This window comes from Arvicanthis niloticus, chromosome 1, assembly GCF_011762505.2.
Source record: "Arvicanthis niloticus isolate mArvNil1 chromosome 1, mArvNil1.pat.X, whole genome shotgun sequence".
Lineage (NCBI taxonomy): Eukaryota > Metazoa > Chordata > Mammalia > Rodentia > Muridae > Arvicanthis > Arvicanthis niloticus.
In genome coordinates this window covers 77256557-77315405 of record NC_047658.1, presented here as the reverse complement: position 1 = coordinate 77315405, position 58849 = coordinate 77256557, and the positions used below count along the sequence as shown (strand labels likewise).

Genomic DNA, 58849 nt, shown 5'->3' with positions numbered 1-58849 from the left:
CTAGTAGACAATCCCCCCTGGCTGCCCCAAGACTTTAGTCATTTTTTTTCTTGAAACTGGAGATTCCTAGGGAAATTCTAATTTCTGAGGGTCCACTCTTTCAGTAGTCTGTCACAAGTCTCCTCAGAATATTTTCATTCCTGCCGGACATGCAGTTTGTAGTGCTGTGGCCCATGCTGGCCTGGAACTTATTATGGAGGTCAGGATAGTCTCAAACTCATGGTGATCCTCTGGCCCCAGATTCCCAAATGCTGGGATTATAAGAAAGTGCTACCACATCTGCCTGTGTACTTTCATTTTAAAAACCAATATATGAGCTTTGAAATTAAACTTTGTTCATTAAACATTAAAAACATATCAGGTATGGTGGCACATGCTATTAATCCCACTACTTGGGAAGCAGAGGCAGATCTCTATGAATTTGAGGCCAGCCTGGTCTACATTGGGAATTTCCAGGACAGCCAGAGTTACATGATGAGATTGTCTCAAAAGCAAAGCACTTTGTATGTTTGTACATATGTACATACATACGTATATACATGGTGCATGTATTGTTTGTGTGTGCGGTAATGTATATGTGTGCCTGTACATGTGTGTGAATTTGTGTGGAGACAGAAGACTGATATATTTTTTCTTTTCTTTCTACCTTAGTCTTTTGAGACAGGGTCTTCTCTCAGTGAACCTGGAGCTACTGATTGGCTACATTGGCTGACCAGCAAGCCCCAGGGATCCTCCTGTCTCCATTCCCACAGCATGAGTTACAGGTGTGTACTGCCATGCTCAGTATTTTATGTGGGGGCTGGTGTGTATCTTTAATACTTGTTTTCACATTTAATAAATGGTAAAATTATGTGTATGCCAAAGAGTTTTAAATTATTTCCTTTATAATTTGTTATCAGTAAATGTTTGATTTATATGCCCACTTTATATCCTCATATACCTGGGGTTACATAAGATTTCTTAGACTAAAAGAGGCTGCAAATGGAAGGAATTTAAGATGTCCTCACTTAAACTATTCTGGAAATACAGTAAATTTCTAGAGGGTGAATCTGGAAAATGTGTTACTACCTAGGCTATATATAAAAAACTGATCACAAGGCCAGGTGCTGTTGAATGTGGTATCTAGAGCCAGATTCATGGTGACAACAAATAGAACAGTGATTCCTAGAAGGACGGCGGGCACAGGAAGTTGCTGTTTAATGGAGGCAGTGTGGCAGGCTTGCCTTTGTTAACTGGGTCTTTCTGTTGCCGTTGACTACCACAGTTCACTATGTAGTCCGGTTATTAGTTCCTTATCAGGTATATGTGATTTGCAAATATTTCCTTCCATCCTGTAAGTTGCTTTTCATCTTGCTGATGCACCAGTTTTTTGTTTTGTTTTTTATTCTTTAATCTTTTTTTTTTTTTTTTTCCAACCAGGGCCTCTGAATGTTCCTCATCCATACACCTGCCCCACCCCTCCACCCTGTCTCCAAGTGGATATAACTCGGCCCCAACCAGACCTCCCCAATCCCTGGGGCCTCAAGTCTCTTGAGGGTTAGGTGCATCTTCTCTCACTGAGGCCAGACCAGGCAGTCCTCTGATGTATATGTAGTGGGGGCCTCATATCAGCTGTTGGATGCTGCCTGGTTGATGGCCCAGTGTCAGAGATCTCAAGGGTCCAGGTTAGTTGAGACTGTTGGTCTTCCTATGGGGTCGCCCTCCTCCTCAGCTTCTTCCAGCTTTTCCCTAGTTCATCCACAGTGGTCCTTGGCTTCTGTCCATTGGTTGGGTATAAGTATCTGCATCTATCTCAGTCAGCTGCTTGTTGGGTCTCTCAGAGGACAGCCATGCTAGGCTCCTGTCTAGTAAGCACACCATAGTATCTGTCAGGTCTTAGAGCTGCCCTTGAGCTGGATCCCAATTTGGGCCTATCACTGGACCTCCTTTCCCTCAGGCTCTTCTCCATTTTTGTCCCTGCAGTTCTTTTAAACAGGAATAATTCTGGGTCAGAGTTTTTGACTGTGGGATGGCAATCCTGTCCCTCCACTTGATGCCCTGTTTTTCTACTGGAGGTGGACTCTACAAGTTCCTTCTCTCCACTGTTGGTCATTACATCTAAGGTCCCTTCCTTTGATCCTGAGAGTCTCTCACCTACTAGGTCTCTGGTACATTCTAGAGGGTCCCTCCACCTCTTACCTCCTGAGGTTGCCTGTTTCTGTTCTTTCTGCTGGCCCTCAGAGTTTCAGTCCTGTTCCCCTGCTCCCCAACTCCACCCCAACACCTGATCATGTTCCCCTTTTCCCCTCCCTGTCCTCTTTCCCACTCAGGTCTCTCCCTCCCTCTGCCACCCTCCCCCGAGATTGCTTTCTTCTTTCTCCCACGTGGGATCGAGGCACCAATTTTTGATTATGATGACATCTAACTTACTTTCTTTTGTTGCTTATGCCTTTGGTTTTATTTCCAAGAAATCATTACCATATCCAATATGATAAAGCTTTTTTCTTCTAAGAATTTTATAATTTTATTTCTTGGGTCTTTGATTTTATTTAAGGTTTTCAGTGTGAACTGACATGTCTCCATAATGCTTTTTTTTTTTTTTTTTGTCTTAATGACGTTTTAAAACTAAAATTAGAACATTGGCCAGGAGTAATGGAGCATCCCAGCACTTGGGAGGCAGAAACAGGTGGATCTTTGTGAGTTTGAGGACAGCCTGGTCTACATAGGGAGTTCCAAGACAGTTGTAGTTACATAGTGAACAACAAAAATTATAAAATTTAGCACATTAATTCATATTAACAATTATTATAACCGTAATGTTGTTTTCCTAATTATTCTAAGTACTGTGGAGAATCAAAATATAAGATTTGATGTCAGCATACATAGGTCTCTGAGTGCCCATCCTGATCTGCCTGCCACTTACTGATTGTATGACTTGGGACACTTACTCCATTTCTTCTTTCCTTGTCCTCCTGCTCCTGCTCCTCCTCTTCCTCTTCCTCATCCTCTTTCTCTTCCTCCCCTTCTTCCTCCTCCACCTCTGTCTTCAGTTATTCCTTTTAAGTCTGGATTTCATCTCTTCCCCTTTTTAAAATTATTCATTTATTTTTATTTTATGTGCAGTATGCAGTGTTTTACCTGTATGTGTGCATGCAAGGGTGTCAGATCCCTGGAACTGGAGTTACAGACAGTGTGAGCTGCCATGTAAGTTCTGGGAATTGAACCTGGGTCCTCCAGAAGAACAGCCAATGCTCTTAACTACTGAGCCATCTCTCCAGCCGTAATGTTTTTATACATTTTAAAAATTTTTTGAAATTAAAACAGAATTCCATCATTTCTCCCTTTCAACCACTCCTGCATACTTTGTTTCCTCTCAAATCCATGGCCCCATTTTCTTTAATTATTGCTATCATCTATCTGTCCACCCATCTATATATCTATCTATATTTCTATCTCTCATTCCTAAATATAGAAATATAACATAATTAGTCATAATTATTAGTGTTTAATTATTGTTCTCTCTCTATTTCTTTCTATCTATAATTCTTAAATATATAAATATAACCTGACTAGTCCATATGTTACTTATGTGTATATACTTTCAAGGCTGACTATTTTGTTATTGGATAACATTGGGGGTTTCATCGCCGGTGGGAGGGGTGGGAGACTATTTCTCCTGCTCTTAGCATTCCTTGGTTGCCTGTAGTTCTTTGTGTAGAGTTGAGGGCTGGTGAGACATTCCTGTTCCTTGTTAGCACGTCTGTTAGTGTGGTCTTTGTTCAGGTCTTGTTTAGGTGTGGCATTGGTGAAACTTCCTGGGTGTAGCTTCTCTGACAATTTTTAGGAGATGAAATCTCTTAGCAAGCTCACCCTCTTTTCTGCTGTGGTCCCTGTGCCTTAGGTATAGGAGTGTGCACCACTGGGGCTGGGTACCACACAGTCACGTGTTCACTGCATTTTCATGGGTTGTGGTTTTCTGTAATGGCCTCCACTCTTGTAGAGAGACATTTCTTGAATGAGGGGTTCTCTGTGCTTGAAGGTTTTTGTTTGTTTGTTTGTTTTTGCCTATGGTAACACTAGAAAATTGACCCTATAAATAGTAGGACTACTACTGTAATGGCTATTCCTGGTTGTCAACTTGACTATATCTGGAATGACCTACAATTCAGAATTGGAAGGCTCACCTGTGATCCAGATCTTGAGGCTGGAAGACACAAGTTTCTGACTTGGATCTTGGCATGGAGATCTTGAGACATAGTGGCCATGAAAAGCTTAGGCCCAGGCAAGGTAGTATACACTTTTAATCCCTGGAGACTAAGGCAAGGAGATCTCTGAGTTCAAGGTCAGCTAACGACAAAACAAGTCCCAGATCCAGGGATGGTGGTACACACTTTTAATCTGGGCCACACCTTCTGTTGGAAAGAAACCAACATAAGGACGTTGGAAGAAGGAAGATTTGCTCTTCTTCGCAACTTGCATTCCCTTGCCAGCACATCTGTTGGAATCTACTTCTACAGATGACAGCTGAAACAACTAGCCTTGTGGGACTGAGCAACTACTAGATTCTTGGACTTCCAATTCACAGCTGACTGTTGTTGGGGAGTTGAACTACAAAGTATGAGTCATAATAAATTTCCTCAATATAGAAAGGCATTCCATACGTTCTATGACTCTAGAGAACCCTAATACCCCTAATACATTTACAAAAATTAAATGAGAACATGTACACAAAACTAATATAGGAAAGCACTAAGAAATGATGAAAAATGCAGATATGTAGAATAAGTCAAACTAAAATGGAGGGGAAAAGCCTATAGATATAAGGACACTTAATCTGGAAATAGAAAGTTAATCAATCATATATGTGGCATCTTATATTATTTTAAAATAATTAGATATTATGGGAATGTTTGTATGCCTGGGTATATGTGTGTATTCTACATGTGTGCAGGGGCCTGCAGGGGTCAGAAGAGGGTATCAGATGTCCTGGACACAAGCAATTGTGAGCCATCTAGTGAGAGTGCTGGGAACTGAACATGGGTCTTCTGTAAGAGCAGCCAGTGCTCTTAATCCCCAAGTCATATCTCCAGCCTGCATCTTATATTTTTATGATATGGTCATTGATACTTTCTATATTTGCATTTGTGGGTAAAGAATGGAATACATTTTCTCTTTATTATTTGGAGTTACTTAGACTATGTACTGCAGTGTTTGTTGGGTTTTATGCCCATCTTCTCCACAGGTCTATATTGACTGCTGTGTGCCAGGCCTTGTGCCATTTGCAGTATAGAGATGAAAAGAAAGGCCTGTCACTTCAAGGAGCTTTTATCCTAATTGAAAATGAATTAGTAAACAGATTGTTTAATGTTAGAACCCCAGAGCAGTAAATCGGAAGGCTCTCTGTGTGCTTGGGGCTGTTGGGCGTCATGTTGATCTCTAAATATCTTGTAAGGACTAAAAGAGTGTCATCCAAGCAAGCTGTCTGGGAAAAGGCAGAGCTGACATCCCCTCTCTGGCAATTCTTGTGAGAAACACCATATTTGAATCTGAATCCGTGGGCCTCGTTTGTGAAATTGTGCTTGGTTCCTGGTTCTTTGGAAAGAGCTCATAGCGCTGTCATTTTGTCCCACGGGGTCTCCAACACTCTAGGAAGCTTATCCCCTTCTGCCAGGTTTGTTTTTAAGTAAAATGTGGTAACAGCTAGAGGGATTGTAGGGAGATGAATAGAGGGTGTGGATAAATAGGTTCCCAGAGTCCCTGCCTCCAGCCAGATGTCGTCACGATGTACAGGGACAAATCCATCTTAGTGAGTGTTTCTCCCATTGCTGAGCAGAGCAAGGAGTCTTGTTGAACGAAAAAAGGTCTTTGCCTGGACTTGGGGGTCTGTCCAGCTGTTATTCTACTCTTCAGTGACCTTCCTCAGGCCCTGTATCAGGTGGGCATGTTCTCATCCAGTGCATTGTGTTTCCTGATTCTGTGCTATAGGCCCTGGACGTCAATGAATACTCATTAGCCGAGTAACGTGGCCACAGACTTCCCATGACTCCAGCATGTAAAGGCACACTCTCTTCACTCTTGACCTGGCTCCTTTCTGCAGGTACAAAGCATCAAACACCCTGGCACATACTGTGCTTGGGCTCTTATGCCTATGTTACCTGTTCTAAGTCTAACGCTTTATAAGGTAGTTTAAAACACCTGCAGACTAAGGAGTGTATATTTTTCTCTGTTGACACAGTTTGGGGCAGGGAGGGACAATTCAGGCTGTTCTTGAACTATGTATCTATGTAGCTAAGGATGACCTTGGACCTCTGATACTCTACCTTCTTGAGTGTTGGGAATAGAGAGGTGTGCCACCTTCACGGCTGGACGATATTTAAAGGCTACTAATGGAGACCAGTGTAAAGGCAGGAATTGATGTGTGCATAATGACTAGGCCATGCGGTGTGGCGACTGGTGCTGTAGCCTACAGAAAGACTGGATACTGAGAAGGTATCTATTCATATAATGAGAACCCAGCTTGGGAGTCAGAAAGCTCTTTCTCTACACAAGACACTGAATGCTTTATAAAACCAGTGTTAGTGGTAGGTGATACTGCCCAGCTCAAGGCCATGCCAGTATTTCAAGCATGCTTGAGGTTGGCTAAGCTAAGCTATGATATCCACTAGGCTAAAAGAGCTGGATGCATTTTCCCATTTCCCCACCACCTCCTCCTCCTCCTCCTCCTCCTCCTCCTCCTCCTCCTCCTCCTCCTCCTCCTCCTCCTTCTCTTCCTCCTCCTCCTCTTCTTCCTCTTCCTCCTCTTCCTCCTCTTCCTCTTCTTCCTTCTCCTCTTCCTTCTCCTCCTCCTCCTCTTCCTTCTCCTCTTCCTTCTCCTCCTCCTCCTCTTCCTTCTCCTCTTCCTTCTCCTCCTCCTCCTCTTCCTCCTCCTCTTCCTCCTCTTCCTCCTCCTCCTCTTCCTTCTCCTCTTCCTCCTCCTCTTCCTCCTCCTTCTCTCTTTCTTTCCCTTCCTTCCTTCCTTTTTTTTCCTTTCTTTTCTTTTGGTTTTTCGAGACAGGGTTTCTCTGTGTAGCCTTGGCTGTCCTGGAACTCACTCTGTAAACCAGGCTGGCCTCGAACTCAGAAATCTGCCTGTCTCTGCCTCCCAAGTGCTGGGATTAAAGGCGTGCGCCACCACCCGGCTCCTTTCTTGTTTTTAAAGATAGGGTTTCTCTGTGTATCCCTAGTTATCCTGGAACTCACTCTGTAGACCAGGCTGGCCTAAACTCCCTCTGAGAACTCCCTCTGCTTCCCAAGTGCTGAGATTAAAGGTATGTGGCACCACCACCTGGGTTCATGGATGATATTTTCACCCTACAGTGAGTTGTTAGACATCATAAGTGGAAGAGACTCCATGCTTCCGCTAAGTCTCTCGTTGAAAGTGGTCCAGGGTCAAACTCCACCTGGAAAGTTGTCTACTGAGTTCTTAGGGTAAATTCAGCTGGCTCTGCAGAAATATTGCCACAACTGTCATTTACCAAGTCCTAGCTCTAACTTCGAGAATGCTGAAGGTTCTGTTGGTTTTAGTTTTTGCTTTAGGTCAGGGAGGGTAACTGACTGGACGTTTCCTTCCCCATGTGAGTAAAAGGAACATTATTCTTTCTGTTCAAAGAAACTAAGTAATTTGTGACTGAGAGACTGGTTTTCATATCCAGATTTTAGAAGCTATCTTTTAGAATCTTACTTTTCTGATTTTCAAAAGAGAAGACAGCATGAGATGTCAGAAGATCCTTGATCGGGAACTCATGTCTCTGGAGCTCGTTCAGACTCCAGCACTGATAGACTGGGCAGTCCCAGCTTCTCTCTGGCTTTCAAGGTTGAGCCTGATAAGCGCTTTGAACACCAAATAACCAGTGGGCTAGCCCCATAGTTCTCGAAGTGAGTTTAGGGTAACAGCATATTCCTTGTATGCTGCTAATGGTGAAAGGGGGGAGTAATCGCTGTCCCTTGGTGGGCAGGCCTTGGGGGCTTTGGGAGGACAGAGAGAAAGGGAAGTGATGCAAGATGCTACAACCTCAGAGTCAGAGAGGGAAATGACTCTAATCTTAATGAGCCGCTCAGCTGGAGGGGCTCTAATGGCTTTGGTGAGGATGGGAGACAGCAGAACTGGCTGCAGGAGCCTGGGAGGCAGCTGACTGCTGCTTGCTTTTTTTTTGAGTATTGCATGTTAAACAGCATGTCCAAACGGATGGGGTCTGAGGCAAACAGTACCCCAGGTCTCCCAGGTGGAGGATGGGCTGCTAACCTGAATGGAGCCATGGTGTGTAGCAGGTGCAGAAGCTAGAGCTCTGGAGCCCTGTCAGCAGGATGGCTTTTTAGTTCAAGAACAGTTTCCTCACCTTAATTGGTTCTCTGGGGCCCTAGGAGTAGTGTTGGCACCTCTGAACAGTCCCTGTTACTGGGAGAGCAATTCCCCTGGTGGTTGGAAAGAGGTAGGTTGTGTTTGGGGTGGGGGGTGGGGGGGATGTGCTTGCTGCACCTGGGAAACTATAGTTGGAGAGATTTGCAGAGCGAGGAAGTTCAAGGTAGCAGTGATTGATTGACAGGCAGTTTTGGAGTGACTGCCTGTCACTGGATCTGCCACTGAATGGGAGACTAGTTGTGCCTAAGTGCTGTGGAGGCCAGACAGCAGGAAAAGCCCTTAGAGTTCATCTCTACCTGGCTACTCCATAGATGGGGCATCAGGAGTACAGGAAGGGCCTGGAAAACTCCTGAGGGTTACATGCTTGGTCATTTGCAGAGCCAGAGAGTCAGATCCAGCTCCCTGACCTGATAACCCTGGGCTTGTTTGGGCTTGCAGGCTGCAGAAGCTGCAGATTTATAGCAAGATGCTGCTTTGAACTCTCTACGGACCGACTGCCTTTCAAAGCCCAGTTAGTGAGCTCAGTGCTTTTGCAGGGAGTGTGTCTGTATAGCCTCCTTTATATCAAGTCCTAGAATTGTGTGTGAAAAGAGACAGAGGTACTACTGGGTCAGTGAGCGTCTTCCAAATGAGTGAGCCCAGACTCAGCCTGCATTTGCATCTATTGTGGATATTTTCTTAGTACAGAAACAGCATCATAACCAAGTGCTTCATCAGAGAATGAGGTTGTGAAGGCCAAGGGCCAGACACATTGTACATTCACCTCTGCCCTCAGCTGGCCACCTGGCTGTCAGGCTCAGACTATGGATCTTGCTTCAGATCAGCTGCTGGCCCTGCCTCCTAGCTCCTGGGCAGTCCTAGCTTACCTTATTCTTTACTGCAATGATATTTATCCTGTCATTAGGTGTTATACTTCCAAATCCTTTACTTTGAACTTGATCACACCTTCTAACTCTAGGCCTGTACTATTGGCTACCTAAAGACTTTGAAATAAAAGCTGGGCCTAGCGGTCTAGGCCTGTAATCTCAGCTACTCAAATGACTCAGGCAAAAGTATTGAAGATTCAAAGACTTGAATGGACCACAGGGGCCATTCATTCAAGGCTGGTGAAACTCTGTTGGAAAATGAAAAGTGAAAAGCAGGTTAGGTATCTAGTCCAGTAAAGGGGCAGGCTTACCAAGCTCAAGGCCCCAGGCTCAATCCCCAGGACCACAAAAGGAAATAGAAAGAGAAAGAAAGCAGGGACTCAGCATTGGTTGTAGTTCAGAAGAGAAGGCTCTGGGTCTTCAAGGCTCTTCTGTTTTCCCTCAAATTAAGCTTATAGCTTTCCTATATTCCTCTATGTATCTTAGAGGCCCCACATTTTAACACTTACAACTGTGTGTCTGAAGGTCTCCCTTCCATGTTAGTAACATCTTACTCATGTTTGAAGGCCTGCCTCCCATGTGAACCAGAGCTCTTCGGGGTGGGTTTAGAAGCAGACCCCATAATCAGAATTGTAACCCAGTGTGGAAGATGGAGCAGATGTTGTGAACTAGGGTAAGCTTCTTTTCATCTAAAAGGGACAGATGATAGTTTTGGTTTTGCCAGTTATAAAACTTCTTTCACAGTCACTCAACTTTGACACTGTAGCAGAAAAGCAGCCATGGTCAGTATGGAAACCAATGGTCTTGTCTGTGTTCTAAGAAATCCTTCCTTCCTTCCTTCCTTCTTCCCTCTCTCCTCCTGTCCCTCCCTTCCTTTTTTCCCTTCCTACTTTCCCCAAACCTTCTTTTTGAAGTAGGGTCTCTGTAACTCAGGATGTCCTTGAACCCCCTAAGTAGCTGAGGATGACTTTGAACTTCTGATCTTCCCGTCTCCACCTAAAGTGCTGGGATTGCACCACTGCCTTACCAAGTGCTTACCTAGTGCTAGGGACTGAACCCAGGGCCACTTGCACATTAGGCAAGTACTGATTTATATTTCTATCTTCAAGAAGCTGTTTTATATTGACTGTATTTAAACCTTGTCTCAAAAACAAAAACAAAAACCAACCAACCCCCACAAACAAACCCAAACAAACAAACAAACAAAAAACAAAACCAGGCAGGCTGCAATTATGACCATTGTTTTAGGCATTGGCTGGTGGGTTCCAATCCATTGGTGGCATCAAGTAGAAATTGCTATGCAGGAGCCACTCAGGATAGAAAAATATGGATAAAAATTTGAGGTTGGAAATAATGTTAGAATGAGGCCCACAGAGAAGCTCAAGGGTAAGCAGGACCTGAGAGAGTTAACTTTGTCTAGGATAAAGAAACCTTGAAAGGCAGAAATGGGACTCTGGATGAAAAGTTTTCTGAGGAGTCTGGACAGGTTCATGTTATCCCTGCAGAGTGGGAGCCATTGTGTTCATTGCAGCGTGAGCAGGTCTCTATTTTAAAAAGCCATTCAGAGCAGTGTGGTGTGGGCATACTCCCTTAATCTCAGTACTCAAGAGGCAGAGGCAGAAGCAGAGGCAGGTGGGTCTCTGCGAGTTTGAGGGCAATCTGGTTTATATAGCAAGTTCTAGGACAGAGGCTTACACAAGGAGACCCTGTCTGAAGACAAACAAAAACAAACAAACAAATTTATTCTGGCATGGTAAGTTCGCTCTCATAGTCTTTAATCCTGGCACTTGGGAAGTAGAAGCGGGAAGATCTGGAGTTCAAGGTCAATCTCAGGTATAATTGTGAGTTTGAGGCTAGCCTGGGTTATGTGAGACCCTGTCTCACACAAAGGTGCCGGGCAGTGGTGGCACACGCCTTTAATCCCAGCACTTGGGAGGCAGAGGCAGGCAGATTTCTGAGTTCGAGGCCAGCCTGGTCTACACAGTGAGTTCCAGGACAGCCAGAACTACACAGAGAAACCCTGTCTCGAAAAACCAAAAACAAACAAACAAAAAAACAACACACACACACACACACACACACACACACACACACACACACCTTATCTAAACAATTCCTGAAACCCTATAGCAAGGGCTACTTACAGTATACAGAAAGACTACTGGGGCAACTAATGGTTGTCCAAGCCACTGCTTCCAGAATGTGAGGCCTCCTGGGAGTCTAAGAATGATTTGGGAACTTTGCTGAAATGCTAGGTTCTGTGTCTGAACCCGGGAGATTTGAGTTTGGTAAATTTCTAGAAAGCACTTCAGATTTGGAACTCAGATAAGTTCAGGTGAGGCAGGATGCTGTTTGATCTTCAGAGGTGTGGATAGCAGAGAAAAGACAGGGTTTACAAAGGATTTGGAAGTGATGCTCTCGCTCTTCCCATTTGTGTCTGTCAGAACAGCCCATTCTCTTGACTCCTCACATACCACGGCTACCTTCGATATCCTATTTCGCTCACACACCAATGTTCGTTCTCTTTAGAGCAATCTTTTGACCCTTGTGACAAGTCCTCTCACATTCAGGATCTCCTTTAACCTTCAGCTGGATAAACTTCCTTTCTGACTTCCCTGCCCCTGGTCAGACTGTCACTCAGAGCCTTTCTGGGCTGCCTGTCCTTAAGATCAAGGTCTGGATCTTTTGTTTAGCATTCAAGGCCCTTCAGCAGCATCTGCCCCTGCCATTCCCTGCCACTCCCCACCTCTGATTGCTCTGTGATGCTGTAATCATACTGTTATTCACAGTATTGTCCTATCCTGAAGTCTTTCCTCCAACTCACCCCTGTTTTTCTTCCCTCTTCCTCTGGCTTGTGTGTGACTGTGTCTCCCTCCCATCCCCCACGGGGGAACAGAGAGAGCTGCCAGGGGACACCTGCCAGGACCTTTGTGCATCATAAAATATGTGTCTTCTCCATCTGAAGTCCTAATCCTCTGCTTGTGACGGACAATCGGTCACTATGGCAACTGACTGTGACGTCACAGAATAAGGACTTCAGGTGAAGTAGCAGGAGCAGGTGAGTGTTTAGGAGGCAGATTTTAGTGCCTGTTGGTAGTTCCCCACCCCCGGCACTCTCCTGCAGTGCAGGGGGCTTGGAGGGATCTCTCCGGCCCCTGCTGTTTTTGAAAATGATGCGGTGAGAGTGTGTGCCTGGCATCTGCGTGCTGCAGCAGTGTGGGGCTGACAGAGTGTGTCAACTTGAGCTCTGGCTGTGCAGGCACCGCTGCTGCGGGAGCCTGTTATTCCTTTCTGGATTGCTATTTTGATACCCAGATTGCATCATTCTTCCTACGTATAAACAGGGGGTCCCCAGGGCCCTGCAGCTACTCACTTCTCCACCAACACTGTTGTTGTGATGAGCTCTATTTAAATGAGCTGCCGGATCGGGGCAGGTTCCAGCCACATATGAGCACTGTCATTTTGGGGAACATGGAGGGCTGAAGGATTTTTGTGGATCCAGTCCTAAAAGGCTGAGGATGACGGCCTCCCGAGCTGAGCAGAGGGCGGCAGAGCTAGTTCCTGAAAGTTGAAAAATCTCGTTTTCTTCCCTCTGAGCTTCTATTCAGAGGCACCCAGAGGATTAGGAAGGAGATGCAGCTAGGAAGAGAGGCGCTTCTTTGAGGTCTCCCTCTTGCTGCTCAGTTTGGGAGAATTGCTGCAGAGACTTGGAGATAAACAGGAACAGGAGGAGTCAACCTCGCTCTTTCTTGCAGGAGCATCTCAGGTGAGCTAGAGAAACACAGCCCTGGCTGAGGATGCATCACTACAAGGAGAGGCTCCAGGCTGCTCCCCAAACCCCACCCAAAACCCAGCTCCCTGAGGCTTAGGCCCTGTGGCCCAGCTGGCTTGCTGCATGCGGGGTGGGTGCTCCTGGGCTCCTGGGGAGCACCATCCTCCAGGACTGGTGGTGGTCTCACCTGTCGCTCCTCCTCTGACTTCTCTCCCAGGTGTTGCTCTAATTACAGAGCAACAGGGTGACAGGTAAGCCTGGTGTCTGCCAGGGGCGAAATCGGCAGTGAACCTAGGTGTGTCTCCGATCAAAGTCTGTCTAACAGGTACTGACCTCTAAAGAGTGGGTGCACCGTGTTCCTTGAAGGCAGTGCTGCTCTGAGCCATGGGGCTGTGGAAATCTTCAAGGGCTTCCGTGGGGGCCTTCCTTGGTGCTCAGCATCCTGAGACTGCTGAGGGAGGGAGGGCACCAATGATGAGTGAGGCTGGCCAGCCTGCCTGAGCATGGAGTGCTTTATTTCCTCACTCGATGTCTGGCAGAGGCATAGCGAGGCAGCATGTCTTACCCGTGGCTTCAGAGCCTATTCAGAGCTGCTCAGTGGTTTGAGGTTTCACAAGGGCTATGTAGTTTCGAAGCTGTGTGTCCCTGTTTCTCTTGAGGCTTATGTCATCCTCCGTGTGATTGGCAATTGGGAACAGAGAAGGTCTATCCAGCTTTGGACCCTGGCAGAGGCACTTCAGGCTGCCTTAGTGGATCCCACTGCTAGGCCTGAGAGATCTGGGGCTCCAGTTTCATGGCAGTTTCATGGGGCCCTGAACAAGAGATGAAGGGTAAAAAGCTTCATAAGCCATGCAGGTTGCTAAGCACTGGGCTCAAGCTGGTCTCAAGGAGGCCAGGCCCATCTGGTGGCCTGAGCTGACCCATGGCTGATTTCTGGGCTGTCTCTCCTGTTCTCATCTGATGCCAAGGTTGCCTTGGTCCTGTTGTCAGCGCTGAAGGATAGTTAGCCACACTCGGCCTTCTTCCCTTTTCTGGGCCCAGCATGTACTCTAGCCCCAGTAGCATGCCAGGCTATATCTTGGTCTTTTAGTTGAGTTGTGAGTCAGAGGAGGTAAAATGTAGCCTCCAATTCAGTGCCAACTATAGGGTTCCTGGGTACCAGGACTTCCTGCTCTGTGTTGGGAATCTATCTATCCATTTGTCTGACAGAGGGGACAGAGTTCTCAGAGGGAGAGGACTGTCCAGAGTCTGGTCCTCCATGAGATATGCACTGTAATCACCTGGAGATTAGTTTTGAATGTTGCTGCCTGGACCTCCTGAATCTCTGATGTTCTTTCTACCCACGAGCTACATCTGTAGCCCATATCAGGATGGTTAAAAGTCCCCCTTATAAGTTTGGATTTGTAGCAAAGAATGCACCCGTGTCTACATTTGTTTTCTTTAGGCACAAAAGCTTCATTCCATTTTTTTTTTCTTTTTTTCTCAAATAGTGTATTTCTTAAACCCTTAAGCACAGCTGGAGAATTTCAGATTCCAGAGCTGGGTATAGGCTATTGGTATAGTTGGATCATAACTGTGGTCTGATCATTATTATGAACTATTTTGTATGTGGTGAAATTGTCTAGTTAATTAAAATAAAATATATCATATGTTTATTATTGAATTAGGAAAGAATATAGCATAATGAAAGGGACATGGTTTTATTTGTGTGTGTGTATGCTTGTATGTGAAGGTCAGAAAACACTTGCATGGCATTGTGTGAGGCAGGGTGTTACTGTTGTCTGGGGCTGTGATGTACAGTGCGGACTAGCTGCTCTGAGGGCTTCTGGGGATGCTCTTGTCTCCACCTTCCACCTGCCCGCTGCTGATCTGAGTTTACAGACAACATACCCAGAGTTCTGTGAGTTTTGGGAATGTGAATCAGGTCCTCGTGCTGCATGGTGAATGCTTTACTGGTAACTCAGCCGTCTCCCTGGCCACGAAGACACAGTTTTAAAGGCAAATGGATTTGGGTTTCTGTTGCCGCAGGCTTGTATAATTTAACTTCTTGGAGCCTCCATCTCCCCGATAGAATGGAGACAAGACCTATTCCTGAGTTGATTTGATGACTGAATGAGATGTCACATGTGGTGGCTGGGCAAAGAGTTGTGCTAGGCAGATGCCAATTTGGATCACATCTCCTAAGGACAAGAAACAGATTTATTTAGTTTTTGAGACAGTCTACCTGAAACTTGCTTTGTAACTTAATGTGGTCTTGAACTTAAGATTCCCTTGCCTCAGTCTCCCAAGTGCTACAATTACAGACTTGTATCATGGCCCTGACTCTCTTACCACACTGAGTGAATGACTCTGGCTTTCAGAGCTGTCCTTCCAGGCCACTAGCTCCACAGGGAGACCTCTGGTACCGTTTTGTTTCTGGAGACAGAAGCCCTATCTCCTTGTGTCATGGTTCTGTGTGTCTCAAGAATAATGTGAAATAAATAGCCAAGCCTGTGAACTGAATAATTTAAATAGAAATACACAATAAAAATAGGTGGGCTTGGTGATGCACACCTGTAATCCCAGCCCTTTGGGGGGGGGGCAGTGGCAGGAGAATCAGTGGCAAGTTCAAGGCCAGGCTGCTCTACACAGAGCAATAAGGCAGACCGAGGCTACATAGTAAGAATCTCCATATCCCTCGTGCAGTTCAGTTGGTAGACTGTTTCCATAGCGTGCTTGATGTCCTGGATTTAATCTCTTTAGCACTGCATAAATCAGGCATGGTATCATACACCTGTAATTTCAGGGTCATTCTTGGCATTTTGAGTTCAAGACCAGCCTGGACTATGTGAGACCATTTCCCCAAATAATAAATAAATAAATGGGTATGTAAATAAATAAGAGAAGAAAAAGAAGTCCTTCTTTCTAATATGAGCACTATAAGTAAATGACATTTTACATATGACACAATTTAAATATGTAAATGGTGAGTCTTATGAGCAGTGCAGCTATCCTCCGGCCCTGCTAGTTAGCAGCCCCACCTCAGAGGGCTGATCCCCTATCTCAAGCCTCCCCTCAGCCACAGCCTTCCATTCAACTCTGGTTTTTGTTTTGTTTGTTCAACACAGTTTCTTACTGTGTAGCCGAGGCTGGAATCCAGCTGGCAATCGTCCTGCCTTGATCTCTACAGGTGTGTGCCACGGTACCTGGCCCACCTGACTTTCTGACAGGGATGATAGATCGTCTGGTTGCCATTTGGTTAACTGAGCTCTCTTGTCCTGCCTAGGGGAGTTTTCCTGATGCTCTACTGCTAAGGACACATGAGAAGGATGGTGTAGTCTTCTTCTGTACCTAGTCTCCCCCCTTTAACAACTTAGTAACAGAGAAAGGGGGTGATCACCTATGCTGACCATCATGATAGCAGCAGAGCCTTGTGTATGCACCGTGTGACTGTCATCTCAGGATGGCTTTCTCCTACCATTCAGGAACTTCCAGGTGGCTGCTTCTTCTAAAAGTGGCTGTGAGTGCAAGGAGTACACATGGAACATACCAGCAAAAGAGACCCAATTATCCAATCTTGTAAAAACCACAAACCATCCTTTAAGGCTAAATGTGGATTATTTCTGTGCAGACATCTGAACAGGTAGTTAAAATGCACTGTGATGCTCATTTTATTGGAGTTAGTAATTAACTCATCCTAGGGAAATCAGTCCTGTTTCTCCAAAGTGGAGCATTTGAGCAGGCTTGAAAGGATGCATAGGAGTTTATCTGAAAAGGACAGAAGTAAGAACGAGTATTTCGAGAAGGAACAACATTTTCCCAAACAGAGCCACGCAAAAGTTTGGCTATTCCTGAGACAGCAGCGATACTCGGCATGCCAAAGACATGCAGCGTCTGGCAGATGAAGCTGGAGATGAGGCTGGAGGGAGGTAAGCCAGGTTGAAAACAAATTCCAAACAAAGATTTTGTCTTTAAGGCCAAGAAAAGCAGCTGATATGCCTCGAGGCCTTATTCGAACCATCCGGTCCCTCCTTTTCCACTCTGCTGTGTTACTGTTTCTAATGTGTGAGTACTTGGTACTAGGAGTCTGGAGTCTTGTGAAAGTAACTTTCAACACTCAGAACAGATTTCTGTTCTGAAGGTGGATACATCTAGTAGATGGGGGAGACAGTCACCTGATGGAGCTGTCACCTGTGGAGAGTGCTGACCAACAAGAAAATACCCAGGGGATTTGGATGTAATTCTGCCATTTAAATATTATTGTTTTCTGTGATTTTGTGGATTTTCCAGATGGTGATAATGAGCTTTTTTATGTAAAATAGGCCACTCCAAAAACTTGGTAGTTAAACCAATTTCTTTGGTGTGTTGTTCTCCGGTTGGTGAGACTGGAATTCTCTGGGTAGTCTGGGCTGAATTTGGCTGGTCTTGGCTGTACTCCTGTGCCTTTATTAGACTGGAGTACTTGATCTGGCTGATGTAGGGTGGCCTTACAACGAGTGCTTGAGATAGTCCTGTCCTCTTCCTTGAGGCCCGATGCCTTTCAGCAATCTGAATGTCAGGCTCAACTTTTCATAGAGCAGCTAGTGAGTTCTAGGAGCAAGAGCAGACTTGTACAGGGCCCTGAAGTCTAGTCACAGATTCAGTGGGTGGGAATGGGGAGTCCTCTCTCTCCTTGGTGTGTGTGTGCATATGTGCAGTGTTCATGTATGTGTGGGTGGTATGCACATGTGAAGATCACAGGTTAACATGAAGTATCTACCTCAGTTCCCCTCTATCTTATGAATTGAGACAGGATTCCTCACTGAACCTGAAGCTAACCCAATTTGGTTAGGCTAGCTGGTAAGAGAGCTCCAGGAACTTGCTTGTCTCTGCCCCTGCTTCTCCCCATCCCCAAGAATCCATTTTGATGGTAGGACCACAGGAGAGGCCAGGCATAGTGGTAAATGCCTTTGATCCCAGTACTCATGAGGCAGGTGGACTTCTGTGAGCTTGAGGCCTACCTTGGCTGTATAGTGAGTTCCAGGCCAGCCAGGGCTACATAATGAAAGTGTGTCTTTAAAAAACAAAAGGGTTCACAAGGAATTCTTTCCGGGAGAGGAAGAGTTTGTGACAGTTTCTCAGTGTGTCCTGTTCTTTATCTGTTTTTCCTCACACCATGGAGAGGACATGAGAGAGATTCTGAATTCAAAGCCAACATTTAAGGAGAACTATGTTTTCTCAAATATTAATTTAATTCTCATAGCAACCCTAGTGTGTGTGTGTGTGTGTGTGTGTGTGTGTGTGTGTGTACATGTGCACACATATAGAGGTCAGAGGAATATCTGAATCCTGAATCTTTTCTCTCCTTCCACATGTGGGTTTAGAAGTTAGCATGATGGTTGTCAGGCTTGGCAGAAAGCACCTTTCCCCACTGAACTATCTCACCAGCCTGTCTTTTTGCCACAGGGTCTTGCTCTGTAGCCCTCACTGCCCTTGAACGTGTGTTGTCTTGCCTCAGATTCCCTATGTGCTGGAGAGTATAGATGTGCACCACCCTTCCTATCTATCAAAGGAACTCTCATTTTTCTTTGTCTTTTACATATAATGAAATAGGAGTAGGTGAGTCAGTTGATGAAGCCTCTTGCCCAAGGTCACTGCGTGGCAAACCTGGTATCTGGACTTGCATTTTTTGGGGGTGCATTGTAGAGCACTTGCCTCGGTAGCCTTCATTATTGTGTTGATGGGATGGGGCAGAGGAGACTGTAAGAGTATTACTACAAGTCTTGTTACCACCAGTTCCTTTTTGCATCAGCCTCATCTATGAACACAGATACCTTGCCCTCTTCAATAGACCCATTCCCAGAGCTTTGGCTGTTTTTAGAATGGGTCTGAAGAGTCACAGTAGTCTCCAGGGTGGCAATCTCCTGTTGCGTATGTAATTTAGATACCCACTAAGCTAAGGAATGTGTTGGAAACTGCTGTATTCCTCCGGGAAAGTGAGTGAGTCAGGCTGTTCACAGGTGGTTCATGTACCTAACCTGGTCTAGGACTGTCGGTGGAGACAGCCCAGCAACTGGCTTCTAAGCCCCAGGAGCAGACTTATTGGTTAAACCAAGAGATAAGTGCTCCCTAAGTGAGCAGGCATAGTAGGTGGACATGGGTCTTCCTCTTGCTAGGGAACTCCTGGAAGCTCTAACTTTGAGATCTCTGACGTAATCTGGGTAACATGGTAATCTTAATGACTGCTGCTGTCCTCTGGCCTACACTAACTCTCCTAAGCCCAGGAACTGGGACCTTGGGCTGTAGAATGAGGAACTGGAGCAGCAGGAGGCACCTGATTGTCAAAAGCAAAGAGGCCTGAGCTTGCAGTAGCCTGGCTCCTACAGAGGAGAGGAAGATAGATTAGGCAAAAACAGGGATGGAAGGAGACTAGTCCAGTGGTCTGGAGGGCAGGCCTCTGATGGGATGGTCATGTTCATGGTAACTGCAGGCTGTGTTACTGAGCAGGGACCACTTTGGCACAGGAGATGTTGCCCATATCTGGGTGCTGGGTATTAGAAAACCTCCCTCTAGGCCTTATTATAATCTGCTCTGTTGCCTTGACTCCATTGTCTGTCTTTCCCCACTAGAGCTCATCTCCTGTCCTGGATGTCAGCGTGTCTATCTTACCAGAGATGTAACTGAACATATTTTTCTTCAGCGTGTTTCTTCTGTGAAACCCACAATGGCCAGGGTAAGTCAGGACAAGGGAATTTGCAGGTGATGGTTTGCAGAAATTGATGAGACTCCTGTCTATAGGTCTAGCCTCTATCACTGACTCGTGACTCCACCACCAGCTTTTCTTATTCATCTGTCCATCCACCTACCCATCCATCCACTCAAGAGGAAAAAAAATGTTCAAATTGTGAGAAGCAGAGTAATTTTCTCCTAGGTGAAATTACATGCTTTGACTGGAAGGTGAAGGTATCTTAAGGCACATAAATATATTTCAGTGTTTTCTTTTTTTCATGGCTCTTAGTGAAAGCATCAGTACTGGACCTTTCTTTTTCTTTATCTTCCCCTTAAGTTGAAAATTCACACACCAGCTTAGATGTAATGGGCTCTAAACCTTGTCTGTAATAGCTCAATGTGTCCCCCGTGTTTCTGAGTGTCACGTTACTTACAGACTGGCATGCCTTCTCTCTCTCCTGGCATATCCTTATCACTACGTTTCATTCATTTGCTAATTTACTTGTTCCTGCATCTAATTCCTATGGCTGTCTTATGCTCTGGGGCTTATGGTGCTAAGAAGATAGACTCGGCATACTGCTTCTAAGACGTTCATAGGAAGATTTGTCACACTTTCTGGTTTAGGGGCCTGTATGAGTTGGGCATGGACTAGGTAGATTATTGGTCTATATCTCCTCATTTTGTAATAGTTCCCACCAGACCTAGCATTACGTCTGCTGATGAGACGACCAAACATTTGGGCGAGGTGAGGAGGAGGTGTTAGGTCAGACAGACTCCAGGTATGAGGCACAACTCTGAAGCCAGCCCTGTGTGCTCTGTCTGCTCAGTGTGTCCATCTCCCTGGGTACTCAGACATCTTAGGCCTTCTCCCTTTTGAAGAAGTTGAATGCTTTGCTTTCGTTTGACTTTTTCCTCTGTTGTAACTTCCCCTTATCTACCTCTTTGCCACTCAGCACCCAACATAGCTGTTTCCTATCGGTGAGAAAGTCTCCAGCCACTCTTAGGCCTAGTTCTTGGAAACTTCCTTTTGCAGATGTCCTTAGCACTTGTCATGTGTTTTTGTCCCAGCATTACCCATGTAGTGGGTGTCACCCTGCCCATTCTGTGCATGCTTTGATGGGAGAGCCTTGGCTTACTGGGTTTCTTTAGCTTTAGTAGAGGGTAGCCACTGTCCATTCAGTCACAGTGTGCTTTTCTGCCCAGACTGAGCCAGGCAGCCCTCCTGTAGACTTCACTCCTCAGTCCTGGTGAAACAGTCCATCAGGGCCCTGCGCCCTAGAGTATTTGCTGCTTGCAGCTGCAAGCCTCAGCATTGAGACGGTCACTGGTTTTGGACTCTCTGCTTCCAGAACTGCTCGGAGTGCAAGGAGAAGCGGGCGGCACACATCCTCTGCACGTACTGCAACCGCTGGCTGTGCAGCTCCTGCACAGAGGAGCACCGGCATGTCCCAGCCCCGGGGGGCCCACTCTTTGCACGGGCACAGAAGGGATCCTCAGGTACCAGCTCCCTACCCTGCTTCTGTGCAGAACCCTCAAGTGCCTAGAGAGTAGGTTTCTGACTTCCTTTCCCAGCCAAGGGAGACAGTGGGGATAATTTCTGAGTCTTTTGTAGAGGAAGAATGCCTCCCTCAGAGTCAGAGGGGTGACTCACTCCAGCCTTTCACTGTAGGGCCGGGGGTGGGGGTAAGTGTGGGTGAGCTGCTGCTGGGTGCATGGTCTTCAATCACGGAGGCTAGTCGAGCTCCCACCCTCTACTTCTATTTAGAGCACTATGTCTCTCACACAGAGACTCAACAGTCCAGTCCACCCTTGCCCTTTTGTCCATCCTGCACTGTCTGTTTTAAGCAGCAATCTTTTAGGAAGTCTTCTTTGTCTTGAGGGAGAGGTTTCATGCTTGTCAGGCCCACAGGAAGCAGAATTGGTCATAAGAACTAGCCCGAAGCCCAGCAAAGCTGAGTAATTGGTTTTAGCTCCATCAGCACAGAATCCTGGTTAGTGAAGAGGCTTAGGTTGGTTTGGGAGGGTTTCCCATTGTGCAGAGAGCAGGTGCAAGTGCTCTCTTCACCTCTGGCAGGTGGTGGGACACCAGGGCCTGAGAGTGGGAGGTTTCTGGGCAGCTGAGCAAATCTATCCAGGCCAAGCTGGAGACCCCTCCTGTTCGAATCTCCTCCCCCAAGCTCTGTGCCTGTGCCATGTCCCTCCAGGGCTGAGCTGCTCATCAAAACTTAACAGGAAGGTCTTCGTGAACAGAAGCCCACATCTTCTGTCTTCTCTCACAGGGGTGAATAGTGGCTCTGGGGACTTCGCCTTGTATTGCCCTCTGCACACACACGAGGTGCTCAAGCTCTTCTGCGAGACTTGCGACGTGCTCACCTGCCACAGCTGCCTAATGGTGGAACACAAAGAGCACAGGTGGGATGCTGGGCTGTCTGAGTGGGCTTGGGAGGCTCCGCATTGCTTTTTGTGAGAGCTCTGGCCTGTGAGATAGCAAAACCCTCTCCCTGAAGCAGGGAAGGTATGGTGGCATTTGTCCGTAATCCCAACACTTGGAAGGCTGAGGCAGGATGGGGGTGAGTTCACGGGACAGTCCAGGCTACATAGGGAGTCAGAGGATAACTTGATTATATAGTGAAACTCTGTCTCAAGAAACAAAACAAAGCAAAACAAAACAAAACACAATCTGCTCAAACCAACCTGGAGCACCTGGGCTGAAGTGTCTCTCTTCTCTTGGGAGACTTATCTAAAGTCCAACAAGTCTAACAGATGAAGAGAGTTTGGTGCCTTGACTCAGTGTGTGATCCTGGCCTCTGAGGCTGAGAGTGCAGCATGGGATTCCCGTGTGCTGGATGCCTAGGGGAGGAGCCCGTCCCTCCTCAGCTCTTGCTTTGTCTCTTCTCTTAGATGCAGACACGTTGAAGAAGTTCTACAAAACCAGAGGATGCTTCTGGAAAGTGTGACTACTCAGGTGGCACATAAGAAATCCGGCCTACAGACATCTGCGAAGCAAATTGAGGACAGGTAGCCTAGGCTAGATCTTGCTAGTCCTGAAAATGATTTGCTCTTTCATCTCTGGGAGATAAGCACATGTATCCCTTTACTTAGCGGTCCCCATGCCAGTGAGGTGTCTGAGAGAGATCAGTGAGTGACTGGGGCCAGCCTAGCTCAGGATGATCAGAGTGAGTACGGGCCAAAGTTCTGTGTTTTATGAATCAGCTTGAAATGGGTACCTGAGAACCCATTTGTAGACCCTGGAGAAGGAAATGCTACGTGTTGTGGGATAGTAACAAGTTAGTTATGATCTGTCCGTTCTTGTTTCCCATGTAATACATAAGTGCGTACTCTCACTGTATGCTATCACTGGTAATAGGAAGAGTAGGAATGGGGAACCACTGGGTTGGGAAACATATATTATTTGGTTGGGTTAGTCTTTCAGTCAAGGCTTCTCTTCATTTTACCAAAGAGGAGACAGAGGCTCAGAGAGTTAGGTGACTTACCTGAGCTAACATAGCTAATCAGTTTTGAAGCTAGGACTGCCTATAATCTTTATATTTTAAATATTTTTAATGAGATAATAAATGAAGCCCTTAAAGATGTACAATCTATTGGTTTTAGCACTTCACAGAACTGTGAAATTGAACATTTTCATCACCCCTAAAAGAAACACCAAATATGTTATTGACCACTGCCCTCAGCTCCCCACTATCCTCAGTTCTCAGAGGCCACTGGTCTCTGTACCCCACTCTTGGGCTCTCTTTCTCTCCCACTTCTTGGATCATCTTACTTTTGGACAATCTGTCATATGAAATCACACACATGTCCCACAACACTGTGCTACCTGGTGAGCTACTGGGTGGGCCTGACTGTGGACTTTAGTTTTACCCAGAGGAAGCCCAGTTAGATCAAGGGGGCTGGGAGGGACACCAAATAGGGATGAGGAAAGGTCTCCTTTTCTTTGGTGCCTGCTTGGCCATGATCTCAAGGTATCCCAATGTTTGGTGTCTCTCAGCAAGCAGGAATGGGATCCATGTGTTCTGTCCCATCGTGTTTACAGGATTTTTGAAGTGAAGCATCAGCACAGGAAGGTGGAAAACCAGATCAAAATGGCCAAGATGGTCCTCATGAATGAGCTGAACAAGCAAGCCAATGGCCTCATAGAGGAGCTCGAGGTATGTGTATGCACCTGGGTAGGTCAGAAGCCAGGGCTAGCATGCAGAAATGCGGTCTTTGTAGACACTGTGATGCACACTGTATTTTCAACTTTCTGGTCTAATTTTGGGAGAGTGTCTTGCTAAGGTTGGAAAACCAGTTCAGCTTCTTACCGATGCAAAGTTTCTCAGGTAGCTGCCATCTTAACTATGCCAGTTTGAAGTCTTAAAACAAGAGATTAATTCTCCTTTTTTAGAAGGCTGTATGCAAGAGATGTAGACATTCATTCATTCATTCATTCATTCATATTTTTCTATTCATCACCGTTCCACATTTGTTTGTAAAAGTCTCTCACCATCTCTTTTCTCTTTCTCTATCAGCAAACAGCTCCAGGCTGTTTTCAGAAGTTCTCTTGTCTGATGCCATCAGTGTTCATACTGATACACAGTGGCCACTAGGCTTCCCAAACAGGTCCATGAACAACACAGGCACTCTGTCTTTTCTCTGTGCACCAGGGCATTACTAATGAGAGAAAGCGGAAGCTGGAGCAGCAGCTACAGAGCATCATGGTTCTCAACCGTCAGTTTGAGCACGTGCAGAATTTCATCAATTGGGCCGTCTGCAGCAAAACCAGTGTCCCTTTCCTTTTCAGCAAAGAGCTGGTAAGGGGAACCCTGTCCCTCCAACTTGTCTGAAAGCAGAACAGAATAGTGCTTGCATCACAAGGGGAGGGGCCATCCTTGGAAATGTATGCTTTTGGGAGGAAAGAGGAGTATGGTAGCAGGTCCAGCAATCTGTCATACATAGTCATCATTTGGGGTTAGTAAGACAATGTCATTTTCTACTAAGTTCCATAGCACAAGGGACCCAGCTGCAGAAATGGTCTCGCTTTCTTTCAGATAACCCAGCAAGGAAGGGTTATTCTGTGGTTCTCATGGATTCAGATGTTGTCCTTAGGCTGTATGGAGAGATCTCACAGAAGTTTGTTAGGTCTAAGTTGAGGAACAGGAGAAAAGCAGGCGTTGGAGAAGATTTTGTCTTGGGCTTGGGAGGATAGTGATGCCCTGGAGAAGAAGGAGGTGTTTATGTTTTTTTTTTTTTTTTTTTGACAGGGTCTTGCTAGGTAGCTGGAGCAGTCCTTAAACTCCTGTCTCTTTTCCCTGAGTGCTGCACTCCAGGCTACAGGAGGATGAAATTTGAGAGGGGGTTGGGTTGCATTGAGTCTAAAGTGCTTGGACAGTATCTGAAAAGGGATGTGGAAAGAGCTGGTCTGATGGATATGTCTGAAAGTCAAAAGGAGGTCGGGACTGGAGATTAGGATGTTGTGGCAGTTACTGAGACAGTCACCATGGCAGCATCATGGAGGAGAGGAGGAGAGAAAATCTGAAACTAGAGAGTGTCATTATTCCTACAGACAGGAGAAACCTGAGGAATATAGCTAGAGTGTAGAGGGCAGGCAAGGAAGCACAGTGCTCAGATGCCAGAAGAGTTCTGACTGAAGTCGGCCATACTACAGAAGTGAGACAGGATGGACAGGGATGAGCTGCCCAAACGCTGCAGTCCCAAGGTCCCTGGTGATTTTTTTTTTTTAATGTGCATTAGTGTTTTGCCTGTATGTATATCTGTGTGAGGGTGTCAGATCTTGGAGTTACAGACAGTTGTGAGCTGCCATTGTGGGTGCTGGGAATTAAACCCCGGTCTTTGGAAAGGTCATTCGATGCTCCTAACCAATGAGCCATCTCTCCAACCCTACCTGGCGATCTTATAGGGAAGTTCCAGCAAAGTAGACTCAGGAGTCAGACGAGGAGCTTGCACATGGGAGGTGAGGGCCGAGAAGGAAGGGGAAGGAGACAACCTGGGAAGGATGCAAAGCTGGGGGAAACTCTTTTCTTTTTGTAAACTTGGTGAACTTTTGCACTTCTATATGGGAGAGAGGTTGACAGTAAAGTAGAGAGGTGGGTGGAGTGCATTCTGGGAAAAGACAAGGCAGTGCACATAGTTCAGTGTACAAAGAGGAGGAATCTGTGTTTTGAGTTTGGATTTTGTCTTTTCTGAGACAGGGTCCAGGCAGGCTTCAAACTCACTTTGTAGCTCAGGATGACTTGGACTTTTGATTCTCCTGAATCGGATTATGGGCATGTACCACCATGCTGGGTTTATGTGGTGCTGGGTATTGGACCTAGGGTTTCCTGTATGCTAGGCAAACTACTAACTGAGCTATACCCTTAGTTCCTGGAGCACTCGCTTTTTGTGATCTCTTTATTTCCTCCATGAGCTATAAGGTGGTAGATAATAAGAAGGTTAGAGATTGGGTGAAATGGCGTGAATGACCTAGCATGGAAGAGGAAGCTGATGAAGGAAGTGCCCAAGAAGGAGTCTGAGGGAACCCTCCAGGGGAGCCCCTGAAACTAATGTTCACTTACATGGCCTTAGATCACAGGCTTCAGGATGCCTGGATTGACCTGAGGTTAGCATTGGTAGTGGGGAGAGACTTAGGGCACTATCGATATGGGACCTGAAGATAATGGGAAACTGGGAAGATGGTGGCCTGTAGGAGTGGCACTCGAAGAGTTCAGCAAGATTGAAGAGCATGTCTCAAGGGAATAGAGTGCCTTAGAATCAGGAAGTAGCTTGTAGGAGTTTATTGCCTCATAGGGAGAACGAGTCCAGGTGATGAATGGGGTCTGTGTAGTATAGTAACTGAGCTGAAACAGATGGAAGTTGATTGGTTGATTGACATTAGAGAAATCAAGAATGATACAAGTAACTTTATATGGACTCAACAGGTAGAATATATCTGTATATACATATATATATGTATGTATATATATATATAAACATACACACACATACACACACATACACACACATACACACACACACACACATATATGCATGCAATAGCAATGATGAAAAAAGAAGCTATGGTGAGTGGTGGTGGTACATGGCTTTAACACAGCACACTTAGGAGGCAGAGGCAGGTTGATCTCTGTGAGTTCAAGGCCAGCCTGGTCTATAGAGTGAGTTCCAGGACAGCCAAGGCTATACAGAGAAACCCTGTCTCAAAAAAAAAAAAAACAAAAAAAAAAACAAAAAAAAAAAAAAAAACAAAAAAAACAAAAAAGAAGCTGTAAATTCTAAGGAGAGCAGGGAGGGGTATATGCAAGGATTTGGAGGGAGGAAAGGGAGAAATTTTGTAATTAGAATATAATCTCAGAAACAGACAAAAGAAATCAAGAATAGGAACCGGTGATTGGAGCTAATTGTAGAGGATTTGCCTAGAATGTACAAAGCTCTAGGTTTGATCCTAGCACTCCACAAACCAGATGTGGTGGCACATGCATGAGATGAGAAGTTCAAGATGGTCCTTGGATACGTAAAAGACTTGAAGAAGTCCTGGAACATGTGAGACTCTGTCTCAAAAAGAAGAGAAACTTTTAAAAGAAAAATTAAAGTCTTAAGAGGTCAAGATTAGGCCTTATTTAGAAGCAGATGGCGGCAGGGTGTCACTGGACACTTGCCAATGCCCTGAGTAATGGGAGAGTACTGAAGGCCAGTAGGTGAGAGCCATGGCAGAGGAGGACGGCAGCCGGGTGGGATGAAAGAATGTTTACACACTGGCAGAAGCAGAGCAATGGCCAGCTCGGAGAGTAGGTGACGGTGGGATGAATGGAACTACCTGGCAGTTATTAATCACTTGAGATACGAGTATAGGGGTTCCAGAGCTTTGGGAAGAGAGCACTGTCTGGGAAGACTGGAAGGCCTTGGGAACAAGGAACTGAGACTATGGACGATGACTAGAAGCCAGAGGGACATGACCTGGGGCCCTTTAACTTGTCCAAAGCGGGAGAAAGTAGGACTTGTCATGCAGCCACAGACGTCTAAATCAGTGACCTTGGCTCTGTTGCCAGATTGTGTTTCAGATGCAGCGGTTGCTGGAGACGAGTTGTAACACAGATCCTGGCTCTCCTTGGAGTATCAGATTCACCTGGGAGCCCAACTTCTGGACCAAGCAGCTGGCTTCCCTTGGTGAGCTGTGGTCTTTGGCCTGTCGTAGGCAATCTGCTGTGGTTTCTAGGTGGGTCAGCACATGCCTAAGAGAAAGTGCTCTCAGACTGCCATTGATCACGGAGTCACTCAAGCCTTTTCTTCAGTAGAAGTGTGTATGTGTGTGTGTGGGGGGGTGGGGGAGTGGGGGAGCAGGAGGTAAATCATGGCAGCATGGGACTCTGAGACACCACCTGAAACCTTAGCTTCTTGTTCTGTATAAGTGTTGCTCCTTTTATATTGGTAGTTTTATTGTGGGGGGTGGAGTGGGGTGGGTGTGTGTGTGACAAGACAGTGATGCTCCTTTTCCTGAATGCTGTATGACATGTTCAGGTTAACATGTCTCTGTGCTGACACGGGGCATATGTGTGTGGTACAAGCTACACACTCCTCCTTTGGGGTTGAAGTGCAAACAGAAGATTAATGGCCTTGTGCATTTTTCTTCTCTGTGGCAATTTCTGCCAATCAGTCTCCAGGCAGAGTGTAGAGAATATGAAGACATGCCTGTGTTGACAGCCTAATGGCTTCTTAAACTAACCACCAACCGCCACTTTGATTTGAGGCTCTTAATCTTATTACTATTTTTGGCAAATCAATGCTACTTGATTTGTTCTTGTTTGTTTGTCTGGACAGGTCTCACATAGCTTAGGCTGACTGGGGGTGGCATTGAACTTCTAGCCCTCTTGGCTCCACCTCCTCTCTCAAGTGCCAGGGTTACAGGTGTGCACCACCATACCCAGTTTATGGCTCTGGGGATCGAACCCAGGTCTTTGCATATGCTGGGCCAGCACTCCACCAAGTGAACTGTATTCCCAGCCCGATTTAATTTTTTGTTGCCCTCTTCCATTTGATTTAATTCGGCAGTTGCCCTAGGCGAGGCTGAGCACTAAAGGACCAAAGGTAAATCAGACAGATCCTCTGTCTTTTTCTCAGCAAGCATCATCAAAACAATGGGATGAAGGGGTGGTAGACAGAGAGAACACTAGATTTGATGTTCTCACACAAGCTCAGAAACCCCAAGGGCAGTGCTGGTGTCTGCCACCAACCTGGCATGGGATCTCGTATTACACTGCCCAATATTTCCCCAGATGTGTGCCTAGAGGCTCTCTGTATACCCTTTGCTGTTTTCCAAAATACTTCCAACCCCACATGGATTCTTTTAGTGAGTCTCCATTGGGCTCTTAGACTAAAGAGGAAGTGGATTTCCCAGTGGAGTAGAAAGGATGATCATCTAGTAAAAGCTGACCCAATTCCTCAAATACCTGTGCTCCCCTAAAGCAGGCTCCTGCAAGTGTCCCTGTCACTTGTTGACGTGGATTCTCGGAGACCAGGGGGAATAGAAGATAGCAAAGGGAAGCAGTTGGCTCTTACCTTTGGAAATCTCTATTCTCAACCTCCAGGCTGCATAACCACTGAAGGTGGACAGCTGACCCGGGCAGATGCTGCGGCTGCCTCTTATGGGAGTTTACAGGGGCAGTCATCCTTTTATCAGAGCCACCAGGCTCCCATGGCTCAGCAGGAGGCACTCAGCCACCCCTCACACAAGTTCCAGTCTCCAGCACTGTGCTCCTCCTCTGTCTGCTGCTCCCACTGCTCCCCAGTCTCGCCTTCCCTCAAAGGCCAGATCCCCCCACCCAGCATCCACCCAGCTCACAGTTTCTGCCAGCCTTCTGAAATGGTACCCCACCAGCTGGGGCCGCTGCAGTGTTCCACCCTGCTGCCCAGGGAGAAAGAGCTGGCCTGTAGTCCTCATCCACCAAAACTGCTGCAGCCCTGGTTGGAACCACAACCTCCCGCAGAACAGGAGAGTCCATCCCAGCGGCCAGGACAGCAGCTGGTTTCCCAGCCTGTGTGCATCGTCCCTCCGCAAGATGTGCAGCCAGGAGCTCATGCCCAGCCCACCATACAGACACCTTCCATCCAAGTTCAGCTGGGCCACCATCAGAAGCTAAAGCTCAGCCACTTTCAGCAGCAGCCACAGCAGCAGCCACCACCCCCACCACCCCCACCTCCTCCACCCCCCCAGCATGCACCTCCACCCTTGCCTCCATCCCAGCACCTGGCTTCCAGTCAGCACGAGAGCCCTCCTGGGCCTGCCTGTTCCCAGAATGTGGACATTATGCACCACAAGTTTGAGCTGGAGGAGATGCAGAAGGACTTGGAACTTCTCCTGCAGGCCCAGCAGCCTAGCCTGCAGTTGAGTCAGACCAAGTCTCCTCAGCATCTTCAACAAACCATTGTGGGGCAGATCAACTACATCGTGAGGCAGCCAGCACCTGTGCAGTCCCAGAGCCAGGAGGATACCCTGCAGGTGAGCTGTCATCCCGGGACTTCCCATGGCATACAGCATCCAGGTTCCTTCATCAAAGAGTGGTCTTTAGTTTAGCTGTCACATCTGAAGGCTACCCTGACTCTCTGCTCAGCAAAGCTTTGGCAGACATAGTGCATGTTCTTTATAGAGGTCCGGGCTCAGTATTCTTTACAGTGGCCTGGCTTAACCCTATTCCCTGGGATGACATTGGGGATTTCGTCCATAGATAGTACCTTTGAAAACAAAAAGATACTTGTGGGAGAGAAAGAGAGAGAAAAAAAGAGAAGGGGAGAAAGGAGAAAGGTGAGGAGGAGAAAGGGGGAGGAGAGGGAGTGGCGGGGAGAGAAAGGTGAGAGAGAGGAGAGAGAGAGCAGAATGAGCCAGTTTATGTAAAGCTAGGGTTTAATATCACTCATCACCTTCCTCTATTGCTTTTTGCCTATTATTACTATTACGATTACTACTACAATTATTATTATTATTATTATTATTATTATTATTATTATTATTATTATTATAGCAGTCTTACAGAACCTGGAGCTTGCCAACTGGCTGGCCCCAAGCCCAAGGGATCCATCTGTCTCCACATCCCCAGCACTGGGAGTATCAGCACCCACTGACCTTTCTTGACTTCTTTTTATGTGGGTTCCAAAGACTTGAACTCAGATTCCCATGTATACATGGAGAGTACCAATGTCACTCAAGCCCAACAGATGGTGCTGTCAGAGTGGTGCTGGACCCCTGCCAGAGCCAGGATAAAGGGCAGCGATCTCTCCTGTGTCTGTGCAGCTTTTAAAACTCCCTTGCTGGGAACTTAGGCATGGCTAGCGGGGAAGCGAGAGCTCAAGGGTGGCATTAGACCTCAGTGGGTGGCACTTTCACAACATTCCAAGGACAGTTTAGACTTTATTTCATATCTGCAAAGCTAGATATGTCTTTTGTACACATGCAGAATATCACATCAACAGCTGTGTGCTTGTAGGTGGTGCCACCTGTAGTTTGTAGATGCAGAGTGGGGTTGGCGAGGGCCAGCAGTTTGCCTAGAGATCATACAGTGTTGAGAAGAGGCACTAAGCCTGGGGTCTGGGTCTGCTGATTTGTCTTCAATGCCACAGAAGAGGCTCTAATGTCTCCTTAGGGAATGTTGGTGTATTGAACGCTGATCCTGTTTTGTCACTGAAGATGATCGAGCATGGTTTTTAGCTTTGGGATGTTTACCATTCCACATCTTAATTCTTAGTTACTGATTTTTTCCTAGATATCCTGACGCAGCCTGTTTCCCCATCCCTTGCCACATTTCCCAGTGCTATCTCCTTTAACTCTATGCTTACACATCTTCAGAGAGGTTCCAGAGACTTTCGTTTTATTATAAGACACAAAGCTTCACATTCATGCTTCATGGATGTCTCAGTTGTCAACCTGGGGCCTGGTTCCTCTGAAGAGATGTAAAATAATCCCTGTGATGGCCGAGAAGAATGTCAGAGTCAGAGGGCCACAGGCTCACTATAAGTACAAACTGTGTGACAGACTTGACGGCTTCTCAGTGGTAGACTGTGGGGTGCTTGCTATCATGCACAAGACTCTGGGCTTGAATCCTAGCACTGTAATGATTGACAATAATGAAATAAACCCAGATCCAAACCAAACTAACCAACCAGCTAACCAACACCAGCCAACCAAACAAAAAGCACATGTAATTTTAAAGCATATATCACAGAACTAGCTCAAAATTCTTGGTTGGGTTCTAGTCTAAGACTATGGTATTAGGATACAGTTTTGGTAAGAGTTTAGATAAGATGTGTGTGTGTGTGTGTGTGTGTGTGTGTGTGTGTGTATGTCTGGGGGTGTGTACATGAAGGTGCACATGTGTTTCTGCATATGTTCATATAGGCCAGAGGTTGACTCTCTGCTTTTGTTTTTTTAGTTTTTAAAAAAAGATTTATTTACATTGCCACTGTCTTCAGGCACACCAGAAGAGGGCATCAGATCCCATTACAGGTTGTGAGCCATCATATGGTTGCTGGGAATTGAACTTAGTACCTCTGGAAGAGCAGTCAGTGCTCTTAACTGCTGAGCCATCTCTCCAGCCTTCTGCTTTAGTTTTTGGCTTTTGAGATAATCTCTCTCTCTCTCTCTCTCTCTCTCTCTCTCTCTCTCTCTCTCTCTCTCTCTCTCTCTCTCTCACACACACACACACACACACATACACACACACACAAACACACATACACACACACACACACACACACACACACACACACACATATACACTCTCCCACACCTCCAGAGAAAGGGTTTCTTTGTGTAGCCCTGGCTGTCCTGGAACTTACTTGGTAGACCAGGCTGGCCTGAAACTCAGAGATCTGCCTGCCTCTGCAGGAAGTAAAGGCATGCACCACCACAGATTGGCTAAGCTGACTGACCTATGAGCCTTTCTCTGCCCATATCTCAGCTCTGGGGTTCATCCCCAAGTTTTATGTGGGTTCTGGGATCCAAACTCATGTCTTCTGCTTGTATTTCATGTACTTTACTGACTGTGCCTTTTCTCCAACCCAGACTGGTTTTCTTTTTGAGGAAATTTAAGCCATTTATGGTGTGTAAACAGCTACAAGAGGCATAGCCCATAAGGCAGGCTGGTATTCTCTTTGGGGAAACCCACCCAAGGTTATTATTTCTTTCCTAGGTTACAGAGGAGCCACCAGCGTCTGAGGGCCCAAAGCCAGCTCTACCTGTTGAGAAGAATACTGCTGCTCCCTTGCCCCAGACATCTGGGGAAGAAACTCCTCACAATGTCCCTCCAGTGGACAGCACCTCCCAGCACTCTTCTCCAAACGTGTTGAGAAAGGTACTAACACAGCCTAACTCGGGACTTGCTGTCAGCTCCGACACCAGGCACCTAGATAAGGGAGATGGGATGCAGGGAGGTGTGTCCCTGTTCCATCCCTGGATGCTACCCAGCCCTGACTTGTGCCTTTCCCCCTAAGTCAGCAAGGAAGGTCTTTTCCCATCTCCACTTGCACTTCCACATGGGCTTGCTGTGCTCCATTTAGAGTGGAAGGGGAAGGAGTCAATTTATTCTATGCTCAGAATGATGTGTGGTCCTTTACGATCTGACTTTGCCTTTCTGATGGCTGCCTGAGGTGGGCATCGTCACCAAGTAGCTAAGGGAACTGAAGCCTTATACCCCGTGATTGCCAGAAGAGCTAAGCGTTACTTAAGAACCCAAGGTGCAGCCGTTATCCTTTCTGAAATGTAAACGAGGGAAGATATTTTATGTGGCTTCCCACTACCCAAAGTTATTGGCCTTAGAATTAGAACTAGTGAAATTGGTTAGGTGCGTGGTCGGCAGAGATGTCCTTGCAGAGGTAGTTGAGAACCTTCAGACATGGAGACCACTTGAAGATGAGCTATGAGAGGCTTCTTGTCTAGTCACCCTCTCATTTGCAAGCATTCACTGGCCTTGGCAGTAACCCAGCCCTCGACAACTCCTGAGCTGTCCCTCTCTGTCTTCTTTTCCTCTCCACTCTGTCCTCCTCCTAGCTGAACTGTTGTTAGCACTGTGCCATGTTCTCCACCCTAACCTGTGTCCCAGAGCCCTGTTTCTTTTTTTGCCTTCCTGGGGCCAGTGCCCTCATTCTTCTTGGTTCTCCCCCAAGTCCTGGCTCTAAAGCCCTGTTGGCTAGTCTGTACAACTCCAGGCTTGCCCATCTGCCCCTTAGCATCCTCTGGTTTGCAGCCTACTTCTGCTAGTTACTCTATGTACACCCCTGGTTTTCTCAGTGCTGTGCTTTAGATTGGTCGGCTGCACTGTGCTCAAGAAGAGAGTTTAGAAAAGGAAGTACTGGAAGCTTCTGATGACTCTCAAAGACTGGGAAGACCTCTGATACTAGTGGCCTTTGTCTATGCTGTCCTCTTTTACCTACTTTGTTGAAAATGGTTCTACATTTTAGTTAGAAGAGATGACAGAGGTTCTGGTTAGTCAACAAAATGATGGACTGGGTATTAGAACTATCTTATACCTCACTGGTACAATTAGGAATAAGTATGCTCTAACTGTATTTTGAGAGAAAAGTTTTACTTTAACAGGAAGAGTGATATGTAGGAGGAGCTAAGTGGGAAGGAGTACTGAGAGGAAGAGATGGAGTAAGGAGAGAAGATGAAGGAGAGGAGAAGCTAGGTGATGAGAGAGAGAAAGAGAGAGGGGGCATGGAGGCAGATGTTCACAGGTCTCCACCAGTCAAAGATAGTCTTTATATCTAGGTTGGGTATTGGATTACCCTTCTGATTGAGCATTACCAAACTTATAAATCCTTTGATTAACATTTAAAAAAAATTGTATAAAAGCAAAAAGGAAAGGGGGGCATGGGACAGGGGTTTTCTAGGGAGGGTAAATGGGGAAAGGGGATGGCATCTTAAATGTAAATAAAATAAAATGAAAAAAAAAAAAAGAAAAAAGAAAATGGTTCTACATGTGTTACAAATAGGCCCCTTGTAGGTCTTAGTAGTTAGTAACCATCTAACCCATCCATTTGTTTATTCATTTGATGTTAATGAATTTTACACACATTCACACAGATGTACATATATGCACTAGAATTTCAAATGTTGTAGGTGTGCAGCACATACTGGTGTGTAAGGTGGTCCTTACTGTGGAGTTGCTGTCTGGTGACAGACAAACTACCACCAATAGTAAAAATGATGGCAGGTCACTGCAGTCATTGAGGTGTACCTGCCTGGAGCACGTACCTCAGAGAGAGGAGGCTGCTCCTGGACGACACCTGGAAGTTTATTTTACACTAAGATGTGAAGAAGCTGGACTTGTTGAGGAAAGAAAGAAATGGCCGCTGCGGACAGTCAAAGCTGAGAGAAAGCCAGGGATCTCTCAGGGGTTTTAGATGAATTGGCTCAGCAGGAACAGGAGATGCACTTGGGAAGGGGAGTGGTCGGAAGGCCTTGCCTATGATGCTTGGATTTGGGGTTCAGTGTTGGGGCTGGGGTATTGACTGAAGGATTTTCAGCTAGGAGGGATATTTGAAAGGTCACTTCATTTAGACATCAGAGGTACAAAAGACCAGAATAGTACTGAGGAGAGAAGTTGAATGAAGTAGCTGTGGGAAGGAAGGGGAAGCCAATATTTCAAGAGCTATCAGATGACAAGAGCTTTGAATCCAGTGTCTGATCGATGACAGGAAGTGAGACAAAGTCCTTCGGCTCAAAACCCTGGTCTGTCTTGGTCCAGGGAATGGGAGCATGGGATAAAGAACATCCTGGCAGGAAGGAGGGATGTTGTTTTGAATTGCTGATGCTCCTCCATGGCAAACACATTAGAAGAGGAGCCAAAGCAGCCATTATCAGTTCCCAGAATTCATCAGGAAGCCAGGGACTTGCTGCTGCTTAGGTGGTGGGAAAACCATGCAGGAAACACTGCTCTCATTTGGGATGGGAGCAGGAGCGGGCTGGGGTGCGCAGCTGTGTTCTTACATATAGCGTGGAGGAGGGGAGGGAACCACATTCAAGCACAGAGACTGTGTTGCCTGTGTGAATGACTCTGGGCTCTCTGAGTAACAAAGGGACACAGTCATTCTGGGTAGCTGCAGGTTGTCAATGGAGTTAGTCAGCTCTGTAACATCTTGTTCTGAACTGTTCTTGGTCCTCATGACTGGCCTGGGACCATGTTATGGTTTGGGCAAGGGGCAGGCAGGTGGGGGTGGTACTGGTACTGTCAAAGGTGTTTTTATGTCTGAGGCTCCCAGTAAAGGGAGCTTTGTGTTGGCAAAGAGGCCACCATACTAATTCAAAGAGATTAGTGTGTGTGTGTGTGTGTGTGTGTGTGTGTGTGTGTTTTCTTGTTGTTTCAAGATAGGGTCTTTCTGTATAGCCTTGGCTATCCTAGAACTCACTTTGTAGACTAGGCTGACCTTGAACTCAGAGATCCATCTGCTTCTGCTTCCTGAGCACTGAGACTAAAGGTGTGCGCCACCACTGCCCAGCCTGGTCTTTATTGCTTTTAAACTGGGGTAGCGTGAATAAAAGATATGAAGCTCGAAGATACCGAATATTTTGAGCACCTCATTACTGAATGATTGTTTATATGAATTTAAAAACAGTTTTCCACCAGTTTTTTTACATGATAATTCCACTTTGTGTCTTTGCTTATCCTAGCAATACTATGAGGAAGCCACTTTCTTATTTCCGTTTGAAAGATGTGGAAACTGAGACACACAGAGAGAGATTAAGTGACCCACCTAAGAGTTACACAGTGTCTATGGGCAATGTTAGGATCAGAACACAGGCTCCTGATTGGAGCTGTTCTCAGTGACTGGGTTCAGTGGCTTCTCTGTGCCCTGCAGTGGGAGAAAGAGGGCTCCATTTTGGCCTCTTACTTACGGGACTCTGTCTTTGAAGGAGCCTGGGGCTTTGCTGGAGAGTTCTTAGGACCCAGCCTCCTTTGGCCTTTGTTGCCTTTGGTAAAAATGTTTCGGTCTGCAGCCACTCCTCAGCTTGTGTTGGCCCATGGGTTCCAGGGAAGTGAAATGTCTCTCTGAAGGCCCTAGACCAGAGGAATCTGTGGCGCCAGGCCTTCCTGTGTGCATTCCACACCAGCTCTGTTGCCACTAGGACTTGGATTAGAGCAGCGCACCTGCTGCTGCTAAATGACCTCACAGTGAAGATGGTGCAGCTGAAGATGAGGCATGAAAGCTCTAGAACGAGTCTTCTAGAAGGAGAAGCCCTGCACTCCCATCCTGTAGCTTCCATGCGCCCAGCAGGATGTTTTGACTCTGATTCCCAAGCACTGGCTGTTGCCTAAGCTTCCTAATCTTAGTTCAGCTGCTCTGAAAAGTGCCACGGTCTCAACTCTACAACACAACCTCCTAACCATCCCGGCGAATCTGGAAGACGTTTTCATTGGCTCCTTTTCATACTTCTGAACTAATCACCCCATGAAGACCACATATGACCTTATCTTTACAGAACTTACAGGGGGCCATAGGCACCACAGAGAGCCCAGCCGAGTCTCCCATGGCCCGAAAGTGAGCTCTCTGCTGCGGATAGTGCAGCCCCAGTTCTTCCGTAGAGGACTTTAAGGTCACTGGGATGCTGCTCATGACTTCAGTGGAGTCTGGGTTGTATTTCCTGTGGCCAGATTATTGAGATATGCAGACGAACAAAGGCTAACGGCTGAGATGGGAAGCAGCTATACAACATCAGAGCATGTTGACACCTGAACTTTTTTTTAAAGATTTATTTATTTATTTTATGTATATGAGTACACTGTCGCTGTCTTCAGACACAACAAAAGAAGGCATCAGATCCCATTACAGATGGTTGTGAGCCACCATGTGGTTGCTGGGAATTAAACTCAGGACCTTTGGAAGAGCAGCCTTAACTGCTGACACCGCTTCAGCTGTCACTGTCTTTCCAGCCTCAGACACCTTACTCTTAACAACTCTTTTAATGGCTCCATGAGATTTACATCAGCCTGTGGAAGAGGACATTCTAGCCCAGAGATGAGAACTGACTCACTTAAACTCATACTGTAAGCGTAGCAGATGTGAGAAAGTACATCTTGCCTTCACTTCCCTGAACCACTGTTGTGGACCAGGTCCTGGATATTCCACCTTAACACTGATCTTATAGTCATATAAAATGGTCCTGAAAGTAGTCAGAATATTCCATGCACCTGGTGAAGCTTTCTGAGGGTATGTCCCAGGCACTGGTTGGTACCTGCAGATCTGTGCCACAATCTTCTTTCTTCTTTAGGAGCCAGGCCAAACACTTGTCTGTTACCCATGAATGTGTCCCTTTAAGAAGCTCTCTCTCTAGTTCTCTAGTAACGTCCTTCACAGGCCAAGCCTAAGACTCTTGCCCACATCACCTGGTCCACAAGGAAACAAGCACTTACTGACTCATAGGCTGAGGGGCTCCTCCAGTGTACTGAGCAGACTCACAGGAGCCTCTAAGGTTTTTACCCTGCTAGGTTTCATTGCAGACTTACCGAATCCCACTTATGCTTTTCCTCTTCCTCCTACCTCAGGCTTTAGGATCCTCTTTGCCTCTTTGTTTTTCTCAGATCATCAAGACCCTCGGTACTTTCCAACCCTTTTTCTCTCCTGTGACCCCATTTGGCTCTGGTCAGCAGGAGTGCCTATCAAAGTAGCTTTCATTAACACAGGAGCCTCTTGAGGTGGGTGAGCGCTCACTGCCAGTGACAGTGACACTAGTATTAAAAATCAACATGTGAAAAACGGATATGTGACACCAGCTACTAGACTAGGTTAGTTGTTTCCTTACCTGTCTTGTTTGTCTGTTCTGTGATCTCCTACTGTTAAAAAACCAGCCTGCCTATCTGAAGCTGTTAAAGCACTCAGATATTTTGAGAGATTATATTCAGTTATAGTCAGTTTACCTCTGTATAGAAAATTACCTCTCCTTATCTGCATCCCCAGCGAGAGGGCAGGGGAGAGCTTTCAGTGTATGTCTAAGGCAAAGCTCCCAAGTCATTGGTCCTTTCCTACTGGATGTCAGCCCAGTGCTCTTTGGTGATATTGACCACTGTGAAACAACCGGAACCAGCAGTGAGCAGAAACAGCTTTGGAGCAACAACAGAGACAGATGGCACACACCCAGGGCATTATAGCATCTATGACATCATAAACCAACCCCCCCCACAGGATATAGCTAGCATGCTTGAGCAAGCAAGTTTAGAAACATGGTTTTCTTTAAGGTTGCTTCTTCCTTCCTTCCTTCCTTCCTTCCTTCCTTCCTTCCTTCCTTCCTTCCTTCCTTTCTTTGTTTCTTTCTTTCTAGAGGTGGGGTGGAAAGCATGGGGGTGTGAAGTTTTGAGATGGGGCTTTTCTGTGTAGTCCTGGGTGCCATGGAACTCTCTTTCTGTACAGCAGACTGGCTCACACTCAGGGCTCAGGGATCCTCCTGCCTCTGCCTTCCAAGTGCTGGGATTGAAGAAGTGTACCACCACAATCAGCTTAAGAGGCTGCCCATTTTCTACATCCAAGCAGTGAGGAGATTAGAAGTAGGGAGTTAGGATTTGTATAATGGAAACCCCAAGAAAGAAGATGGCAGCTTCACCTGAAGAAAGGCCACATATGAGGTTGCTGAAAGGACACGATAAGCCTTCCACTCTGAAGAGACTGACACCATCAGCATTTTCAGCTGTTCATTTATGGGCTTGGCTCCGTTTGTTCTGCTTCATGAGACTATGTCATAGTTAAAGTTTTAGAAGTCATCCCACCCAAAATAATGGCTGTTTTGTTTGTTTTGTTTTGGAGACGGGGTTTCTCTGTGTAGCCCTGGCTGTCTTGAAACTCACTCTGTGGAGCAGGCTGGCCCAACACTCAGAGATTGGCCTGTCTCTGCCTCCTGAGTGCTGGGATTTTAGTTATGGGCCACCACTGCCCAGCCAAAATAATGTTCTTAAGCTAATTCATTTTATTGTTCAACAACCATATGTTTCAGATATCTGGGATGAGTTGATGAGACATACCATGCCATCTTCCTGCTTTATCTGCAGAAATGTTATCTTGCTGGAAGAACCAGAGGCATAATAAACTCAGGACATGTATACTATGTGTCTGTTTATTATTTCACAGTTACTTCTCACTAGGATACTGTATTTCTAGCCAACAGCAAAAAATTAAGATCATCCAGCAGATTTCCCAGGTTAGACCAAGAATCCTATTCTTGGGCCTAGATGGACTTGGGAAATCTGGGTAATCACTGCGTCTCAATTTTCCTTCTTGTTAGAGTGAAAGAACAAAGCTTTCTCTGAATTTTGAGAATACCATGTGGCAAACATTATAGAACAGTAATGTCAATACATTGACCTTCAGGAGATATAGGTGGTGAAGTGGGAGAGGTTGCTCAGCAGGTTACAGGAAAACCACTAGACAGGCCAAGGGCTGGGTAAAGAACTGCATGGTGACTGTCAGAAAGGACAGACAGACAGGGAGGTCTCAGGCAAGACAGACAGATGAAAAGACAGTGGCATGCTCACACAGGCAGACAAAAAGAAGGAGGTTGGCAGACAAAAAGAAGGAGGGATGGAGCTCAGTTGCTTGCTTAGCGTGCACAGTGCCCTGAGTTCCATCTTACTGCCTCATGGAACCGCGTGTAGTAGGGCAGCACTTGAAAGGTGGAGTAAGGAAGAGCGGAAGTTCAAGGTCTTCCTGAGCTACATAGCAAGACCCTGTTTCAACAGACAGAAGAATTGAAAAAATGAGGAGGGCAAGAGTCCTGAACACAGGGCTGTGGAGGAGGACGGTTAGGAGCTGGTGGGCTGATGGTAATTAAAGGTTAAGAATGGGTTCTTAGTTTCAGGGTGATCTCCCCTCATCCTCTAAAGACCTGAGTTCAGTAACAGAGCAAATGGTTCTTGGTATTTTGACTCTTCCTTTCTGACTAGAATATAGTTGACTTTCACTGGCAAACCTAAAAATGCATACTTTATGAAGTCTGAAGGTTTTATGTGCGATGAAGTTGAGGTGTCAGTTTCCTGTTAGTAGTTCAGATAGTAGTAAGCCATACTCTTGTGAGGCTTTATGGAAGGAATCCACTTTTGCTTTTTTCTTGCTTGACCTCTGGATACTGCAAAGGGCAGGTTCTCTTCTTTCCTGGCAGCAACTCTGTCTGTGAGTGAAGCCCTGGCCCCGGTGTGGCCGTATTCCCAAGCCCTTCTCCAACCCTGGCATGCTCTTCAGAAGCCCTGCTCTCCTCCCTGGCTTTGCTTGCGCTCATGGTCCTGCTTAGCTCTGCCCACTTGTGGCACAGGCAGCAGACTGCCATGAAGCTCTTGATTCTCCACTTGCTTCCTGCACATGAAATAAATACATTTTGGTTTAGTGGTTGGTGGCACTATGTTCAACAGAGATAAAAAAGTATCAAAAGTAATTAACATGGTATATAGGTCCCAGAAATGCCATGTATGTGCATATGTGTATGTGTGAATGTATGAAGTTATTTATTTTATATATAGTATATGGGTATTTTGCATATATATGTATATATATATATGTTTTTGTACCATGTGTATGCCTGGTACCCATGGAGGCCAGAAGAGGGCATGAAATCCCTTGAGACTGGGTTACAGATAGTTGTGAACAGCTGTGTGAGTGCTAGGATTGAAACCTAGGTCCTCTGGAAGAGTATCCAGTGGTGCTCTTAGCTACTGAGCCATCTTCCCAGCTGCCATTGTTTTTTTTTATAGCCTATGGAAATGGGGGTCAGTGTTAGATTGCTCATAGCCCTGTTTCTGAGTTCCTTCTCCAGCGGAAGTTCCCAGGCTTTGTGACCTAGAGAGCTTCATTCCTGCTAGCACTGGCTGCCTCATGAATGGCTATAGATGCCATTCATAGAGATCAAAGAGATAAGTTATAGAAACAGATCACCAGCAGACTGGCTTCAAAATGTGGTTTGGTCTGCCTGTCCTTGTCTTACTCTGTCATTGTATGAACTCATGTGTCACTGCAAGAAGTATGAAATCGGGAGAAGGGAGTTGATGTCCTCTGATAAGGTTTGCTCTTTGAGACTTGTTTTTTTGCCCAACTGAAGTGATTAAGTAGTTGATCTAAATAGATTCTAAATTGGCATCAAGGATCTTACCAAGAGCTTGCTGGAGCATGTATGAATCCCTGAATCCAGTCCTTACTACCTTATAAAATTGGGCCTAAAGGCATGTGACATAATCTTAACACTTGAGGAGAAAGCAGGGGGATCAGAAGTTCAAGGTCACCCTCAGCTTCATGTTTACGTAATTCTCAGTGTTTGTCATGGGTAGATAGAATGAACAACAAAACTACATTAAATATAACATCATAATGGGGGAAAGGGAGGAATAATACAGTTGAAAGGATCTGTTTGCACTATGTTATAAAGTGTGATGCATTAATCACCAGATATTCTTGCCTGTAGATAAGGGAGTACATGTTATTAGAAAGCTATGGCAGTGTATAAGCAGGGCCACTAAGGGACAGCTTGCTTTGCAGCATCTCACTGGTCCCTCACAGCAGAGGACAAGACTACCTCTAGTCTTACTGAGAGGCTCAAAAAGACCCTAAAATGAATATTCTAGAGAGACAGAGACAGAGAGAGACACAGAGAGAGAGATTGAGAGAGAGAGAGAGAGAGACAGAGACAGAGAGAGAGAGAGAGAGAGAGAGAGAGAGAGAGAGAGAGAGAGAGATTGGCAAGGCAGTGGACACACTGCAAGACTCAGCCACACTCAGTCACCAACTAGAAAGCCACTGGATTCTGGCCTTGGTCCCATTTTCTGGGTTCCATGAATAACTCACTTTGGTTGGAGCATCTTTTCATTCTTGTTCTGTAGCTTTTTTTTGGGGGGGGGGGTGAGATGTAAACTACTTAGTGAATTGGAAAGTTTTTACCAAAGACTATAGAACTACCAAGCAACACACACATAAAAGAACACTTTTATATGGAAAGATAAATAAAAAACACTTAAATCATTTTTTTTCGAGACATGGTTTCTCTGCGTAGTCTTGGATGTCCTGGAACCCACTCTATAGACCAGGCTGGCTTCGAACTCAGAGATACAGGTGTGAGTCACCACCAACTGGCTAAATTACCTATTTATAAAACTGAGAATTAAGAATAAGGAAACATACTTTAAAAACTGTTGGGGCTGGAGAGATGGCTCACAGGTTAAGAGCACTGACTGCTCTTCCAGAGGTCCTGAGTTCAATTCCCAGCAACCACATGATGGCTCACAAACATCTGTAGTGGAATCTGATGCCCTCTTCTGGTGTGTCTGAAGACAGCTACAGTGTACTCACATACATAAAATAAACAAATAAAAATTAAAAAAAAACCTGTTAACTAATAAAGGAACAGGGTAGGTAGAGAAGAGAAAAAAAAACCTGATAACACCAAAGAAAAGGAAGATGAAGGTCATGAGAGACTGGAAGGGGAAGGAAAGGAAATTGAGGGCGAATGAGGGAAGGATGAAGGTGTTGATGCAGAGGGAAGAACTGACTGAGTGTGGCTCTGAGTGTCAGCAGTCTGGACTCACACCTAAGGAAAGTTCCCTTAGTGTCTTAGGTGAAGTGCTGAAGGGTTCCTGTGTGTCAGAATGTTACTGGGATGACACAAGCTCATCCAGAAGGGGCCAATTATTGGCAAAAAGCTAGAAAAACACACACAAAAAAGAAAAGGTACCACGCACAATAAACCACCTAACATGTGTGCTGGGGGGAAGGGGTCCGAAGTGAGAGTAGTAAGGAATCTGGGTACAAGATCAACACAAAAATCAATGTAGTTCTGTATACAATAAAAAAGATGGAAAACATGAAGACGACTTTCTGAGCCCCATTTATGTTCAACTAAGGTCTCTGCATTTATGTCCACCTATGCAATGGTGGACAGCCAAAGTTCCTAGGACCGCAGTAGTAGATGTTACATAGTAGGTGTTACATAGATGTTGTCTTTAATCCTTCACAATAGTCTCTGAATGGCTATTGTAAGGCTTAACTGAGGCAGTGTGTGTAAAACCCTTAGCCAGTTATCTTGCAAATAATAATAATAATAATAATAATAATAATAATAATAATAATAATAATAAATGAATCACTAAACTTCAGCTCTCCAAAGCCAACCCTGATTTTAGGGAAGATGTGCAGAGTCAGTTGTGGGCGGAACAAAGTCAGTGTTTACTCGGCTCAGTATTTCTAGTCTCAACAGTAGTCCCTTGAAATTGTTTTGAGATTTTGATTAGCTCATCACACCATGTATTCACTGGGACACTGCTGTAGGGTCTAGAAATAAAGTGGGTAAACAAAAGAGACCAAATTCTATGCTTTGGTGGGGTTTAGTTTCACAGGGAACAACAACTAGTCAATATATCACAAATGGATGGGGAGGCTGAAAGGAGCATCATGGGGTGGGGATATGGTCTACACTTGAGGATGAAATAACCTTTGTTACTATAACAACAACAACATCAACCATACCCTGGCAGTGGTGCTGAGCTCTATTTGGCAAGAGGACAGGGGGCTGAAGCAAGGGAAATGTTCTGTGCAGAGAAGGCATTCTCTCTGGAGGGGGTGAGGGCTGCCAGGGGCCTCTGACTTATTTCGAGAGCTTAAAGACTGTGTCTGAAGGCCTGGATCACAGAGCATGGCATGGGGTGGGTTGTTTGACTTGTGGCTGCTAAGGATGAGGCACAGGTCACCTGGGTCTTGGGAGTCTCCTGAGCATCTCTGTATTCATCTTAAGGGACACACTGCAGGGTTTAATGAAGAGGCCTGGTACAGCCTGGTATGTGTTTCCAAGTGTCTCTGCTGCACTGAGGAGGTCACTCCTGTTGTCTAGGGAGGCAGGCAAGTAGGTTAAGGGTTGGCACTGTCAGTAGAGAGGGGAATAATGGGCATATCTGAATTACAGGGCCTGGTGTTAGCTTAGGAGCAAGGAGGGGTGCCCTATGATATTCCCTCCTAGCATCTGGCTGACAGAGCTGGGTGACAGGCACGACATTCATGGGAGGAAGACATTCTTTCTTTACTAGGAAAAGGCTTTATTACCTTTCTATTGAAACCTGAGAGTGTATTGAGGTGTTTACTGCCCTCAGGAAATGTGAGTACTTCAGGCAGGGGGAGAAAGACAGATTTGGGACACTGATCTTGAAAGTCTAGAGCTGCTTGTTCTGGCATTTCCTCTTTGATTTGTCAAAAGCAGACAAACTGGTGTAGATTCAATCTTTTCTTTTCTTTTTCTTTTCTTTTTTCTTTTCTCTTTTCTCTTTTCTTTTCTTTTCTTTTCTTTTCTTTTCTTTTCTTTTCTTTTCTTTTCTTTTTTCTTTTCTTTTCTAGTGCAGGCTTGTCCAAGTCCTGAATTCATGAAAGTTACATTTAAAACTGGTCTCCTGCCTTCTCACCCCCATCGAATCTGTTTCTTCAAATCTGAAAACCCATATACAATCAGCTACTGAAATCACCCACGTCTTCAACTCTTTTCATTAATGTTTTAAGTCGCCTCTTCTTAGGTTCCTGGGTAGTTAGGCTTCTGATTGGAATAGTCTCACCCCATGTGATGACTGCACAGCTGGGGCCATGTTAGGAGTCACTCTGAAGTTCCTTCCTGTGGTTTGGAGTGACATTGGCAGGTATACAAGAGCCAGAAAAGACCTTCCACTACCTTGATGAAATCTGTCATCCAATGCTAGTACAAGCCGAAGCTTGCTGCAAGTTTTGGAGTTGGCCTGGGTTCCCTTGGACAGAATGAGATCCTCTGGAACCTAGGGCATGCTTTCCAAGGAGCAGCTCTGAAGTAAATTACAGTTTGATTCACAAGACTCCTTAAAGGGAAGGAAGAGAAGCCATAGATAGTATTGGTCAAGATTGGAACTGCAAACTTAGAAAGTCCTATGATACTTTTGCTTAAGTACAGGACTGGGATTGGGAGATACAGCCCATGTGGCATGTATGTGCCCTAGGTCAGATGGTAGGTTCTCTCCTTTTCTTCTGTCTCTCTTGCTTTTACATACACACACACACACACACACACACACACACACCTCAGCTTGCACCTCTCTCTGTGTCATGACCCTGTAGCCTCCTTGGTGATGGGAACTGGGACAGGCCTTCCTGAGGTGCTATAGCTCCCAGGAGCAGCCCCTAAATGCAGGCAAATGGAAGCTCAGAGCTCTTGGGGGATGGGCCCTGCCCTCTTTCTACATTCCTCGTTGACAGCCCAACTCTACCTGTGCCCCTTTCTGCAGCACGCCACCTCAGTGAGCATCATGGGCTTTTCCAACACTGTGGAGATGGAGTTGTCGTCTACCAGGCTGGCGAGGGCCATCGAGCCACAGATCCACAGGGTGAGCAGCCTGGCTGCTCCCACACACACGATTCCGAGCTTGCTGAGTGGCCCACCACAAACTGTGTCCAACCTGATGAGTGTTTCGAACCATGTGATGCCAAGCCTGACAGCCAGTCACCTGCAGCCTGTGCCAAACCTTGTGCGTGGCACATTCCAGTCCACGCCCAACCCGAGGGGTGATTCCTCCCAGGCCATCACAAGCCTGGCGAGCACTCACTCACAAGCTGGGCCCAGTCTAATGTCTGGGCACACCCAGGCTACACCGAGTCTGGCTACTTGTCCTCTGCAGGGCATGCCTCCGGTTTCTGACGTTCATGTGGAGACTAGATCCATATCCAGTCCTGGGTCTGGCCCAACTGCAGAGAGGCTGGGCCCCAGGGATGGGACTGAGTCCTCCCTGGGGAATGCCTTGTGTAAGGTAGGTCTTAGGCATTCAATTTTTGCTTATTATGAAACAAAAGGTTGACAGCCTCTCACCTTAGCCTTAACCAATTTTGCTGATGGCCACAACGTCAGGTTTGATTCTTGTTGACTTTTCACCTTTGACAGATGGAAAGTGAGGATTGTACCCGTTTCACAGACTCAGTAGGACAATGCCCCACAGCCTCCAGTCTGGATGCTCCAAAGGATTTGGCTATTCCCTCAGAACTGGAGGAACCAATTAATCTCTCTGTGAAAAAACCTTTCCTGGCACCAGCAATCAACACATCTACTGCTCTGCAACAGTACCGGAGTCCAAAAGGTGAGACTTGAGTAAATCTTTCCTGTCGGCCATAGACCTGAGCAGGTCAACTCAGCACCGCTGGGTGTAGTGGAGGCAGGTGGGTGGGCTCAGCCTGGGGGATGCTGCTTATAAGGCTGAACTTGCTTCTGTTCTTCAGAAGTAATGCACATGCTTCTGTTTCCCTAACCATGGGCAGCACTGATCTGTGTGTGTGGCCTCCTTGCAACCTTCCCCATAGAACACATCCTAGGAGTCCAGTTTTGTTTGTAGGCACAATGGAAGAAATCACTTCTAAAGAGCTCGTGACCTTGGCAGAATGTTGGGTGAAAAGGCGTGTCTGATGGATGTCCTTTGTGAAATGGGTGTCTGCCATCTGCCTCCATAAATGGGTCTCACTAAATTACTACATAGGGTAGGGGGACAAATGACCACAGTGAAATTGCTCAGCCACTTGCTCTGTAACAACAGCAAGAATTTCCCAAGTACTCAGCAGTCATGTGGATTTGAGCAAGGTCTCATAGTGAAGGGACTTTGGACCACTGGAAATAGGCTCGGCATTTCTTCTTAGGGAGTTGGTCTCTTTCCTTCCATCATGTGGTTCCTGGGGATTGAACTCAGGTTGTCAGACTTGGCAACAAGCACCTATACCCGTGAGCTGTGTAGCCAGCCCACTGATATCCCTTTCTTAAAGTGGTTCAGTGGTTTGTTTCATCTGATAAGGGCTGGTTAAGTAGAGTGAAATACTGGCCACTTAGGACTTTTTAAGGTGTGGTATTATTACTTATTTTGAAATGGATCAGTTTATTTTGTAGGCTCTTAATACATACTACATACAAAAGGACATCAATCCCACCGATTGGATTATTTTTTCTCTTTATACTGACAGACCAACCGGAAAATTATTGGTCCTTATTACATATAGGAGTAACCCTGTATTCTATGCAACTAAATTAACATTTTAGCGCCAGCTTTGCCCAAGGAAAGTGAACAGGACAGTGCTGACGAACGGGAGCTCCTGTTTGGGCATCACCACTGTTTCCTGCTCATCTGTGTTGACTCTGCTATGCTCTGGCCTCCGGGTGGTGCACTAGCAGAGACTTCGGAGAATGACAGGAGATAAGACAAGTGTCTGGGAAACAGGAGATTTCTAAGCTCTTGGCTGCTACCTGTCGGCAGCCTCTGAGAATCCTCTGTGTTCCTCTTTGCCAAAAAGATAATGGCCTTCATCCTGTCTCAGGATTGTCACCACTGCAAATGAACACACGGTTGATAACAATTGTGTGGAAGATGTGTGGCCAAAAGATTGAATAACAGAGAAGAGTGGAAGGTCTAAGTGAGAGAGAATCTTGCCACAAATGTTTGTCATGGCTACTTCATTTGTCTTTTGTCTTAGAATATGAGAATTTTGAACAAGGAGCCTTAGAACTGGATACAAAGGAGAATTCGGACATCAGGTAATGGCTCTTGGCCAACTTTCTCACCCTTAGCTTCCTGTCCTGAGAGGTTGGCACAGGAAGTAATCCTGTATATGAACTGTATATAGAAGCAGAATTTTGTCTATACCCATTGTCACCTCCTGCAGAGCTTCAAGTGGGTCTCTGTAGTTGGGTGCCTATAACAGTTGTGGGAGAGTTCCAGGCGTGGTTAGGCATGAGCTGTGTGTAACAGTCCTCACTCTTCAGAGCCCTCTTTTGACTATAGATGGAACTGAAGATCTTTCCGGTGTCTGACAGGATTGGCAGGGTGGAGCTTGGCAGGGGGCAGAATGTGGATCTGGAAAGGGTTAACCGAGGAGGCCTTGAACACTATTAAGCTGTGGGATCATCAATGAGTCTAACAGAGGGCTCTGGCTACCTGTGGCTCCTGCTAAGACCCAGCTGTCTCTCTTGCCACAGAGCTATCAGTAGTGAGCCCAAGATCCCCTACGTGCGACTGGAGCGGCTCAAGATCTGTGCTGCCTCATCAGGAGAGATGCCTGTGTTTAAGCTGAAGCCTCAGAAAAATAGTGAGGATGGGAGCTTCCTCCTGGTGATCGAGTGTGGCACTGAGTCCTCCAGCATGTCCATTAAGGTACCGCTCGCCTATGCTTGGTCCAGGCTAGGAGCTTCTTCTTCTTTGCTGCTGCTGGAATACTTGCTTTAGGGCCCTTTGCGACCCCCCAGTGGGACTGTAGCAAGCCTGGGATCTGTGAGATACAGCAGGGTTGAGCTGGGACTTGGCTGCTTTTTGGCCCTGGAGTAAGAGGTCCTCATAGTGAGTGCTCAGTCTCTCAGTCTTCCCCAACCACTTTTCCATACTGTGCTCCAACTACTCAGATTCACTTCTTCCCCAAGGTCAGCCAGAACAGCCTGCCTGATGCCACCCAGGGCCCAGGTCTTGGGGGAAGAAAGGTCACTGTCACATCTCTGCCTGGGCAGCGGCCACTAGAGGTGGACAGCACATCTGAGGAACACAGACTCATTCCCCGAACTCCAGGAGCCAAGAAGATCACCCCAGCCCCCATAGAGAATGAGGACTTCTGTGCCGTGTGCATCAATGGCGGGGAGCTTCTGTGCTGTGACCGCTGCCCCAAAGTGTATCACCTTTCCTGCCACGTGCCAGCCTTGCTCAGCTTCCCAGGGTGAGTCATGCCATCACCTGGCTAGCAGCATTAACGTCAGGGTCATATCATGCATGATTATGACTAGGCCCAGAGCACTCCCAGGATGGGCTTCTGTGAGGCTGTGGGCTCTGCAGCGGTGCTTCTGCAACAGATTTGTCTCATACCTGGTCCTAGCTCCCTGCTTACTCCTATGCTTTTCTGAATTCATGGCATCCTCATTTATTTCACTTCTTTTGAGCCTGTGGCTAGTAGGAATCCCATTGATGCAGGGCTGGGGACATAGTTTCTTACTTCTCTATGCTGTTCTGGGCAGAGGGTCAGGGAAGGATGCCGAGTTCTAATATGGTCCCGCCTGCTGTGCAGGGGAGAATGGGTGTGCACTCTGTGCCGGAGCCTGACACAGCCGGAGATGGAGTACGACTGTGAGAATGCGCGCTACAGTCACTCTGGAGTGCGGGCACTTCCTGGCTTAAGCACGTATGACCAGAAGGTAGGGAGGGTTTTGGGGATAGAGTTTTCTATGTGAGTCCCTACAGAGACTGAGATTTTTCCCAAGGGGATGGCAAGAAGCTTGCCGGGGGTGGGGGTTGGGGGTTGTTGGTCAGTTTTCCATCACTGTGTCAAAATAATCAAGAAAATCAACTTAAAGCACAACAGGTTTATTGTGACTCAGGGTTTCATTTCACAGTCACTTGGCTTCATTGTTCCAAGGTCTGTGGTGGGGCAGAAACATTTTAGTGGGGAGCATGTGGGAGAGCAGAACTTACCTCATGTCTGTTAGAAGGCAGGAGGGATAAGGGGCTCCAGGGGCAAACTATACCCTGCAAGGATGCAGCCCAGATGACCCACTTCCTCCTACTCGCCACCACCTCTTAAAAGTTTCCCTAGCTCCCACCAGTCCAGAAGTGGATTAATCCCTGTGCAAGGCCAGAGTCCTGATTAAGTTATCTTCCAAAGGCCCTGCCTCTGAACTGCTGCCCTGGGACCAAACCTTTAACACAAGAGGTGTGTGTGTGTGTGTGTGTGTGTGTGTGTGTGTGTGTGTGTGTGTGTGTGAGAGAGAGAGAGAGAGAGAGAGAGACAGAGAGAGAGAGAGAGAGAGAGAGACTTAAGGCTCTTCTGAGCTCCAAGCCTGCTGACTCAGCCTGTGGGAATTTATGTGACTGTCCCTTTCCAAATAGTTTTCTTCTGGCCTGGGAGCCCAAACTGCCTTCTTCAGGTGGCTGGAACCCTGAGGTCAGAGCCAGACAGGGTTAGCATCCTTAGTTCTCACTAAGGTGGAGCTAGGACAATGTGCCACCTGCCCCTGTGGTTTCTGCAGAAGTGTGAGAAGCTGGTCCTGTCACTGTGCTGCAACAGCCTCAGCCTGCCCTTCCACGAACCAGTCAGTCCCCTGGTAAGGAGGCACCTGTTGGTTCTGCCTGCTGCTCTCCTTTCTGTTAAGGGAACACCAAAGGGGCATGGCCATTCCTGCTTCTCCCTGTCCCTCACTGCTACTGCATCAGACCTGACTTAGCAAGTGGCATCTCTCCCTCATCTGCCCACACTTTTGTTCTGCATCACTTCTGCACCTTCTCCTACATCCCAACTCACTCTCCACCCCTCTTCTTTTCTGTCTATCCCTACAGTAATTTTCTCATCTTTGTCTTCTTCTCATCTTCTCTCCTTCCCCAAGGCCAGGCATTATTACCAGATCATCAAGAGGCCCATGGACCTGTCAATCATCCGGAGGAAACTGCAAAAGAAGGACCCAGCTCACTACACCACTCCAGAGGAAGTGGTGTCAGATGTGCGCCTCATGTTCTGGAACTGTGCTAAGTTCAATTATGTATGTTGGGTTTATTTTCATTATTTCACAGTGGCCCCAAGACTGTCACAGATGGGAGTGGGGTGGGTAAGAGAGTCTGGAAGCAGAGCTCTGGAGTTTGCTATGGTTTAAAAGCCTTCTTCCTAATGTGGGCCTTAAGCATGGACTCAGAAGGATGGGGGAGTTGGGGAGGTGCTCTTAACTGGTCAGCTGTGGGTAGCTACCAAGATGGCTGCTAACTGGGTTATCTTGAGTCCTAGGGGAATGTGCCAGGCTTCAGGTCTCTCAGGATGATATTCCAAGATAGGCCACTCAAGCTTGGACTTCCTGTGTCCCTCCTGGTGGAAGGAATAAGAGGAAATGGCCTGGTAGAAGCAGGCTAGAACCCCGCTGTCTCTCCTCATTAGCCTGACTCGGAGGTTGCAGAGGCTGGTCGCTGTCTGGAAGTGTTCTTTGAGGGCTGGCTAAAGGAGATCTACCCAGACAGATGCTTTGCCCAGCCCCAACAAGAGGATTCAGACTCTGAGGACGTATCTGGCGAGAGTGGCTGCTCTACCCCTCAGGGCTTCCCGTGGCCTCCCTACATGCAGGAAGGCATCCAGCCCAAGAGGCGACGGCGGCATATGGTAAAGAGTTTCTGCCAGCCAGTGGGTAAGGGGGATGGGTGATGGCACTGGCAAGGGCCACCTGGGAGGCTATGAAGAGCACAAGACAGAGTGGTATTGATAAAACTTCACTCTCAGTCCTGTAGCATATGAGAAAGGTAGGGCGGTACAGAGCTCACCAACTCCAGTTATCGGTGAAGCCTGGAATCCTGAGGGGGTCTATGTTCCTGCCCAGGGTTCTCTAGCAAGTTCACAGATCTAGGGTGAAGAAGTGTTTGACACCCAGCTCAGTACTGGTTAAACTACTCTATGATTGCAATACCCATAGAAAGAGAATTACCTGGTATTACTTGGCTAGAGGGAAAACAGAAGGGACACTTTTTAGCTCCTAGATATAAAAAAGGAAGCAGAGGGGTTGCTCACAACAGAGAGAACTTTGGGACTATCTGGTTGGTCCCACCTGTGTAGACCTGAAAGGTCAATTTCCTTCCTCCCCTTCCTTCCTTCTTTCCTTCCTGTGTCCCTCCCTCCCTTTTCTTCTCCCTTACTCCCTCCTTACTTCCTCCCATCCCCCTTTCCAACTTTTCTTCCTTTCTTTTCTTGAAATAAGCTCTTATTATGTAGCCAAGGCTAGATTGGAACTAACTATAGAGACCAGGCTGGCCTTAAACTAGTGACAGTTCTACTTCTTCTTCCCCAAAGCTAGAATTACAGGCATGTGCTACTACATGCAGCCATTCTGTTAAATTCCAGTGAAACGTGCTGTTGGCCTCCTGTGTGCCAAAGTCTGGCCACCAACCCCTGATTATTTGCAACACTTGGTGGATAGTACATAGGGCCCTCAGTGAGCTCTGTAGTTGCATTTTCAGGGTAGAACGCATTAGCTCTGGGAAGCCCCAATCCTGACCCTGGTCCCCTCCAGTTTAATAAATCTATTTTGAGTGTTCTGATTTTTCTGTTATCTCAGGAGAATGAGAAGACAAAGAGAGTGTCGTTTCGTCTGGCCAACAGCATCTCGCAGGTGTGAGAGCTGGAAGGAGAGAGGGCATGCTGGTAGCTGATGTCCTTGTCCTCGAGACCATCCCTTCCCATCCTTCAGCTTATCCTCTTCAGAACGTGGCTGTGAGATGTCTTGTTGAGCGTGCAGCGCTCCCTTCATCATTAGCATCTCCAGTGTTTATTTGGGAGCCATAGTGCATCCACCATAAAGAAGATTTCAGTAAAACAGGGAAGAGGGAGGTGTTCCTCATTGCCAGAGTAATCGGACATACAGGTTCTGTGCCTCTTCAGGCTCAGGAGGACCTAGCTTTCTTGATGAGCTCTCTCAGCTGAGTACAGCACACTTTGCTCACCTCTCTGCAGCCAGGGCTCAGGAGCACCGTGTGTGTCTGAACTCCTGGCTTAGACACGGGTACAAGAAAGGAAGTGAGGTTTGAATACACGGCAGGCCTATGGTCCCTGTCCCAGCACAGCCAAAGATTGTCACTGTTTGCCTTTGCTCGTCCTGTTGGGACAGAGGCATCTGCCACTGGCAGAATAATGGAGGCTTCTCGAGGCCTTAGGTCTCAATTGGTGCCTATTTGGGTTCTAACGGTTTTCAGGGTATTTGCTTTTCATGTCCCTTTCCTGAGTAGGACTTAGGTGGTCACTGTGAAATGCTATGTGTAGTTTGGCACTCTTGGCTGAGTTGGGTGGCAGTGCAAAGATCAGTTTTCACTTACACCCAGAAGATGCCAGCTTCAGAGTCTGTCCCTTGGTGTCCTAACGCTGGGATAATAGCACTCCAGAGCCTGGCTTCCCAGAACTGACTGGTACGTGTGTCAGTGGCTCTTCCTCGATCCTCTCTATTCAGACATCTGCATTTTGAGTTCTACTTGGGACAAATGTCACGTGGTGTCTGCTGCAGGAACTAAGGTTCCTGGCAAGAATAACCCACAGCCAGTGCAGAGTGTCAGGCCTCTCCTGCCTACAATTCTAGAGCTCTACTTTTTCACTCAGCCAAAGATCAGAACAGTGGCCATGCTGCTCACAGCCAGGAAGCAGCCAACACTCTGTTACCCTTTGCTGTTGGAGCTTAGAGAAGGCTGCAGTGACTGGTAGGAGTCTGCTCAGGCATTAATAGGCTGAGGGCGGAGAAATGGAAAATTGAGAGGTGAGAAGCCTTTGGTGACCCTGAGGTAACACTAGGGTTGTAGTCACACAGAATGAAGAAAGGCATTCTGGAAGCCATGGGATTGGACTGGTGGCAACAGAGCTACAGGCCACATTGTGGACAGATCACTACAGTATAGGCAAGGTGTTTGTGAGGAAGCCTCTGAGACACATACAGGGACAGGCTTCTTCCCAAGCAAGGGCCTGGCTGAGGAAGGACATGTTGATTGTACTGCTATGGGCCTGGCATTTCAGTGGCCTGGTCCTGAGGCATGGCATGGCTGATTTCAGGGGATTCTTGGGCTGAGGCTTTGTTTTTGTGAAGAGGTGCAGTTTAAGGAAGTGATTATTCATTGGGCCTTTGCTAGGAAGCATTTTTTTTTAAATCAGAATAACAACAACAACAAAAAAAAACAAACAAACCAAACAACACAAAAAAACCCATCTTCTTTGCCTGTGAGTCAGTGAGAGCACCCAATCCCTTTCATTGGGCTGAGGGAGCTTCTTCCTTTTGAAGCAAGCCCCGCCTACTGTCTTGTCATTCAGCAGTGCTGCCTTCAAGCTCTCTGCAGTAGACCTGCTTCTATCCTATTGTCTAGCTCCAGGCGGCTTAGTTCACTCTTAGTCCTTAGTCCAGTAACCTTTGAAAGCAGTCTTTGCTCCTTTTGTTCGTAGTTTTGGGGTTGGGGCTTAGGCTTTTTCTCTTTTGATTTTTGCATCTTTTTCTCTGATTGGTCTGATGAGGTTTCTTCTGTTCTTACCTTGCTAATTCCTGTCTTTGGGCGTCTTTCGTTTTTGTGGCCTGTATTCCTACTCTAGTCTTCATGGTGTTTGGCACTGGAAAGCCACTGAACACTGTGATAGCTCGAAACCTAATAGGCTTTCCTGGACCAGCTGGAGACTGTGGCCATAAAACGGAAATGCCTGGTTCGAAACTTGGGTTTTCTTCTCTTAGCGCAGCTCATAGCTAGAGTGTGTCCTGTTAGAGCAAGGGCCAGCTTCTGGGCCCAGAGATCTTGGAAATGTGGTGGGCATGTCTCTGTTCCCCTCCTTTATAGGGCCCCTCTGTGTTTAGACACTCCCTTCGGGCATTTGAGCAGGGCAGATAGGGAGGAGGGATGCCTTTTTTCTTTAAGGATATGAAGCCCTGGTCTATCACTCCTTCCCTATACTGGTTAGCCTGTGGAATTCCTCCTGGGACCAAGTTTTAAAAGTCATGTTAAAAATATTTATTTTTGCATGCAGAAAACAGAACTGGAAGTTAAAAAAAAATAACAAAAGCAAACACCTGTTCAGTAAATAACTTTTGCTCATTTTCACTGGATCCTGCAGTGACTCACTTCCATATGATCCATTGTAAAGTCAGCTAAACTCTTTGGTCGTGGACAAAGTCAGGCAATGGGAATGCACTGAGTTCTGATCATGTGCAGCCCCAGAAGATAAAAAATCAAACAAACAAACTTGTTTCTGGCTAGCTGAGAAATGCAATAGTAGGGTGGCTTCAGAAGACACAAAAGGGATTTTAGAACAAAAATTGATTCAGGATAGACTTGCAAAGCATCCTTGCACAGAATGTGGGTATTTTGATCCTCCTGAGTTCTCCCAGCAGGTACATGCCTGCTGTGGGAACCTTGCAGAATGGCAGCTACCATGCCTCCTTGCACACTGCTCCATGTGAGACATGGTTGGAAAGCCAGTGAATGTTGGCTTCCTGTCCCTAGTTTAGCCACAGGTCTTTGTGTGCCTCGTAATATCTAGGACCCCCTTTTTGCTGGTCTCTGCTCTACTTCCATCCCAGCTGCACTGGTCACCTATTGAAGCATGTCTGAGCTGAGGGGTTGCTCCTGGGGCTCCTTTTCTCCAGTCCACTCACTCCCAAGCTCCTGTCCTCTCCCTTCATCCATCTCCGTGGCTACATCTCTCTCTTGTCTCCCAGACTTTCAGTCTTAACTAGGATTCCCTCCTCTTCTCAGCCTGAACCAAGGCCCCACCACATAGGTTCTTATTAGCATCTTGAACTTTCCTAACCTCCCCAACTTCTACTTTGTCCATTTTCCACACCAGCCTGCTTTCTCTTTCTGGTTTGTGTGTGTGGTTTTATTTTTTTTTAATTTTTTAATTTTTATTTTATTATTATTATTATTATTATTATTATTATTATTATTATCATTATTGGCTTCTAAGCATGGCAGGTTTGGAGCTGCAGCCTCAGTATTGATTGGAAATTCTTGAACTTGGTATTATGTGCTATTATATGTCCCTCATCTTTGTTGTTAGCTCACCATCTGTTTCACTGAAGAGAGCTCCTAAGGCAAGGGCTTCCTGTATGCCACCTCCCTTCCTTCCCTGTACTTCTGGTTCTGTATTTTCTGATCCCGGCTATGTTCTCTAAGGCTCTGATTTTTACTTCCAGGGCTCTACAGGCTCTCTCCCTTGCTTATCTGTCTCTACCCAGCCTATCAAAGGTCTCTCAAGATTAAAACTGTCACATCTGTGTCATAGACCTTTCCCCCTGCCCTTTATTCTTCTTTTAAAATAAACTATTTGGCTGGGTGTGATGGCATGCATCTTTAATCTTAGCACTTGGGGGCGGGGCAGACTACTAGATCTCTGGGAGGTGAAGGCCAGCTTGGTCTACTGTGAGTAGACCAGCCAGGGCTACATGGTAAGACCCTGACTCGGACAAGAAAGCATACTTTTCTTTGATCCTCTTTGGTCCTCTGTAGGTTTTCATGAGAGTGACCACCAGCCACCAAATGACATGTCTTTCACTTCTCTGCTGCCTCCAGCTCCTCACGATGTCTCACCAGCCCACCATTCCCGTTGTGCAGCTCTCTCTTCACGTCTTTTAGGATATCCGAGGTTGCTACATTAGCTTTATCTCAGCCACAGAGGCTGTGCTTGTCGGAACCCTAGACAGAGGGATGTGCCTGGCTGTCATCATTTTCTCCTCCTCAGGGCCTGGGTAAGCAAGAAGAATCATAGTTGATCCTGATTCTTCCTCTCTGTTTTTCATGAATCCCTTCTTCCTGGATTTGGTTCTCCTCTGTGAGCTTGTTCATGAGCACTTGTAGAGAGAGAGAGTTTTGTATCTGTGAACCTTCCCTCTGTTGTTTTCAGGAGAACATAGACATACCTGTGTGTTAAGAGCCCCATGTCAGTCAGCCTAAGTGGGAGCTGGATTTTGTAGCATGCAACCTGCTGTCTGGCTCAGCTGGATTCCCACACTGGTGGACAGCTCACCACTATGATCCATATCAGTTGGAACCTGCCTTAGTCAGCAGGGAGCTGAGGATCATGGGAAGGCATGCTTCCATTCATGGTTCAATGCTGCAGCTAGGAGAATCCTGGCAGGGTGGGGGGTCTGTTACCATGATCTCCTTGAGGGAGGAGAAGATGGAGCAGTGTTGTGCTTCCTCACCTGAGCTGAGCCTGGCGCAGCTCAACCCCTCCCACAGGTCTTTCTCATCTGTGTTGATCATTCTACATCTGCTTGCTTTAGATGTTACGAGAGCCAGAGGTACATGGTAATTGCTTTCTTGGAGGTACTGTAGAAGGACATCTGACTTGAGTTTGGGGAATCTCAGTTTTGGCATTGTCAGTGATGGGAGGTGTGACCTTGGGTTTAGTTCCCTCATTTATAAAGTTAGGGGTCTCTCAGAGATTCTATTAGTTCTAAAGATGACAACTATGATTCTAACTCTGAAGCCCACATAGGGTCAGAGGAGCCCTGGGAGTGGGGACACAGCTAGAGAAGTCCCAAGCAAGCAGGGAAACAAACTCTCCAGGCCAAATTGTGCTGCTTCGGAGAATATCTTCACTGGTTGGCGCTGCTTCTTGAGCCATACGCCCATACCTCAAGCTGGACGCATCTTGGTGTCTGGATACATTCCTCCTAGACATGGTCATGTGATCCAAAGTGGCTAGGGGCACAAGGAAAGGATTTAAGGGGAAGCATAATTGATTTTAAATGGACCTACACATTCAAAGTCAAATAAAAAATAGCACTTTCCTTTACCAGCAACTGTGTCCTAGAGTGGTTTTTAGTGAAAATTGTTGAACCTGATTCATATCCCTTTGGAGCCTGGGTTTCAACATCAGTGAGCACATAAACTACAGAAGACCTTGTGGAGGGGGTCTGCACGAATATAGCCTACTTTTCAAAATAGGCCTGAGATAGAGTTAGGAAAAACACATTTATGAGAATCTTCTTCTCATTGCCAGGCAAAAACACTTCAAGAAAGTTGTGTCTGGTGTGGTGGTGCACACCTGTAATTCCAGCACCAGGGAAGCTGAGGCAGGGGGATTGCCTAGGCCAGTTGAGACAACATAGTGAGACCTTGTCTCAAAACAATAAATCAAACAACACTCCCCCCAAAAAGTAACCCTTCTAAGCTGAATAAATGTGTAAACAGAAACAAAGTTAAGCTTCTTGATATAGTGACATTCTTCATTGTCTTGTCTGTGCATACTACATTAGTTTCTGCATTTTGATGGGAATCGTTTGTGGTAAATGTAAAGCTTTTTATTCATCTGGAGTGACCTCTGAACTCCCATGCTAGTTATTGTTACCTTGACCTTTGAACCCCTCCCCTGTGCTAGTTAGTTTTTGTTACCTTGACACAAACTAGAGTCACCTGGGAAGAGGACCCTGAATTGAGGAAATTTTCTCCATCAGATTAACCCGTAGACACGTCTGTGGGCCCTTTTTGATTGATGATTGAATTGGGAGGAGTCTAGCTAACAGCAGGCAGTGCCGCCCGGGGCAACTGGTATCTGGGTTGTGTAAGAGTTTAAGCTGAGCGAGCCATGTTGAACAAAGCAATGAGAAGTACTCCACCATGATGTCTCCCTTGACTCCTGCTTGAGTTCCTGCCCTGCCTCCTCTCCCTGACAGACTGAGACAGG

The 58849-nt window shown here is 46.4% G+C and overlaps 1 protein-coding gene across 6 annotated transcripts; it reads left to right on the top strand.

The window, feature by feature from the left end:
- Positions 1 to 743: 743 nt before the first annotated feature.
- Positions 744 to 57961, top strand: Trim66 (tripartite motif containing 66). 6 transcript variants are annotated; one of them, XM_076940614.1, is made up of 20 exons: positions 744 to 764; positions 19603 to 19706; positions 21052 to 21199; positions 21982 to 22114; positions 22604 to 22720; positions 23754 to 23868; positions 24364 to 24510; positions 27760 to 27877; positions 29296 to 30206; positions 32890 to 33051; positions 45952 to 46470; positions 46602 to 46794; positions 48170 to 48230; positions 48672 to 48846; positions 49110 to 49396; positions 49742 to 49868; positions 50700 to 50774; positions 51054 to 51206; positions 51593 to 51811; positions 52758 to 57961. In XM_076940614.1, exons 2-20 carry the CDS (start codon positions 19698 to 19700, stop codon positions 52815 to 52817), a joined length of 3729 nt encoding a protein of 1242 aa, XP_076796729.1. In that variant the 5' UTR covers positions 744 to 764; positions 19603 to 19697; the 3' UTR covers positions 52818 to 57961. The 6 variants fall into 6 exon arrangements, with proteins under 6 accessions (XP_076796729.1, XP_076796717.1, XP_076796734.1 ...); XM_076940602.1 differs by lacking the exon at positions 744 to 764 and adding an exon at positions 12294 to 13009; XM_076940619.1 differs by lacking the exon at positions 744 to 764 and adding an exon at positions 12611 to 13009 and having other exon boundaries at positions 49194 to 49396.
- The last annotated feature ends 888 nt before the right edge of the window (positions 57962 to 58849 follow it).

What these genes read in the sequence shown, in the direction of transcription:
- Trim66 (XM_076940614.1), top strand. An exon ending in GGCACAGAAGGGATCCTCAG is followed by an intron (nt 21,200 to 21,981) that starts GTACCAGCTCCC and finishes CTTCTCTCACAG; the next exon opens with GGGTGAATAGTGGCTCTGGG. An exon ending in CTCCAAACGTGTTGAGAAAG is followed by an intron (nt 33,052 to 45,951) that starts GTACTAACACAG and finishes CCCTTTCTGCAG; the next exon opens with CACGCCACCTCAGTGAGCAT.